Genomic DNA, 72089 nt, shown 5'->3' on the forward strand with positions numbered 1-72089 from the left:
CTCTTGACTTGTGTCTGGCCCGGCCACTTGAAACAGAGCGCCGCCACAGTGAGGTCACCGCACGCACACACACACACACACACACACACACCCACACACACACATACACACACACACACACACACACACACCGGTCCATCACTTCAAACAGCCTGGACACTGAAGTAATGGCGACAGGGCCTTTTTAAAGTGGCACACTTAAGCCCAGCACGTCCCCCCCCCTTACCCATAATGCCTTATTTATGGCCCCCCTGGCTCACTATTAAAGCAGCCTGTGTCAGCAGCTGGCTGCACGGCCTCCAGAGATTAACTCGCTTCATGCCAGAACGTAGCCTGTACCCTCGCCTCCCTCCCTCCCTCCCTCCTGGTTTCCCCTCCTCATCCTCCAGGGGTTCAGGCTCCTCCACCACCTCCCTGACACAAGCCTGCACCCCTGCCTTGCACCTCCCCATAGACCGTCCATTCATCTGCTCACCTCACCCGCCTCCTCCCATCCACACATCCACTCTGTCTTCCCTTTGAAATCTTCAGTGAAGGCCCTCGCCGGACCCCTCTCCTGCGTTCTGTGCATTCGTTTAGTCTTATCTCTCCTCTCCCTTACCGTCGGCCCGCTCTCTATAAATATTTCCCTCCTATCCTGCAATCCTCCTCTCAACCCTCCCTCGACTCGTCACTATCTCTCTTAACCTCTCTCCAGCTTGGCCTCTCTTCCGCTCTAAATGAGAATATTCAATATTTCAGAATCACAAAGACATTCTTTCTCTCCTGCTCTTTTTCTCTCTCTCTGTCCTTCTCACCGTTTTTCAATCCAAAAAATGAGGTTTACCAGATTTGAGCGATGTAACACCTACTCTTACAGAATGTTTAAATTCAATTAAATTGTTAAATTAAACAGTTAGCTAAGGCACATACCATGTACCTGCAACATCTTAGATTCAAATCCAGCTTATCTTTGTCACATCCCATCCTTTTTCTCCAATCTCTTTCTCCAATATTTCCTTTCTCTCCGTCGTCCAATTAAGCAGAAATGCCAAAAAAAAACAATAAAATTGATTATTAGTGAGGTTTTTCGTCAACTAATGATATTTTCTTTCAACAAAAGTAACACTTTAGCAGATACAAGCTGCTGTGTTTTTAGAATAAATCTAAATTCTGGCATGTTTGGCAATGAAACTCGTCTTCTGACATTATTTTCTCTCACTCTTCCCATACTTCTTTTATCACATCCTCCTTTCACTCCCTTTACTAACTTCCCTCCCTTCATCCTTCCTTCCTTCACACTTGGCCTGTCTTCCCCCTCCTCATCCTTCGTTCCTTTACTGTCTGTCTTCCTTCCTCCTTCCTTCATCCCCCCCCCTCATCCCTCTGTCATCCCAGCTTTCAAAAAGGGTTCCCATCCAGGGATCATGACAGGATCCTCTAGACAGCACCCCCCCCCCCCCCCCCCCACCCCCCCACCCCCACCCCTACACACACACACACACATACACACAGTGACTCCATCCCCCTAGAGGGATTTGAACTGAGGAGAACCGTGTGACGGGTGTCTGCCAAAAACCGCCTGACACCCTTAGAGTTTTTCTTGGGTGCTTTTGATGGGCTGCACTTGTGTGTCTCGTTCCGTGTGTGTGTGTGTGTATCTTTCTGTGGCATCAGGTAGAACAGAGTATCTGTGGGTCCTTAAAGAGTCTGAAATAAAGTCTTGAAATAAATTGTCTAAATCTAAGACTAAATCAGTCTTAAATTCAGTTATCAGTGGTCTTATGTCTTCCACCGTAAAGTGACAGGTTTCTTTGAGCTGCATGGATTAATGCAGAACAGGGTTAGTGGTACAGTGAGCAAAACATGCTTTTTATTGTCCATCAAATTACTTTACTAAACACAATTTGACTTCATATCCCTTAACAATTCACTTCTGTTTCAGTTCCAGAATGTTCTTTAAAATTGGATTTGGCAGCTTTTTATATTGGTTTTGAAGTTGTCTTAAATTAAATTCTACATGGCATTAAAAAGGTCGTAAAAAGCTGCAGATACTCTGTAGATGGTTTATCAATCCACACTCACATAAAATAGCACACACACTCACACAAACTATGCCTATTGTGCTGTCTTGACATGCAAAAACAGGGGTGCATCGGCCCAAGAATCCAACGGAGACTAGATGTAAAGCTAGCTCGCACTCACATGTGGAAGAAAAAACACTTAAACTGAGATGTTAAAATGCAAATTTACCATTTAGTGGGTTAGTTAAAATCAGTGCAAAATATCCATTAAAAAGGCTGAAACCTATATATAGAGCACAGAGACATCACAGACATCACACACATGTGCTCACACACACACACACCCACACAGGGCCTCAGTGCAGTCACCCCTCCAACAGACTGTCTGTCTCTTTGTCTGTTATCTGGTAGAGGGTTTATGAGTGCACACACACACACACACACACACACACACACACACACACGCCAACCCATGAACACACAGACCCTCAGTCACCCCTCCATCACGGGACAGCTGTAGCCGCTGCTACCTAGTTTGGAGATGCTTTGACAGGGGTCAGGAGGCAACGTCTGCCTCGCCAGCCAGCAGACCGTAGGCAGGGTGGGGGTGTGGGGGGGGTCGGGGGTGTGGGGGGGTGCAGTGCGGTGGCGGGGGGCATCCTCGACTCAACCACTCCAGGGATTTATCACCTGCCCTCAGGAGAATGCACAGTGGCCTTTTACTGCCCCGTTTTACTGGCTGCCTTCACCGGACAGTTGGAAAAGATGGCTTCTGACCTCATCTCCTTTGATGCCATATTATTTTCTCTGAAATGAGATCCTTCACTTTAAATGAGATTCCTGCTCCGTTCTTCAGTAGGGAGGAGAGAGAAATTCGGGGTTTGTGCCACTGTGTATGCCGTTTTCTCACCTCATCCCGAGGAAGCGAGCCAAGTGAAGGACTTCACTTCTAAATGTTTTGTATCCACTTTGGAAAAATGGATGAGTCTACCGTCAAAATTCTAGCACTAAAATTTGATTTTGTTTGAGTGGTTACTTTTAAATTTATTGCATTTTCAAAAAGTCAGCCTTTTTACAGGCAGTTAAGCACCAACTCCAGTCAACACAACTTGGTCTTGATTGGCTCCCCTTGTCAGCCAATTAGGGTCCAATATTGTGACTGTTCTGCCTGTGAGGACTTAGTCTTCAAATTCATTCAATAAAAACCCCTTTAACTAAACTGCATTTATTTGCAAAACATCATGAAGAACATTATTCTTATCGTGAACCGTAGTGTATTCGAAAGCAAAATCATGAAGTAATGTGAATAATATGGAACCTTTTAGCAATGACCTACAGGTTGTGTACCCAAAATGGATATATAGCATTCTGTAATGAAACTTTTAATATATTCCACCTCAGCACATCACCCTGTACAGTTTGAGATGCATTCGGTCTAGACCTCATTTCCTCCTGACTCACCGAAAACCCGCAGAGTCACATTCCACCTATGGGCAGTCCCACCGGTCAGCATAATTGGGAGATCGGACCGCACTGAGTTGAAAGCCAGGAAGAGGTGGAGGGGTGGGACAGAGTGGAGGGATGGAGGAAAGGGGGGGAAGACGGAGAGAGAGAGAGAGAGAGAGGAAGCGTCTGTGCCCTGCTGATGGTATGGGTATTTCATGGTGGGCCTCCTTTGAAGCGTTTGTCTGCAGGAGAAGCAGGAAGGTGTGTGTGTGTGTGTGTGTGTGTGTGTGTGTGTGTGTGTGTCGGTGGAGCCTGGTGGCTCTGGTGGCTGCAGCTGGTTCTGGACCGGAGGAGGGAACCCAGGATTTCCTTTAACATGACTGCAGCACTCTGGAGAGCCGTCCGCTTAACAGATGCAAGGGTTTAACTGCTCTTCAACATCTGTTTCACTGGGAGTCTTATATTTATGTGTGTGTGTGTGTGTGTGTGTGTGTGTGTGTGTGTGCGTGCATGGGGTAAGAGAGGAGGAAGCCTAGCACTCTTAACTGGAAAAATGCAATAGCCGTAGCTAGTTATTCTGCTGGCCTTCCAAGATCTTGGATACCATGGTCATGAATGAATGAAAAAGAAGAAATTGCCATTTAGTGCCTACTTTGCCATTCAGTTTTGCCTGTTAGCTACCTTGCTTGCACTCCAAAAAACTTAAAAGCACCCACTGACTTTTAACTCAACCAGTGGGATTACTTCTACCTCCAGAGCAGCTCTGCCTCCAAGAAATGTTGACTTTGAAGGATAGAAATATCCATATTTCTGCAACTATTGACTGATGAATTTCAAATAACTTTTTTTTTATTTTTCTAAAAATGTGTATAAAGCATTTTGGACTGAACCCCTTGGAATGAACTTCTGATCGTTATACCACCCAAAAAACAAACAAAGAAAACTCCTCCATTTAGGCCACTGGATGTTTTTCCATGTTTAGTGTATTACAGAAAGCCTGGTTAGGTCTCTGAGTGTTTTGTGAGTAATGAGAGTTTTTGCAGTGTGGCAACAGCGAAAATCTGCCGGTGGCCGGAGAGAAAGGTCTGGTTAGTCCTTTAAAATTGAATGAAAATAGAATGGATCAAAGGTATTTGTACTGTGTTTTCAGTATTTTTTTGGGGGGGGAGCTCCTGGCTCTTGCAAAACAGAAATCTTATTTCCGTGGGTTTTTACTTTATATCTTTGCACAAAATCACATTTGTCTGGAAACCATTTCGTCTGTGCTTCCAAAAACTATACTGAATATTTCATGAATCCGGTGCATTACAGATGTAGCCATCGTAGAAGTCCCACTTTTTAATGCATGCTTGCTGAACTAATGCTGCACTTTTACCTCCTCCATCCTCCATCCCCAAGAGGAATTGTTTGGAAAAATGAAGTTTTGTTCTCTTTTCAGCCATCAGAAGGTACAAGGAATGATCTGGAAACTAATAGATTTAAAGTAGACATGCAAGTACTGTGTTACAATATACTAGTTTGGTTCTGCTGTATAGCACTGAAGAATTAATTGTTTCCAGAATTTATGCAAGATACAGGATGAAGGCTTCTACAATGCACCTGCATACATTAATACAGGAAGGATATAGGGTAAATGCATGAAGGGGGACTTCTATAATGGGCAACACTATAGCATCGACTTGTTTTGCGTGCAGCGACTTAGTAAAATTGAGAAACTATACTCAGGATTTGTGTCTTCAAAGCGTTATTATGGTATACGGTTCCAATAAACACTTGGAGAGTAAACAGTGAGGAGGAACTAGGCGAGAGAAAATGTTCTTCCTTTCTTTCCATTATGTTTTTTTTTTTACCCTGCCAGAGCTCACTGCTGTGGCTGTGGGACGTGTCATGGGCCTAATTCAGCATCTGTGATGGGACGTGCCCGCTCAGTAAACCCTTTCCCCTAACATCCAAGCTGGGTTTCTACTGGACATACTTACTCCCTACAATAAATAGCACAGGAGATATTTACATCAGATCCTTTGAATAATAATAATATCATTTATGATCATTTTAGGGACACAGGAATATTTGCTGCACCTAATGTCGGAGTGCTTAGTTTTGGTTGTTTGTCATGTTGGCAAACTATGAATTTAGTTTTTTTCTTTGGTTGCACTCATTGTATGTCACTTTGGATAAGAGCATGAGCTAAATGTCTGAAATGAAAAAAAAAAAGATTCCAAGACTGATTTAAGAGAAGATGAATTCTGGCTTAGGTTTAACACCCCTTGCCTGTTTTAGATAAGCCAGCTAAGAAATTCAGCTATGCAGCTTAGACAGGGATCTGTCATCCATATTGTTGTATTTCTGCATGGATTTTGGCAAGTCTTGGTTGGCAAACATGTAGCTTAGATTTGTGGCTACGGTTGGGATCCATCGGCCATACGGTGACATTTCTGCAAGGGTTTCTTGCAAGTCTGTCTGGAATCATGTTATGGATAAAAACATGTTATTGTATAGAATTCAATGACAGATGCTCATTTTGCTTTACAAAATAGTGAAATGGACTGGTTTAGGTCCGCAGGAGAATGGGCTTGTGTTATGATCATGCGTTTGCCAAATTCCAGCCTCTGTCTGAGCGGTCTCCGTGGCATCTAGGACACGCATTACCATGGCAATCATGCATCAGATACTCTCTCTTTCTCTCTCAAAATTGCCTGCTGTCACAAGATGCCTCTAGTCTCATTTTCCTCCGATCCAGCTCCAAAACAGAGGGAACGGGCCCCCTGCCTCCTGATGATAATGGATCCTAATTTGACTTAGATTATGATTTATCAGATGCTGCTGATGCTTCCGACGGCCAGTATTATACAGCTCTCTGAAAATGGGAACCATTACAGCGGAGACTGCCATCCGTCACCCCCGGTCCCCCTGACAGAGAGAGAGAGAGTCGTACGAGCTGGACCATGATGCCTGCCCCAGAAATTGGACTGCTCCAATTCGATTTCCCTTTTCTCTCTCTCTCTCTCTCTCTCTCTCTCTCTGCCTCCCCCCCCCCCTCCTTCTCTTCCTCCTCTCCCTCCTCCCCAGACCAGGCTGAAATTATCAGCCGGCATTAGAGATACACATCAGTCAAACCCCTACGTTTCCCACCAAAACTCACACTGGAATTCTAATTTAGCCTCGCTCTAGTTATTTCCTTTGGTTACAATCGCCTCAGCCTGAGCCCAAATGACTTCTATCTCACTATTTCTTTCTCTGTCTGTCTCTCATTTCCTTTTTCTGCCTTTAAAGGATGATCCTTTGGTATCGTAGAAGTGATGAATATGAATCCTCTCTCATTTCTGTGCATAATGCAAGCCGTATTCAGGCTGTTCCTTCCTGTACAGATCATTGTGGCAGCTAGCTAATGGAGACTGTGTGGTCTAATATGGTCTTCAACATACAAGGATAAATCAGCTTCTTGGCTCTTAACCATTGTGCCCAGTTTCTTCAAAGGCACATTTTGACCCAAATCATAGTGAGATTTTGAATATAGTTGAGATTGTCTAGATTTTTCTCACTCGACACTTGGAACAGCCTCAAGAGACGTCACAAGCAGGTTAACATAGGCCTACAAGTGCATTAGACTGCAGTTTTGAAGGAAAACAAAGTATTGGTCAATTCTTTGAAGGTGCTTGATTGATCTGGTTATTTTGAACAATTAACAAAAGTAACAAGAAGGAAATATTTTCATTTTGTTAAAACTAATGTGTTTTGGCTGCAATAGTTGATTGATTGATTGATTTTATTTGACAGATTTTAAAGTACACATAGGTTTGAAGGCCCGTAGGCCACAACCATACACATATAAAATTGTCCAGGAATTCAACACACAATAAAGTCAAGAAGACTTATTTCCATTGTGGTCCTCGTTATAAAAAGCAACGGTCAGCACAGGCAGGTCTTGGCAATGCATGAATCACTTAAGACATAAAAAAACATTATATAAAATAACTTGCATTCAAAAAATGCATTAATTAATAATTGACTGTCAGCAGCCATCCCTTCACTGCTCTTTTAAAATGGTTAGCAGTGACAGTTTCTTTAATATGGGATGGCAATAGATTCCATTCTGTAGCTGCTGAGTACAAAAAGGTATTTTTCCTTGATGCACTCTTAAAGTTGATTGTCTATTTTACCATGTGCTCCTAACTAACAGAGGAGCTCTTCTCCAGCCTCAGGATCAGCGTGTGATTGGTCATGTCCGATCTGCTGGTGTTGCTCAAGCTGCTGGCTAACATCAAGCTGACTGCTTAAGTCTACTGCCTCCTCACTTAAAACACTGTCCAAACTGCAGTCTCTGAGACTTAATAATGTTATCTTGCCTGATAAAATACAGAAGGAACCACTGAGTAAAATATAATTTATGTGAAGCTCCGCTAGCATGAAAAGACAAAAGAGCAAATGGCCTTGATTCAAGCTGACCTATACTCAAGAGTATGAAAAAGGCTTGCCTTGCTATCAGTGTTTGGTTTAGCTGAGAGCTCATAAAAATGTAAAAAAAAAAAAAAAGAAAGTTGGGCTCTTTAATGCCTCCCTAATCCACCGCTGATAAGACCGAGAGCTCGCCCCGCTTGTTTGAAATTCCTCTCCTCTTCCCCTCACACTTTCATCTCGCACTCGGTGTCCTCAGACTCCACCAGCAATTTGCACAACCTGTAGGAAAACACAGCTCTTGTGGACGCAAGCAGGTTGAAACCAGTTCGTGCTTCGCCGCCAAGTTGCTAAAGCACCACTACGAGTTAATGGCCTGGAAGAGCCTACTTTACGCCGATGTTGACACAGAATGGAATAATTAGTAGGGCGCGATGACGACTACGGTGAAACTCCTAACTCAGGAGACCTTTTATCCAAGCCTTGTTGCCTGGTTACGGTTTCCCCAGGTGACTGAATCCGCTGAATCACGGTGATCGGCTGTGAATCACGAAGACTAGCGGCCCACAAGCATTAGTTATGATTGGTCGGATCATAATGGCATTGTGAAGCCGTAGATATATTACAATAAGTGGCTTATCTGACAGCGCACATCGGTCCATTGACTGATTGAATGGTGTAGCGTGATGGATGCCGTCTCCTGTTAACCCTTGACAGTTGCGCTCTCTGTGTATGTGTGTGTGTGTGTGTGTGCGGAGGTGAGAGACAGAAAGATAGTGAAGACACAGGGCTTTATAGAGACAGAGAGAATGTGTATATCTGTGTGTATTTCGGTGTGTCAGATGGATACAGAGAAAGAGAGACTGAGACAGAAACATGATGAGAAAGCAGAAGGAGGAATGGAGAGAGTGTGTTGTGTATGTGCGCACAATTCTGAGTTCTTTGAATCTGAGAAAGAGACAGAGAGACATTAGGATATGAGCATTTGCATGGCTTTGCATATGCATGTGTGTGGCCCTCCTCCATGTCTCCACCCTCTCTTAGCCGCTCGCCTCTGTCACGACTCCCTACACAGACGAGACCTCATCCATCAACAGTGACACTGCTATTCCATCACTGTTCTGTCAGCCCCCGTTATGTCAAGGCACTATAACCGTGATGGTATATTGGATTTGGGAGCCTGTTGGCGTAAACACGGATAAGATCTGGTATCCATTTCCTTGATTAGCATCTCGGTGCTAGTTTAGTTTATTTGTACAAATGATAAAACGCTAAAGAGAGGGAATGCAATCTCTGTGAATGAGATTACAAAACCTTGAGGCTGATAAAAACACATCACCCAGTCAATAACATCTAAATTCAGCAAAGACAAGACAAGGGTACAAAAACAACAAAATTGCACAAATAACAAGATTATGTTACTGTACCCAGAGGTGGAAAGTAACTAAGTACATTTACTCGAATACTGTACTTAAGTACAATTTTGAGGTACTTGTACTTTACTTGAGTATTACCATTTTATGCTACTTTATACTTCTACTCCACTACATTTCAGAGGGAAATATTGTACTTTTTACTCCACTACCTTTATTTGATAACTTAAGTTACTAGTTACTTTGCAGATTCAGATTATTAATACAAAATATAATCAACTAATAAATTGTAATGTATTATTATAGATTACTGTAAGATACCCAGCAGTATATAAAGTAGTGGAAATCAGCCCCACCTTTTCCAGCTGCAACATTAAAGTGATGCTTACACATTAATGCATCAATAATTGTAATTCAATAATATAATATATACTGTATTATTCTGAAATGGGCCATTCTGCATAATGAGTATTTTTACTTTTGTTGCTTTAAGTACATTTTGATGCTAATACTTTTGTACTTTTACTTAAGTAACATTTTGAATGCAGGACTTTTACTTGTAACAGAGTATTTTTATACTGTGGTATTTCTACTTTTTCTTAAGTAAAAGATCAGAGTACTTCTTCCACCACTGACTGTACCAATGTGTCATACACCAGAACATACAGTGGATTAGATGCTCCTGATAAAGGCAGCTTTGACAAAACATGTTTATCCATAGGAATATACTTTTTAACTTGTGTATATTAAAGAAAGCCATGGCAAATAGTTGCTGTCTGATCCTGTAGTATTTTCCACTGAAAGCATCCAACAGATTAGATTCTGTGAAATCTCTATTCATTTTAATCCTGTGACACAAGGTTCAATCTCGGAATATATTATGAAGAATGCATTGGAAGCGTCTGTGGCATGGGAAATTGGATTCGAGGTCCTGCATGCAAGGCATCGCTAAACCACATCAGAAGCCCTCCCGCAGATATCCCGGCGACATATTCAAATGCGGCACCACCGCGCAATCCGACGGGGGATTTGAGTAATGAAACTTAAATGGCCCACATAGGACAGCGTGCTCCCCACCTTCGTTAAAAGTGGGGCAGGATTACAGATATCAGAAATGCAGTCCAATTTATTTGCTTGAAACCGAGTAGGCCAGCATCGATACATTGATGTGTGAAAGCATGAAATTGGCCCGTGAATTAAAAGGAGGCATATTTCTGTGTGCCATGCCATTATTGCCTTCAGTGGCGCCATAGCTTGAAATCGAAGCCCACTTACCCATCTCGGCTTAAATGTGTGTGTGCGGGTGTGGTGTGTGTGAGCGCATGCATTTTCATATGTGTGTGTGGTGCGTGCAAGTGTGTGTGTGTGTGTGCATGCATTAATATCAGTCAAATATTATATTACCATCTCTGACATTTTTTGACCAGCAGTGCCCCTGGAAAAATAGAGATGCCCTATAAAACTGAAAACCAATTAAATCCAATCCGTTCCGTCGATGGATTCCGATGTTTACTGTCTGGTTTGTGCAAGTGTTGACACCCCATGAGATTGCTGAGGCTTAGAATGAATGCTACTGTAACTCGCAGGACGTGCTGTGTATGAGGGTGCAAGTGCACTGCATGAAAATTGATCAGGTTTAGAAAAGTGACTCAGTGTTGTGTTGAGAAAACAAATGAAGGTTTTTTGTTCCCAAAACACTACATATCCATTTCGGAAATAACTTTTTGCAAGCTGAAATTCATGAGGCAGTATTTCAAAAATACAGATGATTCTGTACTTGAAAACATTTTTTTTTTTTTTCAGCAAAGATCCTAAGGTGATTTATAACTTTAATGATAATCCATGGTGTGTGTACATTTCTTTCATACCAGCCGTGATTTCACAAGAGTAGGGGTCAATATTTTCTAATGGTAGATTTATTTTTGGAATGAAACTCTTTAAATGATGAGGCAAGAAAAAGCTGAATAATTAAGTTACGGTAAGCAATTACTTTTTTTAACATAACCTTCCTTTACAGTCATGAAACAAGGCAGTATATCAACATGTCCACTTTATATACATTGTTGAACCAGCAGAAACAAACTCAGTGATTCATCACACATTGCCTTGGTTCATGACTAATGTTGATTTATGTTGACTATTCGAATCCGCCTACCCTTAAGTCCTCAGCAGTGCTGTGGTTGTAACTAGCACTGCCCAGTGCCTGCTCCTCCTACAGCAGTATTTTACCAACTCATCTAAAGTGCCATATTTCTCTCCTGATGAACACACACACACACACACACACACACAAATACACACGCAGTCACTAAGCTTGGCACGGCCTGCCGGCTCTGTGCCAGGGCTGCGCCCTCTGAGAAGAGAGTGGTTTGATCCAAGCCGGGTCACGAACGTGCAGATGGTGTCTGATTGGGCCCGGGTTACAGAGCGTGTTAGCTAGATTCATTAGCCTCTGGCTCGCCTGTCAAAACAAGTTCTCATGCAGAATGGGAAATTCGTCTCTGCCATGTATCTTCCTTTGCATACAAACTGAATTATTTGTGCACTTTATCAACATGAAGTCCCACTGATAAGGTGACATGATAAGGCAAATGCCGGGGGTTTGATAATGAGTTGCTAAGTGTGGTAATATTCTATCGACTGGCATCTAATGGCCGTGTTTCTACAGATCAATTTGGCTCTATCAATGTCTTGGGGTTAAGCCCGTGTAATCCCAAGTAAAAGCAAGATGGGGCTAATGAGCACCTAAATGGCCTCAGTTAGACACAACAGACGCAGGATCCTGCAGCCCCCCCTCTAATCTCTCCACAGCATCAACCGACACCACTCAGTCTGTGAGTACTCAAGCATCCGAGCTAATCCTCTTTTTTAACCTTTATTTATCCAGGGAGGGTCAACTGAGCATGCATACTCTTTCAGCAACGCCCTGCTTCACATTCATATAGATACAGGTTCACATCTGGGAGCTGCACAACACAATAGTCTACCGGTGGCCACTCAACACCTCCACCGGAGTAATTGCTCAAGAGCTCCTCAGCAGAAGTTGCTAAAGGAGGGGAAGGTGTGTCTAAGTCAGGTTTCCCGTACAGACATTCCCAGCTGGTCCGAAATTTGAACTGCCGGTTTCACGATATACGGACACCACATGCACACCATCAGCCTCTAGCTTCTATCTGTTACTCATGATTAGCAACATCATGTATCCCTAGAAGAGTGTAAGTCTGTGATTGCTCAAGGAAGCAGGCCAATCTTTGCTGCGTTGCGGCAGCAGATAACAGGGACTCTGCCATACAACGGCTCACAGATGGAGCGCTAGCCGTTAGCACTAGTTAGCAAGGGCATCAGTCTTCCCCCTAGCTGTCTGTGTGCCTTCGATCAATAGACCCGGATTATCATCTTCAGCATCTCAGTTCATTTTTCACGGCGGAGAAAGGCTCTACCAGCTGCTCTCTCTTTGTCAGAGGATGTAGGGCCTAGTTCCCCCATCTGATAAGATTACAGGAACTAACCACCACAGCTGCTGCGTTCAGGGGGGACACGTATTCAGGACGCGCACAGGTTTTTACCATGCGTATCGGTACATCAGTAAATGTTTATTTAACAGGCTGGCGTTATAGTCAGTACAACAGTCACATAGGAGATAGGAATCCCATGACTACCCATGTTTAATTAAATGTTTAATTAAGATGGTGGCTTTTAATTAAAAAGTTGATTATTATAAATTGAGGATTATTGGCAAATGCAGCAGATAGCATATCACCGAATACAATCCTTGTATTATTAACATACAGAGCGAGGTTTGATTTCATATGAATCAGGAACTGTTAATTTGCATTAGGGCGAAGGATGCCCTTTAATTCGAGCAGATGAAATAGACTGATAACATTGATGAACCAACGGACAGTCTTGGCTGGCTTTGTTAACGGTCCCTTGCATAGCGCTGCACTTAGCTTGGGGAGATGCTTTCATGGTAGACTTTGAAGTGTGAACCAACAATGCCACTCTTGTATCCCCAAGGTCGCCCCACTTGTAACCACTCGCCACGAGGGCCCTCCTCACAAAACACAGACACAAGACCCTCCTCAGTCTCTCCGCCGTCTCGGCCCCAGGACACGCTCAAATGCCCTTTGTGGGCCAGCTGGTGGCTAGTGGGGCCGTCTCCAGCTGTCTTTTACTGCCTTGGCCCGTGTGGACACCCAGGGCTTCACATTCATAAAGCCTCTCTCAAGGGCACACTGAACCACAAAAAGTCGCCAAGTCCCCTAAATGACTGAACGGTTGTTTCATTTATGCCCACGTACAGTTGGTGGTAGGTCTGAAGGATGCTCCTCGGGCATGGGAAGAGCAGCCTCTGTGAATGGGGCCATTCATTTCTAATCCATAGGATTAGGACTCTGTCCATCAGCTGCTTCTGTCACTTACTGTACATTGCCCCGCAGAGGCCTTCTCTCTATCTGTAGGCATGCTTTGATTTGAATCCGTGGAAGCAGTGTCGCTGTAGTGGGGGATTTTGAAGTGACAGCTCCAATCTGATCAGCTTGGAGTTATTAGCCTGGAGTTAGGCTGAATTTGAACCTTTTACTCTCTTAGGCTAAAATGGAGCAAGGGCTTGCAATGGCTGTTTTTAATCACAATCTGCCTCTGCCATATTCTCAAAGCTTCTTTTTTGCAATCCCTATATTTTACCATGTGGCATTAGAACATAGCGTGGCAGTACAGTGCTGAAGTTGCAATCTACCCGCACTGCAACATTACATCTTCTCACAGCATCCTCCATCCCAGGCTTAAGGCTGAGACGGACAGCTTTTCAGAGGGCACACCCGATCATCAAAGGCAGGGTCCGTCCCGGGGTAAATAGCTTCGCTGGCAGCCCAGTCAGCAAGCCGCGGTCCTCTTATTGAGTCCCAGAGAGACTCCTCTCACAAAGCCACACGGTGACCTTTCAGCCTCATACACCAGTGCCAGATATTGAGTGAGCCTGTCCAGAGGATGAAGCTCATCTAAGGCTAAACCTCAGCCCCTGTTTTTCCCCGTCTCTGGGGTTTTTGCACCACTATTGTATAGCAGTGTTGCTCTTTCTTTGATTGATTTACAGTGTTTTGTCAGACAAGATAGGATTGGAGATCTTTGATCCCTTTATTTGAGTTTCTCTTCTCTACGGTCTCATGGGCAGTGTTCCAGAGTATAGGCTAGGTCTATAGGTTGCTTTAATAATGCTACAGCATACTTTTGATGAACAGAGTTGTGCGACTCAATCTCAGCAGAGAGTGAACATCTTTCATCTGACCAACTTTGAACTTTAAATTACACTGAATTGTTGTGCTTCTTAACGCTATGGGCTTACTTTGATCCATGCCAAACCAAGCTGCGATTTTTCATCTTTCTGAATCTTTTCCTTGTCTGGTAGAGACATCTGTTTGCAGGTGACCCTCTATCAGATATGAGGTCTTCCGGTGAGGCCGGCGTTTGGGCCGTGACCTGTAGCCAGAGGGTCACACATGTAGCGTCTGTAGGGTCAGCCATGTTCAAAAGAGGCCAGGCGGCTGTGTTACATATCATGGAGATTAGCAGGATCACACATGACAGGTTCCTGGTCCTTAACAAGGCTGACTGGCTCTGGCTTTTCCATTGTGTGGGTCTGGAGTTAATGGCTTGCAAAGTTGGTGGTGCTGCTGTGTTTTTCGTTATAGCATTATAGCCCCACTATCTGTTTGGTTGTTGTGTGCCGCATGAAATTGATCTAGGCATTTATTGCGGTAATTTTCTGACAAGATTAAATCAGATATTGACCTCATAGAAATAAACCAATAGTATAAGTTTGTTTAAAACAAGGTTATTGGGCAATTACTGTCATAACCTAGAAAAATGTTTCTGTTTTATATTTTCAGGATTTTTTTTTTTTTTTCGGGCATGCCGCTTCCATTCGTTTCTAATAGAATTCTCTGTGTTCTTACATTTGGCTTTTTCCTGATCATGTCCCTGATCAAATATAATTTAAATATAATTCATTTGTATTTTGACATTAAACTTTTCCTGTGTAAGTAGACAACATTGACAAAACCGAACTGAGGCAGTTTTAGGATTGGAAAGAGTTACAGGTTTGACCTTTTGAGTTTTCGAGATAAGACAATCTCCAGGAATTTCCTGGCGGAGTTAGGAAGTTGAAAAGTCAAGCTCGGAGTCGGCATTCCCCTGCTGGTCCTTCACTCACCTCCCTGACACTTCTATTCACACTCACTGAGTGAAAGGGGAGATGTGATGGCTGGGATAATTACTTTACTCTGTAGGGGGCCATATGGTCTCAATGCTACCCGGTCCTCTCACATACATGGGTGCACTAGATTTCTCCATTTATGAACTAGTAGCAGCAAGATCCCCAAGCTGCATTCACTGTTGATTTCCCCTAATGGGATAGTTAAAACTAAACTGAACTATTCTGTAGTCAGGATGCCTTTAGTCGTATCCAAGTCACTTCCATGACCAGGCCCAGTCGTGTTTGAGTCAAGACCAGGTCCAAAGGGGGTTGTGACCAAGTCAAGATCGAGACCAGAGCAAATCGAGTCCAATTCAACACCAAAACAGGCAATAAACAGTGCACACGTCCTTCAATTGCAAAAAACAACGATTAAGGAGTTTCTTAAGGTTGAACAGAGATGTAGATTTATCTGCAGAAGCTTTGTAGACTCTTCAGCATCCAACTAATCAATGCATTGGATTTTGACTAATCAATACACAGAGGTTTGTGGACTTTCACATAGGTTTCTACTGGGGAAATCCCTTCATCTGTGTGTTGTGCTGCAGAGAAAACAAACCAAACATCAATAAATTTGCCCAGTTTTTATGTTTTTAGAAAAAGTTGGGTCAACATTCAATAGTGGCCGAGATCAAAACAAGTCCAATTCAAAACAGTCCCAAGACATGAAAAACTGGTCTAGAAACAGGACTCAAGACTAAGGATGGTCTTGAGTCACTTGGGATGCAAGTGATTTCAGAATCAAATGCAGTTTAATTGCCAAATACAAGAAATGTACAGGGATTTGTCTCTTTGAAACTGGTGCAGAAACACATTGATAATTTACAGATTGTCACGGTACACACTGACACACATGGTGCAAGAACCAGAGGATCTTGCATACGAAGTACAAAGGAACAATTCCAAACATAATATGAAAGTAGACTAGCTGTAGAGTGAAGAGGACCGAGTGACCAGCGACAGTGCATTTGTCCAGTGTACCATGAGGAACGTATGCTGAAGGGACCATTGTTTTATGTAATCACCGCAGGGCTGCAATAGACAATAGCTGTGCAGTAGGTGAATGATACGAGGCCGCGGGGGTGTGGTGCTGTTCACCGTTCAGCACTAGTCTTTGTTCATTGTTATGAATAATACATCAGAGGCACATTAGTTTGATTCATATTGCTCTTGGCTCTGCTGCGTGCCTGCTTTTGGCTCTGCCCTCACTTATCACATTTTACGTTTTATCTGGGTTGTACATATCTAGGTTGCTCTATAGCGTCAACAACGCATTTGATCAATTCACGGACAGAGCACATTGGACGAACTTCATCCCTAAAGAACTTCATCCCTAGGCCATTTCCGCCTGCGCTGATGGAACCAGGTCACTCGTTCACAATGGACCTCTCACACTCATCCATCTTCCCTCTCTCTCTCTCCTCTCTCCCCAGTAACCGACTAGCCCCTAGCAACCACGACCGGATACAGAGGCTGAGGCACGAGTTCCAGCAGGCCCAGAACGTTCCGGAGGACCCAGACGACCGCAGGAGGACCTACAGCTTCGAGCAGCCCTGGGTGAGTGTCTGAAACCCAGGCTCCACGACGGAGCCTGTAGCTCAAATCCACTGCCAGCCGGAGAAGATGGCTAGACTGTAAGACTGTTATTTTCAAGAAACTACCACTACCAGACAAGAGTCCGTGCTGACAAAAAAATGTGTCGGCACGCTAGACGGCTCTCTGGATTGTGGAATTGACCGTCACTAACTTCCAATGCTAGCCTGAGGAGAATGCTAACGCTCAAGTGTTAGCACGCTACCTGCGGCTAGCTGGAGTATGGAGCTAACCATCACTAACCCCACTACCACCAGCCATGAACAAGACTGATGTTAATTTATCCGTGTCCCCACCCTAGGATTACCATTAACCTCCATGGGCCTCTCAGGCTAACTATACTACCGCTAACCCCTTCACCTTCAAACGTCCAACCGTCTGCATGCAGGAGTATGCTCATCTCCTGACACGACCATCACTAACCCCACCCACCCGTCACCACCCACTCTACTCATCCATCGTCCATGTCATCTTTCTGTCTGTCCGTCATCCACGTGGACCTGCCCACCGTCTCATGGACTTGGGGTTCTCTTCATCTGTGGGGACTGGTTTGATTCTGTGTATGGGCTCGTAATGTGAGGCCCTTAGAACGTCCACTGGTTTTAACTGTGCCTTTTTAGAGTTTGAAGTTAGGGTTATGTGCGTTTTAACAGCTGTTTCTATTTCATTTTGTGCTTGGTTAGCCAAGAAGAGGGTTAATTGGTGCATTCTGAAGCAACAAGGGGTAATAATAAGCGAACAAAATTTGAATGCCTTCAAAGTTTTGGGGTGATGAAATCGGTCGACATATTTTTAGTATTATTGTAGTGTGCTCCCTGCTTCCATGCACTGCACCTCAAGTGTACTTGGTTTTACATTATTTTGAATAATGGAATATGAATATGATTACATATATGAACAGAGAGATGTAGCAAATTTTGCTAAATCTTTGAAGATTTTACTACATTTTTTTCTGATTGTAGCATCTCTGTCCAACAGTATGTGTATTTATTCCATTGTTTTACACTTAAATTTTCACCACATCTTTATGTTTAGTTTGGGACAACGCACACATTTTTGATGCTTTTCAACACAACATATTTTAATAGCAACACATATTGATACAAGCATATTGTTATTAACATATTCTGTGTTGATAAGTAGCACAAATGTGTGCTGTCCCAAACTAGACACGCAGGTGTGTTGAAAATTACATCCTTTTTAACAGAGAATATGAATTGTCCTTGTTGCTTGTTTCTCTATACAAGATCATTTAACAAACACAGCTGTGTCATCTTTGTACAATACTGTATGAACTGTTTTACCACTGGTGTCTAGACTATACTTTCCAAATGTAGCTTTGCCCAATATTTGTTGTGCAACGGGAGAATTCGGTCCTATGATTTCTAATTTTAATGAAATGATAAAGTGAGAGCTCACGAACAGAATCCTCTGTCCTCTGGCTTTCTTTCATAGCTGATGAACCCAATAAAAATGTTTGCTTTTGTTTTGTATTCGGCAGTGTTAACCAGAGTCATGCGCTTTAATGGATTTGCCGGAAAGGCACACATTCCAGGCGGCATTGTACAACAAAACGTTACAGTGTGGGAAAGAGGAGCGCAGGTCACCCCTCCCTTTGTCTCTCAACAACTGAGCGTGCTCTTAATTAAAGCGCTCGACAACACCGCGGCATTTTGTTTGTTTACATCAACTACCTTGCACTCGCTATTGTCGGCAGTTTCATTTTCCCATGACAACACAGTGTTGGGTAACCTACGCTCTAAAAGCTAAGGGTTCATTGGGGGGTTCTTCTAGGATCTAAAGGGAGCCGCTGAGCATTTTAGGGTGCCTCACAAGCAAAGAATATCCATAAAAGGTTCCCCGAAGTACCCCTATATGTTAGAGGTTTGTGGAAGTACAATCAAGGTTCATGAAACCTTTAGGAACGGGGGGGGTTCTTCAAGGAAGCCTCTGGGGTTCCCCAATGGTTTCAATCTGAAGAGCCCCCTGAAGGCTGCTCCAAGCCCTTTTACTTGTTAGAGTGTAGCTCACAATAAGGCTTGGTACAGTAATTGCGTGTTATTAGACTCGTGCCCCGGCCGTACTGGTGGGCTGTATGGAAAGCAGGAGCATGTTTCTTTGAAATTCAATTACTTCCCCCGCGCATATATTACATTTTGTTGCTTCATCTGACTGATGGTGCCGCACACGTGAAGGAGCCGCCGTCCTTGTTCTTAATTCACCTACAACTGCCCCACTTACATGCAAGGACAGCACAGCAACATCAGATAGTGCTTTCATTCATTTCCTATTTTGTAAATGATCAAACCTACAACGGTCACATGATCCAAGCAAGTGTCTTAAATAGGCCTTATTTCATTTGTTGATACCAAGTACATTTACAGAGCAAATGATCCATTCAGGAATACAATTCTCTTGCCCATACACAGCACATTCCAGGTTGAATAGTTATGATAAGACATTGACTACATAACAAAACACATGCCATTTGGTGGATACGTTTATCCAAAGTGTCATACAGTACCATAACTGCGTACCATTTCTCCCTAGTGGGAATCATAAATCCTGGCAGTGTCGGTGCCATGCTCCACTCATTGGACAGATAGCCATGGACAGCCATATGGAAGCACTAACCGTGTTTTTGTGCACCTTCCAACCAAGCTTTGATGCACAACCTAAGGCTAACCTTTTCACATCACACCTCCAATCTAGTGTAGTTCAAGCTGTCAGATGTTCACGGTCCGGCCTGCAATTTGCAACCTCCGCGAGCCATTTGTGCAATTATCCATTTTCGGCATATGCTGTTTTCTTAGCTGTCCCTATTTAGTCACATGCCTCTAGTCAATACAATATCTCATCTCTGTGACTGGAACTCTCTTATTTTTCACCGTAGTTTGGGGAGCAGGGGAGGATTGTGGGTAGTACGGTCTAATTCCATCAGGATGACTGATGCCCACTCTCCCGGCAGCACCGCGCCAGCTTTATTGCACTCATTTATACCACTGTGGGAATAGAGGAGTTCATTCACTTGATGTTGGGGGTTTAGAAAGGGCGTAATATTGCCTCTTGTATTTTACTGTAACATTTTAATACCGCCATTATCTGAATTTCTTTAGGGTATTTTTTTCCCCCTCTACACTCACTGAGTTAAGGAAGATGAGCCAACATTCCCAGGAATATTCAATACTCGTAAACCGCTAAAGGGATTTTTCTCAAGTGAAATATATTGAGACTGTAATTCACCCGCGGGCAATTTTCAATTCGGATATGGAATAAGGGGTGCGCCCACACATGTCCCCCCCCCCCCACCACCACCACCACCACCTCCTCAGTTGTCTGCTAGACTGTCGTTATGACAACCACGCATCCAGGCAATGCCAATCAATCCCAGAGATGATTGCCGGGGCTTCGTCGGGTTTAATGGGAGTGTCTCCTTAGCCCCTCTTAATCGTTTTATGGGCCTCCCACCAGCCGATGTCCGCACCGCTCCCACCAGGCTCTGAATACGTCGCACCGCCATAAAAGTAATTAGATTGGCTTTGTGTTACGACTTATCCGCACACAATTATTACACCCACACCGCTAATGAACATCGGAGGAACAAAAGGCGGGGTGGTACAAGTGTTGGATGGATCTGGAGGGTGGAGTGGGGGGGCTGAGAGAAGCAGCAAGGATAAGTGAATGAGGATTAGTTTGTGTGTGTGTGTGTGTGAGAGAATGACAGAGCGTTCATGTGCGGGTTTGTGTGAGTGATTGGGAGTGTGTGTGCCTTCCAGATCTGCATGTGTGTATGCAAGAATATGCATCTGTACTTGTGTGTGTGTGTGTGAGTGAGTGAGTGTAGGAGCATTCCAGGTCTGTGCATATGTGCACATCATATGGATATTATCTTATTCAACCTTTATTTAACCAGGCAAGTCAATTAAGAACAAATTTGTCTTTACAAAGACGGCCTGGCAAGCAAAATGTTGATGGGGAAATTAGGGGGAAGGGAGAAAAAAATAATAAAATAAAGCATTATTATCATAGAAAAAATACAATAATAGGACAAAATAAAAAAAATAACATAATAATGTCTCTGTGTCTACATTTATGTGTGTGTTTATGTGAGAGAAATTGTGTTTACCACTATAAGAGCATGTGTGTGTGTGTATGTCTACACACACACACACCTACTCCAGCCTGATTACCTGTATGGGAGGTCTTTATCCAGGGCAGCGGGCGGGTGGAGGGGGGGGAGGGGGTGTCACAATGTCAACGGGACGAGTGTTGTCTCCTTCATTAACACCCACTAACATCCATCACCTCTCATCACCGTAACCCCGCTCCGAGTCTCCAGCATGGTCACCCCCCCACCCCCACCCCCCACCCCCCCTCTCCATCTCTCTGTCTGTGTCTCACCCTTCATTTTGACCTGTGAGGAGACGAGCACAGGGTCTGTCTGCCTGCCTAACTCCTGGTAAGTGTCTGTGGTTTGTGTGTGTGTGTGTGTGTGTGGGAAGAGGGTGGGTTGTGTTTTTTATGGGGTATCTTGTGTCATGGAGTGCTGCTAGAGTAACAAGGCTACTGTGTGGAAATCCTGCGACTCCAATTCTGGTGATTTCAGTGTTTGCGCTTGGATTCAGGAGTTTCGTATTAATTTGTGTATATGAAGTAATCTTTATTTACCTTTTTTTTAACCATTTTAGCTTATCCAGAGCGACTTACCTGACAGACCTGTGACCTTTCTGTAACAGGACACTCATTCTAACCTCAAGGCCACCCTGCTTTTATAACCCCAGGGCCCATGAAACCCACTCAAAACCCAGATTTTTTGATATAGGTAGCCATCAATCAGGAAATCAATCATTTTTTACTTCATGGAGGTATGAGATTTTTGACGATCCAAGCAGAGATGAGCTTTTATTCTCACATAATTCAGCTTTTTTCCCTCAGATGACTTGGAACTGAGCTTGATTTAAACCCGTCATTTAGAGTTGGAGAAGCATACATTTTTCACTTTACACAATGGGTTTCCAAAGGGTTTCATGAGGTCCAGGGGTCCTATACTGTAGATGACTGTGAAATCCTTCAGTTCAAGCAAAAACATGAAATTCACCAGAAATGTAGTCAGGTTTTCACCTTGCAACAGTAACATACTGGTCTCAGTGAGCCATTTGCAGGATAGTGGATGAACCATAAATGAGGAATTGGTTTTTATTCATTGTTTAATGTTTATTTTCAACTTTGAGTATGTTTTGGCACTCCATATAAAGGGTACTTCAGGTTTACTTGGTGTAATGTAGTTACACAGTACTCACAGTTTACCTGATCATAATTAAATAGAAAATTCTGTACAGTCCAGTATATTTCTACTAATGCATTTTTTTTTATTGTTTGACCTTATTTGGAGCTTAGTCATATTATTTTAACTGCACCACATATATAGTGAAGGAAAACATTAGGGCCTATTGTTCCTTCCATAAAATAGACTGAGCGGGGGATCAGAGCTATAATCCTCCATTGATTTCACACATAAGAGTGTTAGCCATTGTGAAACTCCCCCTTCCTGCATCTATCCTGCATTTGCACTGCAGGCACTTCTTTTATGAATGTTATGTCTCTGAATGTTACACAGCAAAATCATCAGTGTTAAAAATCAGCACTATATGCCAGTGTTTTATAAAAGTCCAAACCCATCAGAGGTAATTTAACACTTTAGATAGTTTTGGGCAGCCGCCCCAGAGCCATATCAGCTCTCTGAGTGGACAAACAACTCTCCAATCAACAGTTGTCACTGAAAAATCAATACTTAATAACACTGGAAAATTTGCTGTGTAGCGTCCCTGGGCCCAGCAGTCACCGGACCATTTCTTGCCGCTTCCGACTGCTTGGGTCCTCCGAACACTTCCTCTTGGGGATGGAGCAAAAACGCAGCAGTAGTTCAGCAAGATTCAGTAAAAAGTGGGACTTTTACAATGGCTACTGTCTGTAGAGCCTCTTCAGACACAAAGGAGAGATGTAGATGCAGGATAATGAATGCATTTTTAAGACATTGAGACATTTATAGTTGTATTATACACAAGAGGTTGCCAGTCAATATCAAGGAGGTAGTCCTACTCAGAGGAAATGTAAACTGAATGTACAAATATGCTGCAGTACTTATGTGATATATAGTATTACTATATTGATCCCACAGCAGGAGATTTCTTCATCACTTGTGATGATTTCGCAATAAAGGAATTTCCCACTGTGTGATCAATAAAGTAATATTGCATCCTACAAACACACTACATCATATTTGTACACTCAATGCACATTTCCACTGATTTTATCTGACAGCGCTTCAAGCGTATGGATCGCTGTCAAATAATTATATATAGTTAGTACACACTTTATATGTTTTGATGGGCAGACAGACTGATCGATTGATTCATTCATTCATTGGCTCATTAATTTGCTTATGGGAGTGGTGATGACGACAGGAGCAGCAGTTAACTGAGTTGCCAACCTGCTGTTTTCAGCCGAACGCCGGCAGCAGCAGTCCGGGCGGATACAACCAGCCAGGCCGCCACTCGGTGTCGGTGGAGGTTCAGATGCAAAGACAGAGGCAGGAGGAGAGGGACTCCTTCGCCCAGGCACAGCGGCAGTACAGCTCCCTGCCACGGTAAGACCGATGGAGAGAGAGAGTGTGTGTGTGTGTGTCTGTGTCTGTGGGTTTATAGGGTATTGGCAGATCCTTAAAGTCTGAAAAATGTCTAAATCTAGAGCCTTAACTTGAGAAACGCCACTGGATTTTGGGGCTCTAACAGAGGGCCAACAAGCTGTCGACTGAATCGAGTAAATCTAATTGTTACAACAGTTTCCCTTGCATAATTTTTAAAATCTAACAGCAGCTGGTTTGCACAGAAAATGAGTCTAGGTAAAGTCATCTGAGACAGAGACATTTTGAAAGCTGAAATATTTCAATTCTAAAATTCAAAACAGCCGTCAGTTTTACTCGGCTTGGCCTTTTCTCATGTTCAGAAGTACTAAGTGTCTTAAATACAGTTATTAGAGGTATTAGAGGTGCTGTTTTTCCACCATGCGATGACGGGCTTCTCTGCACTGCATGTCAACTCGAAAGATTTATCCATAACAGGGTTAGTAGTGCACTATGCATCCTATCTGCTCTACTGAACACAATTGGACTTCACATCCATTAACAGTTCATTTCCTGTTGTCCTTTTTCTTATACTGTCTATTTAAAGTTACAACTTTAATCTTTTTGTTCACTCAGAAATAGGCCAGCTTTGTTGCTTTAGTTAGCTTTAGCTTTAGCTTTTGTTTTTTAAATTTGTCTTAAATTCAGTCCCTGGTAGCATTAAAAAGGTCTTCACCTGCAGATACTGTACAGTGGCTCTAAAAAAACAATCAGCCTCTTGACCTTTTTCACATTTTCTTGTGCAACAAATTAGAATATTCATTATTTGGAAATTTTGGTGTTAAATCTATGCAAAGTACTCTTTTCAATTACAATGGTTGACAAGATTTTTTCTCCTTTTTTCAAAGTTTATGTATGAGCCTGGCTGTCTAACACTAAATGTGCGCAAAAAGGTTGTGGGTGTTTGGGTATTTGTGTTTCTTTCTGGGGGAGTGTGTGTGTGTGTGTGTGTGTGTGTGTGTGTGTGTGTGTGTGTGTAGGGGTGGGCGGGGAGTGATTGTGCTTGATGCATTCGCCAGTCCATGTGAGATGGTGTTTGTGTTTGTGTGTTAGTGAGAGGGTTGGGTATGGGGACTATGGGGCATACTTTTGATGTATGTGCCTGTCTGTCCAACACGAAATGTGTGCTAAGAGATTGTGTGTATGTGGGTGTTTGTGTTTATAGGTGTGTGTGTGTGTGTGTGTGTGTGTGTGTGTGTGTGTGTGTTGCATGTATGTGTACATGTGTTGGATCTGTTGGCTTGTTCCTGTTGTCTGCCTGATATGTGTGCAGGACGTTGTGAGTGTGTTTACATGAATGTGTGTTTTATATCTATATGTTAGTCTGTCTAATTGTGTGTGTGTTTCTGTGTGTGTGTGTGTGTGTGTGTACGTGTATGTCTAATTATGTCAGAGTCATTGTAAAAGCCTTGCCATACTAATGATGTCAGATAATATACATAATATCTAAGTCAGCAGAGGGGTCATGGCTGGTCAGACCACAAAACTACACATACACACACATACACACACACACACACACACACACACACACACACACACACACACACACACACACACACACACCAATGAAACCACAAAATGGACAGATCACGTTACCCTCTCACACAGATCTGACATGATCACTTTCCTCTCCCTTAATGCAATTCCCTTTGATCTGCATGATATGACTGTCTGTTGTTCCAGGAAGTGTAAGAGTGTGTGTGTGTGTGTGTGTGTGTGTGTGTGTGTGTGTGTGTGTGTGTGTCAGAAAAGGGATCATTTTAAGGCATAGGTTAGTTTCAGCCTAAGTGTTACAAATTTTGTCAGCTCAAGGTAAAGCAAGTAGTTGTTGGGCATACAAAATGAATGGAAGGAGGTGAATTAAGAGAGATAGACGCAGCTTTGGTCTATCTATCAGCTTCAAGCAGGACGATGTGCCAGGTGCCTGTTAAAGATGTTTTTTGAAAGCTGCAGGATTAATATGCAAGCATGATAGAATAAAAATATGTAATGCCAAAGTATAATTTCAAGAAATCTACATATATGAACTCACCTGTAGAAAAAAGAAGCCTAGAAAGATGTCACTACTAATGGCTTTCTGCCGTGTCAGGTGGTTTCATCAAACCCTCTTGCATGTCGTCACCCCGCTTTTGCTGCTTCAGTTCTCAAGCCAAGCGATCAAACTTATTTGACTAAAGCAAGGAGGAATTTCGTAAAGCTCAGTAATGAGGTGCTTACTGTCATGTCTTGTATGGTGTGTATGTGCGTGCATCTACAAAACCGTTTGATTTTTTGGCGAGTGTGTCCCCCACTTCAAAGAGAACACACACTCTTGTCAGTGAAACAGACTAGACTCTTTCCATCAAATAGACTGACCAGGTGAATCCGGGTGAAAGCTGTGATCCCTTACTGATTTCTCCGGTTAAAAACCTGTCAGTCATGAGAGAGACAGGTAATGAATTAAAGAAGACAGGTTAAAGAAGGATTTTTTTTTTTTTTTCTAGCCTTGACTCAATTGAGACATGACCTGTCCAGAAGGCGATGTAACTCAATATTAGAACGGTGGTCCATCTGTAAAGCCCAAGCATATCCGCAAAAAACACGCATATCCGTCCCAGTATGCATAGTCGCCATCCACTTACCATATGTCTGCAACATGAAATATGTTTCTTATCTTCTAATACTTCACCACTATACTCTAATCCACTGTTATCGACACAGATCCTTTCCCTGATAAATATTGCAGCCGGCTTTGCTGAAAGATTAATGAACTACCGTCTCGCTCCAGCGGTCAGAAGCAACATCCTGTGGCCGCGTCCCTCCAGTTTTGCACTAATTCCATTAAGAAACCGTTCTGTTTGGATAAACCCGGCTGTATTATCTTAAGAGCACTATTGTTTGGCTTGGAGCGTACCGTCGTGCGAAGTCGGAGGCTGAGACGGAGTAATATGGTGTATCGGCGAGTGCAATCTCAATGGGATTCATATGGGGGGGGCCCCGTGTTGTTTTGTGGCGGGCGAATTCTCCCTGACTCCATGGCTTTGGATTGTGAATAGAGATGTGATTAATGGCAGGAGGGTTCCCTAAAAAACAGCTTTCATTTCAGATAAAGGTCACTTTCCTTCTGGGTGAGGCCCTTTGCTAAACAAGGGGCTCTGAGTGAAAATAAACCGCTGCCATTTGAAACAATGACGGCGGATGAAGGGCCCTCATATTCATCACTGACGAGCGCCATTGATCTCCGAGCCAAAGTAATGCCATTATGGGAGACCAAAGGCTGGCTGCAACAGCTGCAGTAGCATTTGGTCTTGGTAGTGTGTGTTTGCATGCATGCATATGTGTGTGTGTGTGTGTGTGTGTGTGTCTCCCTCTCCCTCTCCTCCTCTATCTGCCCCCCACCACCACCACCTCTCACTGTGTCTCCCCTTTTCTCTCAATCTCTTTCTGTCACCTTTGCCTGTTTTGTTTTTTTGTTTTGTTTTTTTACATCTACCACGCTTCATCCATTCACGTGCACTGAATGCACAGCAGTAGGCATCTTTATGTATTTACCCCACATGTACTGTACATGCACAGCCTTGGCACAGCATCAGACGGAGTAGCGATCTGGTTTACATTTCTCGACAGGGAGGCAGGCCAGCTTCGGCCTCTTTGTCAACATATGAAATGAAATCAGATGCCGAGGACGCCCGTCTCTGAAAATTGGAATCACTCAACCGTGTATAAGAATAAACCTGGGCTATATTCTCCTATCTCACCGATCGAGGAGCGTATCCATTCCCAATTGCATTCAATCTCTGTTGAATAAAAACAAAGGTCTTTTCTATTCTCATTAAAGTTTTTTTTTTTTTTTTTTTCCTCCACCCCGCTCAAATCCAAACACAGGAATAATACGGCTTCTTCACAGCTGGCTGATAAACCTGCTAATTATGCATGGCTCGGAGTCAGAAGCCCGTTGTTTTTTGTGTGTCTTTCTTTTTTCTTCTTCTCTTTCTCCTCTCCCATTTTGTCTTGCCCCCGAGATAAACGGGTGGAGCCGTAGGGCTCGGGACACTCATGCATATCGTATGGGCTCAGAGAGACACACACACACACAAAGGCAGGGCTGCCACAAAGAGGCTAGCCAAGCAGAAATGAGAGGTGATGTCACACATCTGGAGTTGTCTTCCCGTCTTTCTGTTAAAGGGGAGGGCAGCCCCCAGAAGAATGACAGCCAACCGTGCCTTTTAGACACTCGTGTCAGGTGTCAAATATCTAGCCTGGGTGAATCCGCCGAGGACAAGATGGTCGCCTCATTTTTCCATCTGCAAAAGGCTCGCTATTACTGTCTGTCAGATCCAATGGGTGTTTCTGTCCGTCTCCAAATGGGGCTAATGGGCTGGAAGGGGACTTTGACATGGTTAGGTATCTCTGTATGTTGTTACCGTGGGCTGGTACTTGCCCAGAGGCAATGTGTGAGGCTGTAATGGTGCCTCATTTCCATTGAATGTGATGTCTTTCACTGCCATACGACTGACAGCACAATATTTTTTAGCCACACAGCCGAACACTGCTTCATCACCAGAAAAACGATGCATTTTGAACCAAAATTTGTGTTGTTTTTGACCAGGTTAGGATAAGAGTCTTAAGAGGGTTGAATCCATGTGAGAAATGAAGGATTTAACAAGTGTGTCTTTGTGTGTGAGACAGAGAGAAAGAGTGGGAGAGCATTTGTTTACACACATGTATATGAATGCTTGCAGGACTTGACTAGGGATGCATGGGTACATCTGCCATGTCCTGTTCCTCTCTTAGGTTCATGTCTCAGGAATCACATGAAACTAAAAATCAAACAAACATCTATCCACACCTCACATGTTCCTTTCCTGCTTCTTCTCTCTGCATCAGGCAACCCAGGAAGAACCCCAGCTCCATCTCCCAGGACTCGTGGGATAAGGCGTACCCGCCCGGCGAAGGCTTCCAGACGGCCAAGGACAACCCCAGGTACTCCAGCTACCAAGGCTCCAGGAACGGCTACCCGGGCGGCGGGGGCGTCAACGCCAGGGTCCTGCTGGAGGCCCAGGAGCTCCTGAGGCAGGAGCAGAGGCGCCGAGAGCAGGAAGCCAAAGGGAAGATGGTGCAGGAGAGCACCGGTAACAGCGGCTACGAGGGGTACACGACGCCGCACCTGAAGGACCCGGCGTCCCCCAAGGGTCCGTACCGCCAAGACGTGCCGCCTTCGCCCTCGCAGTTGGCGAGGCTCAATAGGTTGGGGTCGGAGAAAGGGAGGCTGTTCTATTCTTGAGGAGCGTGAACGGACAGACGGATGAAGAGTTGAAGGCTAGAGAACAGAGGAACTTCGGGGCTGAGTTTGGGTCCGGAGCCAAGACTCACTAAGTATCTTGGGGATCACCTTGAGGAAGGGGGCAAAAGCGAACACTACAAATGTGGACAAAGGACGAACCTAGAGGTCTTATAGCTTAGCGATGATCTTAGAGGTAAACAGTTGTGAAGTGTACTCAGTATGTGGGTGTTTGTGTTCAGTCCCTAGCTGTGCCGATGACCTATACCGGTAGTCAGTCAGTCACCCTCCTACAGACATGAGACGCTCAGTGCCTTCTCTGCATTCGCGGACACGATGCGTGTTCACAGGCGTCACAGGACTCTGATTCATCGAGATCTGGCACCCTCGTGTTCTGACAATCAAACGGGCAGACGGGCGAGTGAGTGGGTGTTCATTTGAGCCCATGGGGAGGCGCAAGTTCGTGTGTGTGGGGTGTGTGTGTGTGTGAGTGTGTGGGCATGTGACAAGGTACATGTGTATGAGTACATATCATCGCATACTGTCTCACTGCCACATTGACCTATCGAGTGAGTGTGTGTGTGTGTGTGTGTCGTGGCTTTACACCGTGTCCCGTAGGCGACTCTCCCCACACACCCACCCACCCATAAATCACCCTTTCTTCACTTCACTAAGGTTAGTATTCTAACCAACAAACCCCAACCGCCGCCGCCAGCCTTTCTCGGTATTCTGTTTGTCTACTTTCAATGTTTTTCCTCCGCGACCGAGCTCTCTCACTTGAGTGTTCCCCGGGGAGCAGAGAAAACAAGGCAAAGTGTATGAAAAAAAAGCAGGGCACAGTGTGTGTGTGTGTGTTATTAATAAAAAGCCCCCCTCATAAATGATTCATGCCGCGTGTCATCTCCACGGAGGAGACCCAGGCAGAGAGGGGAGACAGCTCTGATCCGCTGCCTGGCCCCCCTGCACCGCTCTGGGCTTGACTCGCTGGCCCGCCTGCCTGTCTGTCTGGAGCTCTGGCTTCCATCCTCCTCCTCCTCCTCCTCCTCCTCTCCTCGCCTCTCTTCTCCTCTCTGTTCATTACCATCCTTTCTTTCCCCTCTCAGCCGCCCTCCCCAACCCCACCACCTTTATCCTCCTCTCCCCTTCGCTCCTATCATCACCCCTCCCCTCCTTGCTCATCTTCCACCTTCTTCTCCTCTCATCTCACCCCCCCCCCCTCCCCTCTATATTCCCCTCCTCCTCCTCCTCCTCCCTCCCGCTCCTCTCTCCCCAGTCAGGCTCTGCACTGAATTTTTCATCACAAGCCACCTGCTGCCTGCCAGAGCCAAAGAACACAGCCACCAGAGGCACCAATAGAGGGCCCCGGCTTCTGACATAAAGAGAAAAAATTTAAAGAAAAAGAGAGAATAAAGATGGAGACAGAGACAATGAGCCCCCCCCAGTGTGAGATTAGCACCAGCTTTTCTCCCATTTGTAACAAAAGAAGAAATTGTCCTCAGGCGTTAATTGCTTTCAATTGCCGTAATTGCGTTTGCTGTACTTTACCATTTTAAGTATTTAGCTGACACTCTTATCCCGAGTGAGCAGGTAGAGGGGGGGGGGGGGGGGGATCAGTTTCGCAAGGCTGTTTATGGACGAATTGGCTGCTGTGGAAGATCAAACCTGTGAACATTTGGTTACGGGACAGCCTCTCTCTCGCCACACTAAGCCCAGTGGCTTTCATTCATGTGCGATCGTGACCCCAAGAGAGTGCAGGTTTTCGCTCCAACCAAACACTACAGCATCTGATTTCACTGATTAGCACACTTTCAACCAGAGAGGAGGAACTAATCAGTGAAACCAGCTGCTGTAGTGTTCGGTTGGAATGAAATCCTGCACACTCTTGGGCCATGATGGCACACGATTGAAACCCGCTGCCCTAGCCAACCAGCCACCCACCATAATTGCGCCAACCTATCCTCCTAGAGTGAACCTATCCTTTGACAACGCTAATGTTTGTGACCGTAGCTGCCTGCGAGCGAACAAATGAGAGCGAGCTGTGGCTGAAAACACAAAAGGGAAATGTAAAAAAAAAAAAAAAAAAAAAAAAAAACTGGTGGTGCGTAATTACCCCTCCGCTCCAACGTGTTCTCCATATTGCAGAGGAGAACCGCATGACATACATTGTCTCCCGTTGGTTAATGAAGGCCCTCGCTGGGAAAGATTCAGGCTTAGTAGGAGTAATGAATGATAAACACAGCAAGCAGATGAAGAGGGAGGAAAAAAAAGGACTTTGCAATGGCCTTATTCCACTGTACACATCTGTGTTTTAACCTGTGGAAAGGTATTGTAAGTACACTAAAATACCGTGCTCACTGCTAATGAACATTTCCCTAATGCGTAATGTATTTATAAAGGTATAACAACACAATGGAAATACAAACCTTACAATTTTTTTATGTTTTTACATCTACAGTGGAATAAGGCCATTGTAAACTGTTACCAAAAAAGACACAAATTATGCAGGTGAGAGTAAACACATCTCACCTCCAAATTGTTTTAAGAAAGAAAGTGTTTGGTTGTAGCGGCCAGCACCGCCTGCTGTGAATATTAGTGCGTTTCTATACGCAGACTAGCGTATTTAGAAGGATGTATTTGACCCCTTTGCTCTACACAGTACCCTACTGTTGATATTGGGACATTACAGTGCAACTGTCCACTATCACGGTCCGATATCAAAAAGTGCCTGAGATAACAATATCAACATATTTTACACAAGGAGGGACACGATATGATTTGTTTGTCAGTGACACGATGCCACGCAATCTGCCGTGTGTTTTTAACATTTTTAACGTTAACATTAAAACGTGTCATTCTTTTGGGGTACTTTTTCCTGAATATCTTTTATTTTTTTTGTTTTTTGTTTTGTTTTTTAAAATTTACCACAAGAGCCAACACTCAACAACGGTTATCAGTGTATTTGTATCCTGTTTGACATTGCCTTCGACAATGCTGTACCATGATGTGTTTTAAAGTATAAAAAAAGAAAGCTATTGTAAGCACATGTGCAATTGTTTTTTTTTTTTGTTTTTTTTTGTTTTTGTTTTTTTTGTTTTCCAGAAAACTTTTACATGATATATTAAGAAATGTATACAGCCACTTTTCCTGTACATATCAAATTTAGAATAAAACGGAAGGCTGTTCCATCCTGTTTACAACCTCGCCTGCCTCTGCCTTGGCCTACCTTTTCTTTCCTCAGCCGCGGCTTTGAACCGGGATCAAACGAAATCTCGCTTCTCGAATTAAGCGGCGGTGACTCACTCCGCTGTCAAAGCTGTCAAATCTGGTTGTTGACGTCTTCTTCACACACAGAGAGAGAGAGAGAGAGAGAGAGATGGATGGATAGATACATGAGAGAGAAGATAAGATGAAACGATTGATCCCTATAGGGAAATGTGGTCGTTGAAGCAGCAAAAATGCGCGTCCACGAATGTGTGTGTGTGTATTTGTTAAGTGAAACCAACATTTGGCTACTGTGCACACACCATTGTCTCCCTCTGTGTAGCGTGTGTGTAACCAATCTGTTGAATACACTGAGGTAATCCCCTTAAATACCATTGTGTTTCCTGTTATTAAGTCCAACCCCATTCCCATTGTGGCTCACTGGGGACCTGTTGAGCGGCTCCCCGCTACCGTTTGCGTTCTGCAGGTCAAAGGTGACGTCCTAACCAAATACCATTAAACCGTGCTTAAGCCAGCTATTGGTGGAGAGCGAGGATGGGGGTGGGGTGGAAGGTGGGGGGGGGGGGGGGGGGGTTCAACCACAGAAAGATTTAAAAAAACGGAGGAAAAAGAGGTGGAAGCAGAGAAATCCCTCTCCAGCTCATCCTGCGCTTTTATCTCTCACGGCAGTCTGTTCTTTTTATTGACTTGGCGGTGGCGGTGGCGGTGGCGGTGTGAGGCGGGAGGTGTTACACTCAGAGGATCGTGTCACCGTGCCGTGGTGAGATTCGGACCAGAGGAGGGAGTTTTTGTTTTTTTGTTTTGTTTTACTTTTTTTTTTACTCTTTGATTTCTGAGTCACAGACAGTCGATAGCCTTCGGAGCGCTTCCTTTGCCTTTAAGCTGCACTGAGGAAATACACACACACTCTCTCTCTCACACACACACACACTCACACAGGTTTGCATTACTATACTTGTGAGGACTTTCCATTGACTACATTCATTCCCTAACCATAATCCTCTCAACTACATGCCTAACCTTAAACTTTACGGTAACACTTTACAATAAGGGTACATTAACAGTTAACTAATGTGTCTGGTAATCATTTACTAGTGGTGTTCATGTTAACTAAGGTATTCATTTATACATTATTTAATAGTTTATAAAGATGACTATTAAATAATGTATAAATTAATACCTTAGATAACATGAAAACCATTAGTAAATGATTACTAGGCACATTAGTTAACTGTTAGGGTTAATTAATGCTTATTAAGCATTAACTAACCCTTAATTTAGTGACCCTTATTGTAAAGTGTTGCAAACATTACCCCAACCTAAACCTAATCCTAATTCTATCCTTAATCCTAAACCCAAGATTTAACCCTAAATAAACCTTTTGAAAAGTGAGGACCAAAATGTCCTCACTTTTGAAAAATAAAATTTTAATATAGAAATACAAGAACACAGACTGCTATTTCAGCTGTTTCAATCCTATCTGCGTTGGAATTCAAAAACAGATGAGTTATGGAATGTGTGCAGCATTCCTCGGCTTTACTGCAGTTCATGTGAGACCGGTCACAGCGTATGACTGCATGGAACAAACATGTGGATCCAGGCTTGATCTCTCCTGGGAGTAATATCTTTATCTCTGCGCCGCATGCTGTTGCGTCTGTCACGCTCTTTTCTGCATCAGGAGAAGACTTGACTTGGGACACACGTTACAGCTGTCGACGAAAAGCTGCGTGCCGGGCCGGTTTGAAGCGCTGGGGGTATTGATTGAAAGACAGATTCGTTTGAGGAGGATAAAGTGAGGCGGTGTTGATAGAGCATCAGCCATGTGGACAAGCAAACCTTCAAAAAAAAAAAAAGATTGTATTTCTTATCATGTTGTTTTGCATTAAGTTAAGGTGTTCCTCCACGTGTAGATTTAATTTACAAAAAGCTGCCCAGGACAACCACAGTCAATTTCCTTGCTCATGGGAACACTGTATATCAATTTAGGGGGGGGGGAAATCCTTAAATTCATTATTCAATATCTCTTAAATACAGAGGGTCTAATCTGTAACACTGATCCAATCTGTTACCAGTAAAAACCGTATAACAGGTGTGCCTCCTCGCATAGCTGGTTCGGGGCTCTGCCAAAAACTACACACTGGCTTCCAAAAAGACCCATGAAAAAACATGGGAATGGCAGCATTCCAAAACACTTATTGAAAAAAAAATAGGACAAGACTTAACCTAAATTATACCATATTACTATTAATGGCAAACATCACGCTAATGCATTTCGACATATAAGCCTTCATTACAGCATCAGACAGGTGACACTTAGCCAAGTTGTTATAATAGCTAATCATAGTAATAATATCTTGCTACACATGAGTGTGGGCGATGCTGTGCAATTAAAAACAATATGCATCCTGAACACAACCAAATACCAGCAGCAACACCAGTAAAACGTATGCATATGAGTGACTCTAACCCCAATCTGTTGCCATTTGGTCAAGCATGGACTTAAAGGGGAATGCCACCCATTTTTAAAATTCATATACGTTCTTCCTGCACCCCAGGACAGTTCAGTCAGTAGTTGTGAACAAGCACCAGCTAAAAAATTAGAGAACTAACACTTTAATTTGTAAATAATGTAAAATCTGGCTCTGCTCCCTAGTGAACGAGGCGCTGACTTTGTTGATTCAGAAGAGTTTTTAAATTCGGGTTCATACCTGTTAACAATAAATAGATAATAAATAACAGTGCTAGAATATGAACTTCATTTTAGTGTGACTCCACAAAGACAAAGCCCCATTCATTGTCTATGGAGCAGCCTTTGCTTTCTCGTTTAAGTGACCTACTATCTTTGAAAATGGCCGTAATTTGGTTTAATATTGTGCGATAAGTCATTTTTTTAAGAGTAGGTGTCGTTACTTCGGACTCGTATATCCATGGCTTTTTATTGTTTAGCCTCAAGTAGACATCACTAAATCAGAATTGCTTTATTTGCCAAGAACAATAAACGTACAGGAATTTGTCTTGGAGGCACTGGTACAGAGACATATTAACAACTTGCATAGTAACGCAGCACATAGTGACAGACAGTGCAGGGACATCAGGAGCCGGCGACAGTCTGCTCTGGAGGCCAGTAAACCTCGCCGTGTCCCCGCCCTTCTCCGTCGTTACTCATTCTCCGTTTTTTAATGCGCTCCACATCGCCCCCGGAGCAATGTCACGGATCATTTCAACCACGGCCCTTTTTTGTCAACAAGAGAGACACAACAAGAGGGTGCTAAACCGCTTATTTTACAGCCGCCGCCGCCGCCGCCGCCATCCGTCCGCGCACCGCAGCACCGCTAACGAAGCCTGTTATTTTGTTTAATGTCACGCTCACCTCGCTCACAGGGGGGGGGAGGCGGTTTAGCCCGTCGAGCGCATTGGGAGGTCGGATAAGCGCCTACTCAGAGGTGACACCTGTTTCTGCTCACTTAGTGTTTTTTTGGGGGGTTTTTTTCCCCTTCTGTACATGTTGGGATGGAGAGCTCACAGATGACACTATCCCTCTGGAATTTGGGAGAGGAAGCTGGAGAAGTTGCAAGAGGAGGGAAGAGTCCAGGGCCGTAAATCAAGATGGGAGACAAAAGGAAAGCAACTTGAGGAAGTTCCCCAGATCTGACCCGCTTTCCACTTGCCGGACATCTGGAAAGAGCTTTTTTTTTTTTTTTTTTTAAACTTTTACTATATTATCAGGATGTTGTTGCATCCTGACCACCAGCCACATCAATCAGACCTCTGGTTCATTTCTATCTTTCTTTAATGTTTACAGGTGCAAAGTCGAACATTTGTCTATAGAGTGAGTGTGTGTGTGTGTGTTTGAAGCTTTACGCCTGCTGCAACTACTGTAGGAAGAAAAGGAGATATTTCTTGTGATGTCTTTAAATTTTAGGTATGTATGTGTATTATATGCATTTCTTATGAGATCCAGCTGTCCTTGTACCATGTGTTGGTATGAAACTACTGTGCAACTATGTTAGTTGGTTTGTGAGTCAGTATGTCTCTGTCTCCAAGACAAATTCCTGAACATTTATTGTCCCTGGAAACCAATGTGATTCTGATTTAACTCACTTAGATTCTTCTTAGGTTCTTCTTCTTCTTCTTTTTAGTTTCCCACCATTATAATATTCCACGAAGGGTTTGTCAGACGATTATTTGCTGGTTTTTTTTCAGTGTTTTTCTCTTCCTCAGACATGAAGCTTTATGTCTGCCACATCTTCAATGAAGGAAAGCTGAGCATTTCCCTGATTTCAAAGCTGTATTCATTCCATTACAGTATCTTAGCTCCCCCTTATTTATGTGGACTTTTTATTTCCCACTGAATTCTCAGACTGGACCTTCGCTTTTTATCAAAGTCCAAACACGGACTTCGGTCCAGCGCCCGGCACAGAAGAGGAGAAAAACGACTGCCAGGAGCCCTAAATCCTACATGCATTGACTCCGACAGGATTCTCTCCAACTTCCCTCTGTCAAATGCTCCATGAAATGGCTCTAACACGCCTTGCTCCCCTCTGCTTAGCCCCACTTAGCCATGAAACCCCCTTCCTGGATTTCATGCCTCCATAGCCGGACACTGGAGCTCTCTGATGCTGGCAGCTTCCCAAGTCCGCAGTCGAGAGGGATGAGCAGCTTGTCTCTGCGGCGTCCAGGAGGAACCGTGTGAAGATCTGAGAGAGAGGAGCGGGACGAGGGTGAGTCAAATAGATAAAGTTGTGCCTGCAATTATGGAGGAAGGCCACTGCCCTCAGACTAATTATTCAAAGGAGCGGGATTGCACTTGACTAACACAGCCACCGGAGAATAATGCTGTGGCTGAAAATACAAACCGTCACAGTAGCACACACAAGGGCAAATCTCTTTGTCTGCTCAGAAAGGCAGGAGGCTTTTAAAGTGGAGACCCTGGAGTTCCTCTTTTTTATATCTTATTTTGTTGACAGTGTGGCCAGTGCTGATGTCTTTTTCCTTGGATTTTCTGTTGAAGTTTGAGTGTCTGTAGGTACCGCACTTTGTCACAGCTCATGCTGCCCAGTTCTTGTATTTATTCTACACAAACCGCTGTTGCTGCTGCTGGAAACGTTAAACGCATCACTCCCTGTGCACTGGAGGATTTTTCCCAGGAAAGACCTACCAGACCTACCAGTGTTTAGAACAGCAACTATAGAAGCTTTCATGAACTGGCTATACTATTCCGCTTTAATTCATATGAATGATTATTACTTTAATTAAATTTCATGTCGGGAAATTGAACTTAACATTTAGGTATGTTCTCTAAAAGTTATAGCTTCCCAGTGTGACATCTATACCTCAGTGATGCTTAAACCCATCTCACCGTTTTAGATCTTGTTGGCTTCAGCTTGTGGAACCTATGACAACTACATCTACTACAAGAACGTCTATTACAACTTTGCAATTACAGCACATAAATGATGATTGCATGGATTTAACTCAATTACTAAGTACAATAAATGTACTGAAATTTGTCTTGGTAGCATTGGAGACAAATGCCGCTTTTCCACTGCATGGCACCGGCTCAACTCACCTCGACTCTACTCGACTCTACTCGCTTTTGGTAGTACCACTTGGTTTTCCACTGCAGATAGTAATGTGCCCACAACTGGTCGTCATAGCGACGCCGTGACACCGCATGAAACTGCCGTGACGTCATCTTCAACGCGACACACACAGCTACAATGGAGGATATGGAAGGGATGGTGTTCTTGATTCTCGGTATGTGGCTGTAGGCACAGCAAGGAGACAGATTTTATTTCAGAAGAGGCTGAAGGCAGCAAGACAACAGACTGCTCTCTGGCTGCTCAAAGGTGATACAAGAGGGTAAGCTAACCTGGTAGCTAACGTTAGCATATATGTCCCGTGTCGCACAATGATGACGATTCTCTCTGACCAATCAGTAGTCTGCAGTGTTTTCACGTCACCTTTTGGTATCGCCTCAGCTCGCTTGGAACCTCGATGGAGATGCTACCAAAAAAAGTACCAGGTACCAGGTAATATGGCACCTGGTACCTGGTACTTGCCCAATGGAAAACCAAAAAAGGCGAGTCGAGTCGAGTCGAGCCGGTACCATGCGGTGGAAAAGCGGCTATACGACACCTTAAAGTTTCAGAGTACCTAGTGACAGAAGACACATACATACATATTGCTCTATAGATTCAACATTACTTTAATAATGATGCAATTTTTTACTCAGCCCTGTGGGAAAGTTCTCTTTTGGCTTTCCTCCCTCTCAGGAGGTCAGAGGTCAGGCTCAGCTACAGAGCAGCAGCTGGCAGGGATTCAGTGACTTGCTCAAGGACACTTCAGCAGGGCGGACGCTTGCCGAAATGGGGGGGGCTTGAACCCGGCTCCTACGGTTGAAGGATGGCCCCTCTCTCCGCTCAGCCGCACACTGAATCAAACGAGATGCATGAATCCGACCCCGGTGCTGCTCTGCTGCCTCCACTCCCCGCTGCTTCCTGTCCTAATTTTCACTGTCCAGTAAAGAGGCAGAGAAAGATGCTGCACTTTCTCTACTAAACAAAAAAAAAAAAAAAAGACTATGGGGTCTAGGCCGCAGGTTTTACTAGGCAGAGACAAGTATATGGTGTACGGTGGAACCAGATGTTGTGCGATCACTGGGGAGAGTGGTAAGGTGAACGAGGGGGAAGCACCACCACCTGTGGAGGGAGGCGCCACTATGGATGACCATCTGGTAGAGGTGCTGAAACTAATGATCATATGCATATAAGCTCTGTGTGTGTGCTTTTGAGAGAGAGAGAGAGTGTGTGAGCGAGTGTGCATTAAGGTACACAGCCATTTCAGTGTGTGTGTGTGTGTGTGTGTGTGTGTGTGTGTGTGTGTGCATGTCGAGTGCCTCTCCCTCTCTCCTACTCAGTTGCATAGATACTTTCCCATTATTTCCTCTCTTCCTCCCACCGTGTGATTTGAGGCGCTGATAAAAGAGGGCCGCTTGATGATTCATCTCTTTTTCTCCAACCCCGGGCTTCTGTTCGCCCCCTATCTTTATTTTCCAGGTGAGGAACGGCTAGACAGGGAATGTCTTTATCCCGTTTAAGTGTAATGTTAGAAGCCGCAGTGCGACACTCACTGTCGTCGTCTTACAGGTTCACATTCCCCTTTGAGAGCGAGTTCATTCACCACAATAGACTTGTAGATCATCCCTAACCGGAGTGTGATTAATCCTGAGCCACCGGACAAGGCATCATCCTCCCTTTTATTCCCCTCGCTCATCTGATGCTCCCGGGGTTTTTTTTTTTTTTAATCACTTCTCACTTCCCGCCGTGACCCCGGCTCCATCTTGGCTCAACTGAAGCGCGTGCCGCAACGCACCGTAACGTACCGTAACGTAATCAAAACCCGCGCAACCGGTGCAGCGGCCCCAACTTCCTTTTGTGTTATTGACAATGAGACGTGTGGATGCTGCAGAGGGAGTGAGTCCTGTGATGGTGTCAGTAGGGATGAAGATTAATGACACCGCCAGGCCTGTGTCTCCTGTTTAATAATGCTTATTCATCACTGTCGACGGCCATCGCACCGAGCAAACACATACTTACACATATAGACACACACACACGCTTAACACACACACACACACACACACACACACACACTCTCATACTTCATAACCAGAATGAGAGATTATGTTTCTAGGCAGGCTACTTCATTTTTTTGCCACCTACAGCTTATGCATGTGTGCGTCTGCCTGAGTGGCCTCGCGAGCAAAGCTCCCGATTGTGCCCTGCCTCTGTGGGAAAATATTTCTCTCTCTCGTTGCGGCGATCTGTGTTTTTGTGTAGATTTGCATACAATTTGACGAAACAAGCTTATCACAGGGACCTGAGCAGCATGTGTAAACATCTTTCATGTGATTTGAAAGCGCGGTGCAGCACCATATGCCTCGGAAAGGAAAGATGAAAGGACGCTAGGAATGAGGAGAAAGAACTGAATGAAGAAAAAATAGGGGACCTCTGGCCTCCCAACTGCCGCACGGAACAACACCATTTCGTCTTCGGCATTTCTGCTCTCCTCCTTCCTCTGTGAATGTGTGTATGTGTGTGTGTGTGTGTGTGTGTGTATTTCCCTCCCTTGCTCTCTCTGTCTCTCCCTCTCTCTCTCTCTCCCCCCTTTCGGTCATTTTTTGTTGCACGGGCATTTCTCTTCCTAATGGAAAGTAAAGACTGGAGAGTGTCCAAGATAGGAGCTCCAAATGAAAAACATGGAGTTAGTGACCTGGGATCAAGGCCTGTCCATCTACCCCCCCACCCCCCCTCCCAGGCCTGCAGAATCAGCCCATCTCATCTCCACTGGTTTGGAATAAAGATGTTATAACCAAGAGGAGGGGGCGAGGGGGTATTTCTAGGCTGTAGCAATATTTTATTATTCTATGTGTAAGACAAATGCAGAGCTACTTGGATATCTGACAGAACTTTGCAGATTTATCTTGTCTGTCCTCATCTCTCAGTTCCCCCGTTGGGATCAGCTCTGTCATTCTCTTCTCTCCCTGAAAAGCGGCTTGTACTTTTTTCAGTTTACCCAAAGTTTCGCCACTGATACGAACTGAATAAAATTACTGTGGAGCCACTGAGATTTCAATCCATGAAAGTGTGTGTCGTCGTAAAAGTATTGTGCTGCAGAGCTGACAGCATTATCACATTTCTACCCATGTATCCACATCAAATCTAAGAATTTATTTTGTATGTTTAGAGCAGTGGTTCTTGACGTGGGGTCCGGGGACCACCAGGGGTCCTTCAGGGGGTTCCAGGGGGCCCCCAGCAAATCACCATTATTTAATTTACAAGAAGTTAACACAATTAGAGAATGTAAAACTATTTTGATCATAGTTTCACTGTTATCTCTCTACCTACGATATAGATAGTTTTCTGGACAAAATCATAAACAACAAAAATATTCTCAGATTTGGGTCTGAGAGACAAAATCTCATCAAATGGGGGTCTGTGGCTCTAATGCGGACTAAATTAGGGGTCCTTGATATGAAAAAGGTTGAGAAACACTGGTTTAGAGGATACCAGAGGGTGTCCATCCAAGTTCCAAGTAACTTGCAAAAAAAGGTGCTCATTGGAGGAGTCGAGGGTAAAGGTATTACTAAGAAAATAAAGCAGAATAAGGAGCTCTTTTATGTGTGAATGCCTTTAAAGCTGTGGCTACACTGCATGTTATCTCTGGAGATTCCCCTGATTAAGGCAGCTTTACCAAAATATGTAGGAATTTAGACCCAGACGGATGGCAGTTACAGTTCTTCCACGTTGTGTTAGCTATCCTCCTTGCATCTTCGTCCATTCAGCATCCAGTGTCTTAGCGGACTTCCCTCCAAACAAGGCTAGCTCGCCTACCACACACTCATTGTCCAGATTTGGCCACTCGTCACAGCATGGCTGAGAGGGTTAGCCTGCGCTTAGCCCACACATCCAGCTTATCTCTGACTGCAGAGACCAAATGAAACAAAAGGCTAAATAGGGGATTTGGAGCTAGCGAGACTCCCGCTAACGATTCTCCAGCTAGCGTACGAGCTTTTCCAGATAGATTTTCAATTACATATGCCTCAGCTAGAGCGGAGTCGTCACTGCGTAGCTCGATGGGTGCCAGGGTTAGGGCTTCCATTTCCCACCGGGGTTAGAATGAGTGGTCATGCTATATGCTCTCATGTTACTCTGAGGCACTTTGGATGAAAGCGTCCACCAGTTGGCTTACTATAGGTTACAGCATGTTATGTAAACCATGCTAAAGCTAGCTAGCTGCCATCTCTGCTGCGGTCTATTCAGACAGGAGTAGGAACAGAGAGCCAATGCGGAGAGCAGAGCTAGCCAGCTGCTGTTCTTTGATCCACCCCCAGGTGTGGACACTGACGATGTGTGTGTGTGTGTGTGTGTGTGTGTGTGTGTAGGCTGTTTGTATGTGTTGTGTGTGTGGGTGTGTGGGGATTAAAGATACCAAACAGTGTCGGTAAAGGAAAGCCAAATCAATTAGCGCTGCAGAGTGAGCAGTTAGGGCCTGTAACCAATCAGTGTTTGATTCCAGCCTCCTGGACACACACAGACATATTTTGGGGAGGGGACAGTGCCATGCCTCTCGTTGTGTAATTACATGGGATTAAACTCTTGTGCATGGCATGCAAGGCTTAAGAGCCTTAAAGGAGATTTTTTTTTTTTTATCAACATTATACACTTACTGATCACGCCTCTTATCACACTCATCTCATAAAGAGTCTCATTACCATTTGGGGTTGAATTGCAATCATGCACCCTGCATTTGCATGTATGTAAATCACATGGATTTTGTGCAGGGGGCGGTTCACCATTGAGTAATGGATTTTTTTCTCCATTTAACCCCATGTTAACAGGGGAATGTTACAAATGGGTGTTCATTGTTTCCCCTTGACCTGCTGTCTGTGCCGTCAGCAGAAACAATTAGGCATCATGTGGTCAGACATGATAGTAAAATGGCTAATTATACTGTCTTCTGCCACTGCCAGCATTCAGCAAGGCCAATTGTTGACAATAAAATTAGTCATCCAGTTCACTAAAGCTGTCTTGAGAGAATTATTTTGTGGGAGTGTTACATATTTTGTGTGTGTGTGTGTGTGTCTATATATTGTATGAGTGTTTGTGTGTGTGCGTTTTGAATGAGCATGTAGCACTGCCAGTCAACTGTAAAGCCTTCCCACTGATTATCTTCTTAAAGGCGTCCAGCTTTTTTAATGCCAATATAGAAACTTTCTGTTGTAAAATACATATTTTTTTCCCTCCTCTGAATTCTATTTCCCATCCCAGTCTCTCTCATGCTGAATTTATGAGATACTCGCATTCGCCAAGAAGGGAATTCCACACAGTGGATTGTGGGAAACAGACTTCAAACGTGTTTTAAATACAGACTGTGCTGCAGTAGTCTCTTTAAGCTTTCTTTTTCTCTCATGTCTAGCCTAATAAACAAAGCTGCCAAGCACCCAGCGCCTTGCAAAGTCTTGTGTGTTTTCCTTTTATGCAACCAGAGTATTTTAAATATGTTCTTGCTCAGCTGCTCACAGTACAGCTCCGAATCAACTGGAGCAAAGTGTACAAATAACCATATGTTGCTGAAATACTGAAACAAAACACATGCAGTACCGCTGTTTAAACCATGATGGACAGCTTTTTGAATTGCATTTTGGATTCATTTGGATTCAGATGATGAATTCTCAGGCGGGGCGGGGCGGCCTGGTGGTAAGAAAGATTGCTTTGTTACTGGAAGGTCACAAGTTCGATTCCCCATAACAACCACATTCCTGAGTCAGTACCTGCTAATGTTGCTGTATATACACTCACTGAGCACTTTATTAGGAACACCGTACTAATACTGGGTAGGTATCAGCTTTCAGCTCAGTGTCAACCAGCTACCAAAGTGCCATCCGCCTCAAGGTTGGACGTGTTGCGTTCTGAGATGCTTTTCTGCTCACCACAGTTGTAAAGAGGTTATCTGAGTTACTGAAGCCTTTCTGTCAGCTCCAACCAGTCTGGCCGTTCTCCTCTGACCTCTCTCATCATCAACAAGATGTTTCCATCCGCAGAACCGCCGCTCACTGGATGTTTTTTGTTTTTCGCCCCATTCTGTGTAAACTCTAGAGACTGTTGTGCGTGAAAATCCCAGGAGATCAGCAGTTTCAGAAATATTCAAACCGGCCCGTCTGGCACCAACAGCCGTGCCACGGTCAAAGTCAATGAGATCACATTTTTTCTCCATTCTGTTGTTTGATGTGAACATGAACTGAAGCTGCTGACCTGTATCTGCATGATCTTATGCATTGCACTGCTGCCACATGACTGGCTGAATGGATAATTGCATGAATAAGCAGGTGTACAGGTGTTAAAATGCTTGGTGAGTGTATATTTAATCAATGTTTTTATCTATTTTAATTGTATATTTAACCTAGGTTAACAGTGTACTTTTGAACCCTTATGTAAATGTATTTCAGATGGTTTACTCCTTCTGCAATTTGTGCATAACAATAAACAACATTTGCTTGATCAAAGACACTTGCACTTTACCTTCTCACTCATTGCAGGTAAGAGCGTCCGCTGAATGCCATAAATGTACTGCAGCTGTAATAAGGGATGCTAGCAATGCTAAAGACAGCCAGTCAGATGCGATAAAATCCAATGGGCCGTTTTACAGCATGCAGCTACAGAGATTGTGACTCCACGTTTCCCCACTGACCTTTTTGAAAGCCTGCTAATGACATGGAGCCGGCACCCTGCTGCGTATGGATCTCCCTCGACCGGCGAATGTTTTGCACTGCTTTGACGTTTAACCTTTGCTTACATCTGCTCCAATCCATTGGCTGCCAAATCTGCCCATACCATTGATTTTTGTGTCACGTGTAAGCGCAGTGCGTTACCTCCTGATCACTCTTTCTGCAGCAGACTTCACTTCACGCTCAGATTTCTCTTGACGTGTAGAGTGGCTCCTTAACTTTGTGCCTTTTTGTTGTTTTCCGTTCTGGTAAAAGTTTGCTCGACTGTTATCTCTAAAGGTGAAAGTGAGGAGGATGCGGCAGTGTGTGCTGAGTCAGCTGATGTTACAAAGCTGCTCGAAAACAAACTAGGTATGCTCTGAATGCCAGAATTCATGGCATCCCTCCTTATTTTTCTGTTATTATATTGTACGCCACAGATAGACAGACAGATGCTTTCATAATCTGAATGGGGAGGATATTGTCTTCCTTATTGTTAAGGTTTGTAACTCATGTATAAATCTCTGCTGGCACACAGTATTCTCTCTGTAAACTTGACAAAAGAGAAATTACGAAAATACGAGGCTCCAGTAAGATCCCAACCCAAACAACTCCATTTTCCCATATTGGGAGTGAGAGTAATTCAGCCCACTGCATCATTCTGTTTGTGTGCTCTGATGAAGGTTGACTAGACTGAAAGCAAATAAATGAGACTTGCATTAGTCTTAAGTGTGCAGAAGTATCTTCCTCCATGTGTCAGTTGAGTGGAAACTTTTTTTTTTTTTTCCATTCTGCTCATTCTGCTCTCGCACTGAATTTCACGTTTGCTGTTTTGCTGTTTTGAAGGCAGGCTGTTTGACATGCATTAGACGGTTCTGTCCATTATCCTCGATCAAAATAAAAGCCTGTGCCCGTCTACCCCTGAACGCGGCTGTTATGGATATAATATAGATAGATCTGTCCGCCGCGGTCGGTGTGAATTGAAGCAATTTTCTGATCCCGTCTTGCCAAAAGCCTGTAGCATATAGAAAGTGTTTGTACAAAGCAAGGCCGCTTTCATTTCTTGCCACTGTGTATTCAAAGGAGCAGTCAGGGTTGCAATACACACACATAATACTGCTAGATGGGGAAAAAAGCACACTAGCAGGATACATGCTCTTTGAGTCCTATCAAAACCATGTGTATTTAGAAAGTCGGTGCACAGAATTCAAAGAGCATTGTAGGATTTTTGTCACATAAGCTGCTTTCTCTGCTGTCAATACTGCAAAAAGCTCCATCGTAACAAGTCATTTAGTCTATTATTGAGTCCTAAAGCTCCCAATTTTTTTAAAACAAGTGAAAAAATCTGCCAATGGGGTGAGAAAAATTCACTTGTTTTTAATGCAAATTCACTTGTGAAAACATCAAATGCAGTTTCACTTGTTTTTAATTCAAAAATTCTTGAAACAAGTGGATTTGCATTGAAAACAAGTGAAATGATCTCACCCCATTGGCAGATTTTTTCACTTGTTTGAAGAAAATTAGGACTTTAGGACTCAATGATAGACTAAATAACTTGTTAAGACAGAGTTGTTTTTTTTGCAGTGAACAGACCATATAATGGTAGGAATTAATAATTATAACGTTAACAGGCAAAAAGACATCACCATTGAGCTAGCTGCCACCCCCCCCCCCCCCACCCCCCCCACCCCCCCTTGAGACCACAGATGGCCCCTGTGGATCTATAACCTCCATGTTCTCCTCCATCTTCTTGCTCCTGTGTACTGCCTTCTCTCCTTTCTATTAAATGCTTCGATGGGAGTTACAAGCCACTCAATCATTTCCTTCCCCTTTGATCGAAGCTGATGAAAAAAAAAGGAGCCTCATTGTGTTGGGACCGGGAGGTGAAGGGGTCGGACCCCCGGGGGTCAACTGCGAGCTCACATAGATATTACATCATGTTTATCGAGCAGGGGGTGAAGACTCATCCCCGACCATATGTGCCGGTGTCCTGCAGGACGACTTTGATCTTGACTACCTACCACCCGGCCGCCTCCCCAGGGTCAGATAGAAGGGGAGGCCATAACTTCTCTCAGATTAAAGCCGCTGCCCCCCCCCGGCAGAGTCCAGAGATGCTATTGGCTGCCCTCTGACCTTTCCCCTGTCCCACAAGGGCTGAAAAAAAAATCCCTGTAAATCCTAGTTGTGGAAGGACAAGCAGCCGCCGCACGGCTTTGAAGCAAAGGCTGATATGAAAGTATCAAGTCGGCGGGCGACCCGCTTCTGTTTTTATCCCTCTCTTTCTGACCGTCTCTCGCAGTCAAGGTGATGTTGCCGGGCAACAGCCAAAGGGAGATGGGATTCGGCGTCGCAAGGTCAAGACTGAACGCCTCGCACATCCCTCTCTCTCAGATACACATGCACACACCTTCAGTGGATAACCTTGAGGCGGCCGCTCTAAATCCCTCGCAATCCTCCTTGACTTTTTATTTCCATCTGATTCCCTGCCTCCCACCTCTCTCCCGCCTCGCCTTTATCCGTCTCGGACATTGCGTTTCTCCGATCGGCTTGTGACTAAGTTGAGGGGAGGGCGAGGTGACCTTCCCGACGTCCCGAGCGGCCATCTTGTTTACCACCACAGAGGTGTGAAGAGATTACTGCCCCCGGGGGCCGACCTCGAATGGACACGGGTCACGGGGACGATCGCCCGGTCGTTCGGTCATTACCCGGTCGCTCTTTCATGGTTGCGATGCACCAGGGTGTCGTAAACAGCTCAGGTACAAGAATAGCTTGCTGGGGTCATGGAGGGCAAGTTCGGGGGGAATAGGAGTATGATATTTGCGGCAATGTTGTGAAAGCCGATCGCTCAAGTTAGTGTTTGTTTTTATGTTCTCTGGAGACGAGTGGGTCTTGGATCTGGTGGATGTTCTGTTGATGGTACAGTGGGTGTAAGTAGTGACTGGCTTATGTGTTGCAGGTGCATCGTTGTGGTAGTTTTGTGGTTTAATCTGATCCTTGTGCTCATAAAGAAGGCCAAGCCTGGAAGATGTCCATCCAATGCTGTGGCGACTCCCATGAATTAACAAATTCTTAGAAAATGTAAAGAAAACACACATTATCTCCCTATTTCTCTCGTTGAATACACACACACACACTCACATGCCTTACCATTCATGTGTTCGGGATATTTTCATTCATGTATTTTGCACCATTATTCTCTTTGTTGCATTTTGTTCTTTCTCTGGTAACACTTTACAATAAGGGTACATTAATTAAGGGTTAGTTAATGCTTAATAAGCGTTAACTAACCCTTAACTTCGTGACCCTTATTGTAAAGTGTTACCCTTTCTCTTTTGGGGCGAGATGTTTTTAAGCCTCACTTGCACACTTTCTTTTTCTCTCTTTCTTCTCATTTTAGCAAATAAGCTTAACATAAATGTGAAAATGCGTCTGTCCAACGTTCAGATTGTTGCTCTAATACCAAATGCAGAGGGGGAGTCATCGGCACCAGATGTTTTACTGCCATAACTCCTCTTCCATATCTCGGTTGTGCTGAATCATGAACATCTCTGCTCTCTGAACCCTGCCAACCTTAACTTGAAATTCACTCAGAGAAGTGACAGTCTGTACAGATGAAATGCTTTTTTCATCTAGTGAACTTTTCCAGTCCATTTCAGATATACATCTGAAATGGACTGTTCAGCAGCCAGAATCCTAGATTGTGTCAAGATGTCGATGTTGGAAGAAAATAACACACACCCAAGAAATTCTATTGCATTACCCAAAAAACACTAATTTATTTCACATTATATACTGTATCCTTGAGCAGCCTAGTAGCAGCTCTTTCAAAATGTATACTGTTGGATTCAGTACCTCCGCTTACAACTGCAGGGGAGAGGAGAAAGCCTTTTATTTTCACACACTCACCGTATTATTTCAGAGGCACAGACAGGTCTAGCTGTAGCATGGTGCAATGTGCGGGGATTGCAGCATGCTGATGCTCTCTTACTCTCACGAAATGAAAGGGCACCTCGACAAGGCAAGGCCAAGTTAGGCTTGTTATCTCTGACTGGTCCTGTCCTCACTGAAACTTTGTAAGCAAGGAATTCTGTTCTTTCTTCAAAGCTGCATCCCCTCACACACACACCCCTTCCCCCGCTCTCCTCCACTGTCTTGGTTTCTAATATCAAATTCGATGCGGCTGCAAAATGGCACCTGTTATCCTCTGATGTGAATACACCCGACGGCGATCTGGAGAAATGCAGGTTAAATCCGTTCCAGATGGGCGAGAGCAGCCTCAGCTCAGAGCGGCTAGCCTTCTTCTTATATGCAAAATGAACCCCCGACCATTTACATTTTTCAGGCATTTATTATCCAGAGTAACTCACAATGAGCGAGCAGGCAGGGGGGTTCAATCTTGGATCTCCCGAAAGAGGTGAGGCCCTTGATGTGGACCAAACCTGTGGCGTTTTTTCGGTTGCGGGACAATCTCTCTAACCGCTATATGCCACAAGGCAGTATGCGATGCTGTTGTAATTTTTCCAGCACAGCTATTTAATTTGTCTGGCAGGTATGCAGCAAGCAGGCAGGGGAGCAGGAGGGGCGCAGGGAGGCCTCCTGGGCATCAGGCAGGAGGGTAAACAAGCTTCAAAGCCCCAGCAGAAGCCTCAGACTTGACCCGGGGTGAAGCACGACTCATTAGTTACACGCCAGGCAGCATCTGGAGTAATCACACAAAACACCATGGACTATATCACTCTGAACTCTGCAGACACCCTGCCAAGACTGTGCGCTAACAGGGCGTACCGTTTAAGGATAGTGCGCATTTTAAATGGGCAGCAAACTCCAAGATCTGCATTTTGCTTACTTTCAGAGGTTGTAAGTCAGTGACACTGCAGCTCCAGTCAGCAGACTCTGGTTTGGTGCAATAATAATACTTTCAAATTCAACTTGTTTTTCTGAAATTTAAACATCGCAACTCCTCAGTCTGCTGGAATAATAATAAAAAAGGTGCAGAAAAATACATGAACACCTCTCTCTCTCTCCCTTTCTTGTTTCTCCCTCTTTGCTAAAATTTACACTTTGATTGGGCAAAATTGTTGGAACGTCCTTGCTGATACATGCAACTAAAGGCACTTAAACTGCAAAAGAGCATCTCAGAATTCATGTTCCATGTTTTGAATAAGCTTTTGTCCAGAGCTCCAAGACGTTTCGGCTTTGTTGAGGACGTTCTCTTACCCTCCCGGACAATCTCCTTACCCCAGATAGATCAGATAAACCTCGTTGTACAGTAGTGTACCCCGAGGCTCTCGCGCAGAGATCCATCAACGCGTTCTCTTATCATCGCAGTGGATCATTGATTTATTACTGTCGGAGGATACTGTCCTTGTCAAAGCGCCACGACCAGACCTGCTATCACTTTGATCGTGTAATGACAAAATACAGTGATGAAAACCTCAAAAGGCGTCGTCGTGTGTCCGCCCCCCTTGGCAGAGGCCCCGCCGCTGGGCCCATCACTCCCTCCGACGGCTTCTCTGGTCATCCGATGATGGATAACCGTGCGGCAGATGTTTCAGGAAGTAGCCCATTGATAACAGTCCCAGAGGAGCCCCCTGATTGGAGCTCATCACCCTCCCCCCTTCCCACCACCCCATCCATCATTGGCTGAAATTGGAAGCTGCCCTTGAGTGTCAGCGACCAAGTGTTGATGGAATAGGTGCTGATGAGATGCGTTGATTTGAGTGCTTGGTATCCTGAGAGGGCGAGGATGATTGCATCTGTGATTATGGACTCTTGGGTTAGGTTGGTTTTGTACACACATCTCACTTGATACACCTGTAAATCACGCACTATAACAAATGAAGTGATGGAGAAAGTACTCAAATCTTTTACTTAAGTAAAAGTAGCAATACCATAATGGAAAGCTACATCGTTAAAAGTGCTGCATTGAAAAGTTTATTAGTATAGAAGTATTAGCAGTAAAAGTACTCATTCTGAAGAACGGTCCCTTTCAGAGTGTTAAATTATTGATGTGATAACCTTTAAGAAGTATTTTAATGTTGTCGGTCTAACTGCTCCATATACTGTTGGGGAGTTTAAACTCTAACAATGCAACATATTTTATGAGCTTGTTTTGCATGTAAAATCTTATTCTGAAAAGTAACTAGTAACTCCAGCCATCAGATGAATGTAGTGGAGGAAAAAGTACAATATTTCCTCCTGAAATACTCAAGTAAAGTGCCAGTACCTCAAAACTGTACTGAAGTACAGTACTTAAGTAAATGTACTTGTTCCACCTCTGCAAAAGCACACCCTTTATATTTTATCCACGGCAGCATGATGAGTGCAGCAGTAGAATTAAGCTTGAATTCCTAAATCGGCTCTTTGAGATGCAACAGATCTGAAATGAATACAGATGGACTTTCTTACCCCATGTACATTAAAGCTGCACCAGGCAGCTTCGCACGTTGGCAGCTCCAATGGCAATGAGAGGTAACGTCTTGAAAAAATTGAATTTCAACACCCAGAAAGCATGTAACATATCAGTCAACTGCACATAGTACGCTCATTTTTACCAATCTGACGGGTCTGTGATCGATTTATACCAACGGATAAGTGAGCCAAAAGATCTAAGGTTGGTGACAGGTGACCGTATCTGACACCTGACATACCCAACGTGATTTTCGTCTGATAAATGGGTGTATTTTTACATAAAAATCTTGTCTAGTGCAGCTTTAAGTATATGGGTTCATCTGAAGACATGCGGCAACAAAACTGTCACAACCCCCTTGAAGCATGCATAATTAAATTGCACATGCAGACCTATGAATATGATTACTTTGAAAACATGAATCTTTGTGGAGATGTAATACTGGAAGTAGTAATCTGACATTTTCATATAAATAAAAGTTTCTTTTACCGACGGCTATAGCACAACAGTGATTCAACCTATATCCCATTCATGAATACCTTTTACATTTGCTGTTCTAGCAATTTGTTTGAAATAAACAGAAGAAGAACTGGGTAGTTAGCATGAGCAGTGATAGCCACCATGGCTGAACCTTTTAATTTAGTCTCCTTTTGAGTTTTCTGTCTGTAATTATGTGTTTTTTTATTTATGCTGCTGCCTGCCTTGGCCAGGTCTCCCTTGAAAAAGAGATTCTTAATCTCAGTGGGACTTTCCTGGTTAAATAAAGGTTAAATAAATAAACAGACAAAGAAAAGAGCGCCACCTACAGAAACTCAGAAAATCCAAGGAAAAGCACTGGACACATTGATTGACAGGTGATTTGTGTGAAGTGCAGTGCAGAAACACCACAGCAACAAGCGCTTAGCAACAAAGATGGAGACAAACTGTAAAAAAACAAAAACAAAAAAACAAGAAACTCCAGGATTACCACTTTAAAAGTGTCCTGCCAGGTAGAAAATGTTGCCTTTTCTAAGCAGACAAAGAGAGCTGGCCTTGTGTGTGTGCTGCTGTTGTGGTTCGTATTTCCAGCCGCAGCGTTACTCTCCGGAGCCTGTCGGCAGGGTGCAAAAAGCATTCAGCTCTGAAGGATTTGAGAAACAGTGCAATCGTCCTGAATTTAAATGGGTTCAGGGCCCTGCGTACAGATGGCTGGGTACACAGCCAGATATGGCGTTCAATAGTTCAGAGCCCTCTCTTTTCACTCTCTAATCGCACCCTCTCTTTTTCTCATTGCTGTCTTTTGCCGCTTCTCTTTATCACTTTGCTTCTTTACACACCTTGTGCATGCACAAACACACCCGGAAACACACACACACACACACACACTCTCCCACCCTCACCCGACGTCTTCTCTCTTTCTCCTCCGAACATGCCCTCTTTTCCCTCTTTCCCCCTTCCTGTTTCCCAATACCGGGGAACGAGATAAAGAAATCGTTTTTTCTTTCACCGCCAATCAGGTAGGTACAATTACACAAACCAGCAAACACACATTTCTCTCTTTCTCTCTTTGTGTCTCTCTAACATGCCCTCTCTTTTTCTCTCCTCCCTCCCCCCCACCCTTCCAGGTTTCCTAACACAGAGGAGCGAGATAAAGAAATCGCTTTTCCTTTCACCACCGATGAGGTAGGTGCAATTACACAAACCAGCAAACACACACCTCTCACTCTCCCTCTTTCACTCTCTCTCTCTCTCAAACACACCATTTTACTTGTCTCTCACCCTCCCCCCCCTTTGTTTTTTTCCCTTCTCTCTCAAGCATCACACACATGCCCACATGCATTCACACACACATTTATTTTCTTTGCTTCTGGGGCCCAAACTCACACTGTGCAGATAAAGCAGTCCAGAGGTTCACGTTGCACCTAACCGAGTCTGACACACTGAGAGAACGCCCTCGCCGCCACGCAGCACAGTGATAGATTAACACCAAAATACCAGATTAAAACAAACGGGGACCAGTGAAGGCTTCCAGACATCTCAGATCTCATCTGATGTAGCGGGCCACCCGGGGAACCGGATGCCGGGAACATGAAATGGGCTTGGAAAGGAGCAATTCCACTTCCCGCTAACGTGCAGTGTTACACATTTTTTCAAGAACAATGTCGCACATGCTAAGCTGTGTATTGCTTTCTGTCACTTTGAGCTCAGAGCTAGTGCTGGTGCTAACAGGCAGCCATTGTACAAGTCCCCCTTCATGCATTTATTCTGCATTCATCAGTACTGTATACAATCTTACTTTAACATTACAAAAAAAACAAAAAACACTAGATCAAAATTAGTCTATCATAAAAGAAACCTCTCAATCAGCCCATTAACTTACACTGGCTAAATAGATGGCTAAACTTGAATTTGGTAACTCTAGTTTAGTTAGACAAATTCAAAGCAATACAATGTATCTAAAGCAGTGGTTTCAACGTGGGGTCCGGGGACCACCAGGAGTCCTTGAGGGGGTTCCAGGGGGTCCACAGCAAATTGATGAATCGTTAAACTTCAGCATTATTTCATTTACAAGTTAACACAATTAGAGAATGTAGAAGAATGACTGTTTTGATCATAGTTTCTCTGTTATCTCTCTGCCTACAATACAGATAGTCATGGAATTCTGGACAAAATCATATCTGACAATAAAAATATTCTCAGATTTGACAAAATCTCATCAAATGGGGGTATGTGGCTCTAATGTGGACTAAATTAGGGGTCCTTGATATGAAAAAGGTTGAGAATCACTGATCTAAAGGATTGTCAAAGATATGTTCAACCGGCACTGCATCGTCAAGCGGGCCGTGCCTTGTTTTGGGGGAAAGAAGAAAAAAAAAACTGCAAAAGGATTGTCTGTATGTGAGTTAGTGAGCTTAGAGACCAAACCACATTGTTTCAACAGACTGAAAAACATGCTGAAAAGTTGCTGTGTTGTGGATTGCACCTCCAGTAAGTGTAATAATCCTTCTCAGAAACATTAGCAGTTTGCTGCTAGCTTGCCATCGAGTGGGTGGCTGCTTGGACAGTGGAGCCACTCATTCAAGCTAGCAGACTAGGTAAACAGGACTGCCATCAAAAGCATTTTGGCATTTACAGCTGATTGGATGAAGTAGGTGTGTATGTCTGGATATGTAATGTCTGGCCACTGAGTTGGGTCACTGTTCCTTGAAAACGCACATGTTCAGGCAGGGTGGCACATTAATCTAAAATCATGTCTTTCCTAATGTACTGAATTTAGTGAACAAATACTTAAGCGGCTTTTTGGCTTTTGTAATGATTTAGCCACTACAATAAAGGATTTTTAAAATATTTTCTTCCTGGTGGTTATATTTTTATAGTTTGAGTGCCTGGATTTTCCTTTTGTTTGTAGCATATATCTTTTTTTCCCCGTTTTCCAAGAGCACCCGATACATTTTTGATCCTAGTTTGACAATATAGAGCAACCAGTCATTTCCTTTTTTCAAATACTTAAGCGGACTGATCAAACTCGGGCTGATTCTCCTCTGATGAAAACATGTAAAAATACACTGACACCAACACAGTCTTCCACAGTAGAGTCATGACGTATTAACAAAATACCCATATGCACTGATATGCTCTGATGTATGACACATCACAGTCACAGACCTATTTTTCCAATGTGGTCTTTGAATGTGAACATGTGGTCCCTGAATGTAAATAAATACACTCAGCAAGCATGCTGTTAAATGTTAAATGTGGTATTTCTACAATGGCTATACCCATAGAATGGAAAACATATAGTGGAACAGGAGGTCTGTGTTTACCATCCTCTAAAACATATGGTATTACTGCATATGCCCATAATTTGTTTACAATGCTACAATATCCTTCAGCTCCCTTTTTTTTATGGAGCTTGATGTTCATTATTTCCAGCACAAAAAAAAAAAAATCCATCCAAACCAGTAATTTCATACTTTCCTTATTCTTTTGATTATGCAGCTGCATTCGTGGTGGTCCATGCATTTGTTTGTTTATTGCCTGGCATGAAGGGGTAGACATTTAATCCAAACAAGTTAATTAGCGGGGAGATAGCATCGGCGCAAATGAGGCTAATGAAATAAACACTGTCCTAAAAGAAGAGATTAGCAATTAAGCTATTGGACCGCAGAGTCGTTTATGTTCCGTTGTGCTGTCTTATAATGTGGCGCGGTAATGAATACTGCTCTTGCCTTTATATCTTTATGTGTGTGTGTGTACGTGCCTGTGAGTGTGTATGCATGCTTGTGTGTGATAATAAGCCACTCTCGCTCACTATTTATTTACCAGCCTTTTGTTTGCTAAAGGACAATATGTCTATCTTCTGTTTAACAGCGACAGTCCTGACACACTGTATACAAACTGTCTTACGTTTCCTGTGTGTGAGATTATGTTGTGTTTACATTAGATAGGAAGAGTTGTGGGTGATCTCTTATAGAGTTTATTATCCCACTCGCCACGCTGTTGTGAAATGTGGATAATTTAAATAAATGGTACTTTGAGAGACTGTGTGTGCATGTGTGAAGGAGTGTGTTTATGCGTGGGTGCGCGCGCGTGTGTACATGTGTACGCCTGCTGTACATGTGTGTCTATACGTGTGTGTGTGTGTGCGTAATTACTGTACTATGTCACACATTCCTTGTGTGTGTGACAGACAGAAAGCTCAAGTATCCTCCATGTGTCTTGCATCTGCCTGTGTGTACATTATGTTCGCACACGCACACACACACACACAAAAACACACACACTCTCGGCTACATGTGTGTGTTTATGCCGAGATCCATCTGGTCTGGTCCCGTTCTCTTATAGAGTCGCTGATGAATGGAGCACAGAGGGCTCTACAGCGACCAGGAGACACAGAAACTCCCCCTTCTACTTTATCAGCCCTAACACCATTCATTCTCTGGACCATCTATCTATCCAGCGGCGGCCAGGGAAGTCATTAACCCTCCGACCCTCTGGGTTTCTCAACACCACTGACCAGAGCGAGAGAGACAGAGAGTGTGTGTGTGTGTGAGTGTGTGTGTGTGTGTGTGTGAGTGTGCGCTTGTCTGCTGTTTCAGAGGTTTAGTTTACAGTATCTGTGCATCTTTGTGAGTGTAAACGCATTCATTCTGTGCACTGGTGTGTCTGAGTTATGTGCATGAGTGTGTGCATGCATGCTGTATGTGTGTGTGTGTGTGTGTATGTGTGTATGCATTTGCACTGGCTGTCTCTATGCTAATCTGATGTTTCAGAGGTTTATTCTAGTGTGGTTGTGCTTGTGTGTGAGTCTATGTGTGTACTTATGCTGTGTGTGTGTGTGTGTGTGTGTGTGTACTGTATATGCATTGTATCTGTCTCCGCCTGCTTATCTGTGGTTTCCGTGGTATATTTTACAGTATATGTGCTTGTGCATGTGTGCATATGAATTTGTGTGTGTGTATGTGTGTGCATGCACTTGTCTGTCTGTGCGCATACTGTAGATTTGATATTCTATATTTATTATTCTGCAGCTGTGAGGTTTATATTACAGTGTTTGCTTGGTGTGTACACCAGTGCATGTATGTGTCATTGTCAATATGTGCACTCATTTTGCATGCCTTTGTGTATGTGTACAAGTGCGCAGTTGTGTTAGTGTGTGTGTGTGTGTGTATACCCATTCAAGCTGCATGCTTGTGTGTGTGTGTGTGTGTGTCAGACAGTTGCCCCGGCAGAAGTCATCTCTCATATCCCCCCGTCCTAAACAATAGCCTATTGTGGCACGCAGGCTGACTGACAGATTCAATATAGCCGCCGCAATAGAAAGCAGATTAAGTCACTGCATCATTGCTTACGGCTCCATTTAGACACCATTAATTGCCTTCATCATTGGCAGCCATTCTTTAGCTTGAAGTAAAGAGGTTTAAGAAAAATGAGTGCTGCGGGCGAGAATGGAGATCGCCGCTTTCAGAGCCGCGTGTGGACCGAGCTCAGCGCTACCAGCGCCGCCAGACACGGCTGTTGAAAAGGATTTGTTTTGATGATAACTCGCAGAAGTAAAGTGATAAAACATGGGCGAACATACACACACACAGAGAGAGAGAGAGAGAGAGAGAGGAGGAGAAGAAGAACGCTGACATGTTTGTGCAGGTGAGCCAAAAAAAAAGAAAAGTTATGAGGGTGATAAAAACTTTTCACCTCAAAACAAACAAATCAGGATGACAGGCAGAGACGTTTTACTCCTTGTCTTCTACTCCTCGTCTTTTCGCTATGGGGCAACACTGCTGCAGTGAAGCCCATGTGATTTATATTGCCTAGAGCTTAAGCGTTTAAGACATGCTATCTGTACAGTATTACAAAGAACAATTTGGGAAAGAGATCGAATGCCCTCTGCCCGTAATTTCTGAGTCATTTCACTGGGTCCGACGACAGTTTTTGGCCTCCTCGCTCGCCGTGATGTCATCGCTCCGGGGTTTCAGTGTCGTTCCTGGCACGCTCCAGTCAACTGTGCTCCAGTACACAAGGTCGCCAGGGGGACTATCATCCCGCGTGCCGGCGGATAAACACGCCGAAGTTCAGCCGAGGGTTTGAACTCCGATGACGGTTTGTAAGGAGAGGTCGTGTTAATGAGCTCAGGCTGTGTAAGCAAGCTCTGATTGCACCAATCGCACGTACGCATGAGGCGTCTCTCTCTCGTGCTCTCTCTCTCTCTCTATCTGTCTCTGTCTCTATCTATCTCTGTGTCCCTCTCTCTCTCTTTGTCTCTCTCTATCTATGTCTCTATCTATCTCTCTGTGTCCCTCTCTCTTTCTCTGTCACTCCCTATCTATGTCTCTATCTTTCTCTCTATCTCTATCTATCTCTCTGTCTCTCCCTATCTATCTGTCTCTCTCTTTCTCTCTGTCTCTCTATCTATCTCTCTGTCTCTCCCTATCTATGTCTCTATCATTCTCTCTGTCTCTCTATCTCTGTCTCTATCTATCTCTCTCTCTCTGACTCTCTCTTTGTCTATCTATGTATCTATCTATCTCTCTGTCTCCCTCACTCTTTCTGTCTCTCCCTATCTATGTCTCTTTCTCTCTGTCTCTCTCTCTTTCTATCTCTCTCTACTATCTCTCTGTGTGTCTCTCTCTATCTGTCTCTACTATGTCTCTCTCTCTATCTATCTCTTTCTGTCCCCTTCTCACACACACATGCACACAAACATCTCACCATCTATCTCTCTACCTCTATATCAGTCTATGTATCAATCTACAGTACATACTGTATCTATCTACAGTACCTTACTTACACACACACACACACACATACATTCCTCAGGAGCATCAAGCTTAGGAACAGGATGATTGCATGAGATGAATATTTCTCAGCAAACTTTTTCCCCCCGTACAGTAAATTGGAAGGCTTCGGCATCAGGCTGAGCTGTACTTTTATGATTAATGACACTACTTTGTGAGGCGCTCCATGGAGCAAATAACCACAACAGCCAAGACGAGGCCTCTAAATGCTCTGAACCGCACTGCAGGAGTTCCAGGAACTGCAACTACGAAGGATGTGAAGAGGAAGGAGGGGGCTGCAGGGAGAGAACGGCCAAAAACATCATCATATCGTTATGTCGTTATATATTCCTGATCTGAGGGAGGGAGGGGAGGCGGGGAGTTCATCTGAAACCCCCTGGTTGTGATCCGACAGGCAACATGGATTCAAGAATTTGAACTCTCACTCTGAAGTGCCATAAAGTTAATCTTTCTCTCCACCGGCGTCCAGTAAGCTTGTTTTTATATTCCATTAGTTTCCTCTCGGTTTGTCTCGGTTTCATCGGGTTGTAGTAGGTTTGTTTTTGTTCCACGGCTTCTACCAGATTCCTTTTAGTTTCACAGGCTTCTATTCGGTTCTGGTCTGGTGGACTCTACTCAGTTCTGTCCTTAGGCAAAGGTAGGCGACTGCCTTGGCCCCGACAGCCAGAGGGCCCCCAAAAAAGACAAGAATAGAACTAATGTAAACTTATTTTTAATCAATATAAAATAAATGTACTTTTTGTTACAGTAAATTATTTCAATCTTCAGTCATGGTCACCCATCCTAATCAGTCAGGCTATAGTGGGTTATTCCACTTCTAGCGCGATTATACTACTTGTCTACTATTTTGTTACTATTTCGGTACTTAAGCAAATTTTTCTTGCCACTGCATCAGTAGCTGAGAGAGAAGTAACACCCAAAACAAAAAAAGCAAGCTACACAAAACAACAAAAAGTGCCCTTGCATGCATAGTTTTCTCAGCCCCAATTTGATGGTAATATGTAGAAAGGATGGATTAAAAAGGGAGAGGGATGGGATTAAGGGGGCCCCATGCTTGCCTTTGCCTATAGGGCCCCCAAATCCCTAAGTCCGCCCCTGGTTCTGTCGAAGTTCATTTTAGTTTAATGGATTCTGTTAAAGCATATCGCGAAGAATTTTATGTCAAAATGCACCTGTCTTACCAGCCCAAATCACAAAGTGAAGCTGCAGCAGAAGTCCTCATATTCATAAATCATCATAAATTTGCCCTATTTACCTAAATTATTATTATTATTTTGGGGTCATGTATGGACACTAGGAGGACATTTTCTCCAAGTGACAAAACAAAAGTTTAGAGTGAAATACAAGACTGTCACTTAAACAAGAATGGGCGCTCCATCCAGAGAAAGCCGGACAAATGATTTCTAGGTACTGAAATCCTCAAATACCTCTCGCTGCCATTTGGTCCCGCCACCGTGCAAAATCTACTAAGTTCATCTTCGTTCCCATGGCTACGCATTTTATCTTCATCCCATCCTTTCATTGTTACAGTAACTTTCTGGCTCAGTGTATCACAATTAACCTTAAACGCTCAGTGCTAAGATTCAAATTGATCTTTGGCTTGTCGTAGGCTCGTTTGTGTTGTATGGCTTCTACTAAGTAAATTTTTATTCACTGGTTACTACTAAGTTTTGCTTTAGTAGCTCAGTCTTATTTCACTAGCTTCTAATAAGTTCTGTTTCACTGGCTTCTTCTCAGTTCTGTTTCATCAGCCTCCATTAAGTTCTGTCTCAGTTTCATAGGCTTCTGTCAGAATCAGAATCAGCTTTATTGGCCAAGTATGTACACATACAAGGAATTTGACTCCGGTTTTTTGTTGCTCTCAATGTACTTACACAGAATAAATATACAGCTAAAAACAAGGACAACAAGATGAACAGAGGTAAACCTAAACATTTAACTACTATGTACAAATATGTGTATATATATGTATACATACTACTACTGAGTTCTACTGAGTTCCTGGCTCCTAGTAAATTCTGTTTCAGTGTCTTTTAATAAGTTCTGTTTCATTAGCTTCTACTAAGTTCTGTGTCACTGGCTTCTATTAAGCTCTGTTTCAGTGTCTTCTGCTATCTTTATCTTTTTTCCATTCCTTCCACTCAGTTATCTTTGCTCCTGGCCTTTCCATTGTTAGCTTGCTGGCTCCATGTGTCACAGCTGACCTGAGACGGCCAGTGCTGAGATTGATTTGATGGTAGTCGGTCTCAGATTCCTTAGAGCTAAAATTAATTTGGCAGTAACATTAACATTTATTTGGAAGTCGCGCTACCGAGATTCTTCTGGTTGCGGCTGAGCCAAGATTCCTGTGCGAAGCCCGGTCCAGGTTGTTTCCTGTGCGGGGGGAAAGCTCGTCTTCTCACCCACAGCAGCTCATGATGGAAGAGAGCGAGCCGTAATAAGGGACTTAAAAAGGAAACAATTTTCCTCGACCGCCAACACGGTCCGCTCCCTCCGGCCCACCTGAGCCCCGTCCTCCTCCTCGCTCTCACCGCAGACAGACGCCTGTTGAATTACAAAGAAGCCATTTTAGCTCCGGACAAACCCGAGCGCGGCGATCTTAAGTGAAACGCGAACCAGCGGGCAGCTCCCTTTTTCTTTCTCACCCATATAAAACCAAATTAGACCAGAGACACCACTGCAAGAAGTGGATAGATATTCTTCGCCACCTGCGGCGCGGAACATGTAGACCGTTGAAAATTACTATTTACAAAAACCCATTTGGATTCAGCCTCAGACACTGGCTATTTGATGAGACACTGACCCCCCCAGTGACATGAGAACATCATTTCATGTTGCATCTCTCATTTGAGCCTCTATACTGCAGAAAGCACAGCATGAGGTCTGATGGAATCCATAATGCACTGTGTGTGTGTGTGTGTGTGTGTCTGTGCTTGTGCATGTGTGTTCAAATCAGTGCATGTGTGTGCAGGCTCAGTAAAATAATGACTAATAGAGGACCATGCTAATAAAATCTGAAGTACCTTCATCTCCAGTGTAGCAGACTCTGCTATATAATGCAAGAGCCTGCTGATTTCATCCACCTTGATTAAATTTAGTTGCAGATCACATATGCGAGCAAACGTGTGTTACCTTGGCAACTGTTGATCACACTTCAATCCCTATTATTCACATAGAAAGGCAGGGATGTGTTAAAGGCATATTGACAGTGTTCAGGGTTGCTGTGGGAATTTCTTGAATATCGTGGAACATTGCAGACGGATAAATCCAGGGATTTTCATCGACTACATGGTGAATCGACGTGGAAAATCAGGGAATTATATAAATGTTATTTTACAGGAATCTACCAGAATGCATTTAAGAGCTTGTTTCATGCACTTTTCATTAAATTACATTACATCGTTATATTCAGTGGGCATTTTCCCACCGTGAGGCTGACGGCCGAAATACATGGGACACGGACGCGGCGCGACACATCTGCCGCAGAATGCCCGCAACAGAGCGCGTCCGTTATAATCAACTGAAGCTGCTACACGGACCACGGAAGCCGCGCGGCTCATCTCTATTTTTGCGCGTCTGGTCTTTTTTTCCCCCTCTACACGTGGGTACGCGGCCCTCAAACAGGTAAAAACTCCATAGAACTGTGTAAAAAACGAGTACAATCTGTTTAAAAATGATTAAAATAAATACCTCATTGTACCAGAGGCAATGTGACGCAGCAGAGCAACCTTGTGGGTGTTTTTACATTGCACATTAAAATAAATCAATCAAATCAATGTGTATCCATGATCCTGTAGTTAAAACGATCTAGTTAATTAATTCAGTACCAGTTAATATCGCCTACACTTCCAAACCCTGCATAACCAACTGCATTATCACTTGGCAGAACCCAAAAAACAGTGAATCCAATCATCTATGTGGCACGCAACCACACGCTACAAAGACGGAGTCTGTGTAGCGGGTAAAAAACCCCGCTCCGCCCCGCCTACGTGACACGTCGCGTCCGTGTCCCATGTATTTCGGCCGTAAGTGTGACCCAGTGGGGCCGGGGTTAACCCAAAATGTTTAAAATACAGAAAGCTTTGCTGATAATTCACATGTATAGGTAAGAAGATATAAAATGAATCATGCAGATTTTATTGTGGAGGAAACTGAACAACTTAAAAAAATGAGTAAGCCCTGGCTAGCCCCATTTGTAGTGGAAGTCAAAACCAGACTATTTAGAAATTTTACAATTTCCTATTGAACTTTTCTCAAGTCGAGTTGAGTCAAGTTTATTTATTGGGCGCTTTAAGCAGGTTCGTTACAAATCAATTTATAGAAAACGGATACAAATACTGAACAAGTACATCTCAAACTCCACCTGTTTAACCTTTATAGACCAGCTGATGAGTTTCTGCTCCTGCTGCTGCTAATTTTCAGTGCAGCTGCATTGAAAAAAAAAATTCCATTTCACAATTCAAATTTCTTGTGGATATTTCTTTGTGTTAGAAGATTAATTTCAAGTTGCCTGGTTTCCTGAAAAGGTAAGTCATGTCATTTTACAACACTGACTGCTGTAAATGGGCTCAATCATTTGTTGGGGATATGAAGTAAGCATAGTGGGCCTTGCTAAGTGTGTGTTAGCAGCACCGTTACTTTGTTGGAGATTTGATTTGATTAAATTATGCTACTTGCTCACAGATGGCGAGCATGTAACTAGCACTAAACTAGCTTTCATGTTTACTTCTATCTTATTCTCACACTGAGAAATGGACGGTGAAATTCAACTATTTGTCATTTTGCTGGGGCCCCGTGAAACCATTCTAAAGCCCCCTGGGGGGCCCTGAATCCCAGTTTGGGCACCAACGCTCCGGGCTCTCACCAGCCGCACCATGCAGAAATCTTCTGCTGGTGAGATGAGAGAGAAGCTCAGGATCAAAAGTCTTTTAATTGGCGCTCTTCTTCTTCCTGATCTCAGCATATGGCGGGCTGATGCGCTGGTTAATGTCGGTTCCCAGGCGAGAGATGCCTGGCATGGTATGCTGTACACACACACACACACACACACACACACACAGCCTAATGAACATGTCCATGATAGATTACAGAGAAGGGAGTCTCCAGGGACACATCAAGAGAGACTCTTAAATAGAACATAGAACATGCGTGTGCAGGCACACACACTTGTTTGATACACTTTGTGCACACGCACACATACACACGCACGTATGGACACACACATATACACACAAACACACACACTCCCACTAGATATCATCAAGCGATCTCATCTAGGACAAGTGTGCTCTGCTTTGTTCTGCCTGGGATTTCTTCCCATGGAGAGCGGAGGTAAATTCATGACAAAGCGCTGTGTGTTCGGGAATTAGCATATAAGAGGAAAAAACACAGGGGATGGAGCCGAGAGAAGACACATACACAGTCATGCCGGCTTTGAAATAAATGATGTGATGGTTCAGCAAGGGAAATACCATGGCGAAATCAAAGTGCATGCATGCAAGTGTGCATGTGTGTTCAGCAACAAGTGTGTGTGTGTGTGTGTGTGTGCGGGAGAGGAAGATGTTTATCATACAGCACAGCAGGGAATCTTGGTGTGTGTGTGAAGTTCAGTCTGTTCAGTCTTCTCTTCTTCATCAGAAACATTTGAAGCCGCTCAACCTTTCGTTGGTCTGAAGCACCGCTGGATTCCCTGACAGAACACATGGGACAGGCTCCTCTGCTTCTGTAAACAAGCGCTCCTATTGTTCAGCGAAAAGGTGCCGCCATCCAAAGTAGCAGAGCAACGCTGACTCAGAAAGACAAGCTGTTCTCTCTCTTTTTTTTTTTTTTTTTTTCCCTCCCCACACAAAACCAATGACTTATCTCACTAGATTCCATATGGCAAGACAGCGAGCCAAAACATTAGCTAGCTGACTAATACAATTCCCACATGAACTCCCCTGATGAGGGGCGGCTGTGTAGAGCTGGGCTGGCTTCTAAGCTGATTTAGACCAATAAAGGGGCACCAGGGGCGGGTAATAGACAATCAACAAGTGGTGATTGGTGGTTGTGGTCAGTCGGCCGTGGTGGTGCTTTTCCACTTGGGCCAAGTGGGCATTTGGTCGGCGAGAGCGGCTGGCCAAGGCAGCGTGTTCACACAGGCATTGCATAACTTCATTAAACTGAGAGACTGCAGAGCTTTAAAGTGAACAACAGAACCGGACAGACTGGGGAATGGAAGGTTTCAAGGAAGAATGTGGAACTGCAATTTTGCTGTTTTTCTGTTTCTCACCATAACGGAAAGTTGGCATTGTAAATGTGTGTGTGGGTGGGCTTCACGATGCCTGGGTGGTTGAAACCTGTTAAAACCCCATTAAATAATTTCGGCAATTAATGGAAATTCAATTCAATAAGCATTCTTTTAACTTATTTTTTTCAGATGTGTTTTTTTTTCTTCAGTGAATTGTACTTACACATGTTGAGAGTGAATATATTTTTAGGTAAAAAAAAAAATGACAGGAGGAAGAATGCTTCTCACCGCTCTCCACCAGCACTACAACAGCATCCAGCCGCCCCATTGACCGCTGCAGGGCAAACACAGTGAGAGGCAGAAGGTTTAGACAATCACAGGAAAATATTCAAAAGTCATACAAAGCTGCAGGTTTGCCGCATACCTAGACCACTTAGCAGGTTTTCCATGACTCATAGACAAAGAATGTGGCAGATAGTGCTTTTCTGTGTTTGGCAGCACCTCAAACAGCTATAGAGAGATAAATGTTGTATATTTTTCTGCAATTGCCCTGATGCAGTAAACACCACCTTGTACCCGTAAGACCAATTTTCATACAATTTTTCCTCACATAACACTAAGAATCACCAGATTACCTCACTAGATTTTACTCATACAGTGGATGAAACTTTAGATCATCACCGGAAAGCATTTAAAATTCAATTTAACACACTTTCATCTGATTGACACATTCTGTATGCTCTAGATCAGTGATTCTCAACCTTTTTCACTTTTAGGACCCCTAATTTAGTCCACATTAGAGCCATGGACCCCCATTTGATGACATTTTTTTTCTCTAGGATCCAAATCTGAGAATATTTTTTGTTGTTAGATATGATTTTGTCCAGAATCCCATGACTATCTGTATTGTAGGTAGAGAGATAACAGTGAAACTACGATCAAAACAGTCATCCCTCTGCATTCTCTAATTGTGTTAACTTCCTGGAAATTAAATAACGCTGAAGTTTAACAATTCATCAATTTGTTGGGGACCCCCTGGAACCCCCTCAAGGACCCCTGATAGTCCCTGGGCCCCACGTTGAGACCCACTGCTCTCGATGGTATTGTAGGCACTTTTGATAAAAGCATCCGCCAAAATCCATATATCCTGATGTGGTAAACCCCACCCACCTGGTACGCCATGTGTATTAAAAGAAACACTAAGAATTCTTTTGACACATACTTTTACATGCTGTTGCGTCGTCAATAGATAGCGACATATTCATATCCAGCAGGTTGGATGCATGTACATTAACCTCCTTTTCCCATGGTGCCTTGCTGTGAGCCGCATGGGGCGGGACAGTACTGTGTTTGTACGATCAATAGGAGCACAGACACATGACATTTGACAGTGTTGCAGTGTGTGTGTGTGCCGGTGCTATATAGATTAGCATTATTTCATCATTCTTTTCAAACAGGTTGCTTCATATTCAGAAAACACATTTACCACGCAGCAGTGTCGCATGTTTCTTCAGTTTATGCAAATGTGCTCTGCTGCCTGTAACTTGAAAGCATCGAGTAAAATGAACAGCTCTGGTTTCAAGGACAGGAGCGCCAAGGCTGACTTTACACAGGAAAATAAAATCAGATGTTTTCAGAGGCATAATATACAGTTGCAGTTCGCCGCCCACCTTTGTTTACATACTGTAGTGATTTATTAGATGTGAGTGTATTTTTTTTATTCTGAAATTTATTATCTGAGCTTTTGATATAAAAGGACTGGCAGTGTCTGACAGCTAAACATTAGATTTAGATGTAGTTTGAGGCTGGAAAAGGTTTGTTTTTATTTGAAATATTCCAACATAACACTGGGAATAACACTGACCTGTATTTGGAGTTATGAGCATTTCATTATAACATGACAAACAAAAAGGTGATCTTTGCACAACTGTATGCGCCAGGTGCGTCGGAGGAGCAGGACAAAGTTACCGCTACCAAAGATACCTGACGAAGGTCATTTGACCGAAACGTCGCGTCATTTATTAAATTCTGGTTAAGTGAAGACAGTGTGCGGGGTCTTCTGATTTATGCATTATAACATGACACAAATCTGATGTTTTCTCCCCTTCAAACCACCAATATAACAACACGGTCTCACGGCAGTTCGTGAAATTGTCACAAAAATTGAATCTATTGATTCGGGTACATGGACACGATTTAGCCATTTTTTCGTGAAATGAACACGACCTGAATTACGTTCCTCCATCACGAATTTGAAAACGTAAGTTTTGGCAAATAAAACTATTTGTGTTACGGTTACGGTTAGGCAACTAAAACAACTTGGTTAAGGTTAGAGAAATGGTTTGGTCATGGTTAAATAAGAAAAATGTTTGTTAAAAATTTAAATATGGCTTACGGTTGAAATGTACTTTGAACACACTGGGAATCGAACCGCGGTCGTCGGCATCGAAGGCAAACCTATACGTCCATCCACCACTGTTTTATTTCAATGTCACACTACTTACTGAGTCCCGACTGACAGAAAAAAAAAAAACATGTTGCAGGCACGAAAGATACTTCCAATTGAAATACATTAGTTTGAAAGTTGTGCTGAGTGTCATGAAAAAAATTGAAAAATCGTGTCCATGTATACGAATCAATAGATTAAATTTTGTGACTATTTCACGAACTGCCAAGAGACCGGGTTGAATATAATGAGCAGAACTGGGTCAACTGGAGTTAAAAAAAGGAAAAAAATCTGATTTTCTCTTTCTGTTTAAATACAACCTGCTGAGTATTTCCTGTTCAGCCGCTTTGCTCATGACTCTACGATGATGTTCGGATGGCTTCTGCCGGCTCGGAGCCTCTTCCTGATCGTGACTAATCCTAATGACTAATCCGGTTGTAAACGATAGGCCCATCACTCTTTTCTTTTCACTGTGTCTCGCACTATTTCCGTACAGTAATATTTGCACGGCTGCTCATAAGAGATATCGGATATTTGTGTTTTTGAATCTGTTTAGGAACAAGGACAGGTACTAAGAAAAACATTACAGAGATACTGATTGTTCAATGAATCATGTATAGAGATATGTACAGCCTACTGACTATACTAGTTTGTGTCTTGCATCGTCCCTTTGCACTGTATGAGGTTGTGTTGTTCGTGTACAATGTGTATTAGTATGTACAATGTTATTGTGTGTGTTGTCAATGTTTCTCTCCAATAATGCTACCAAGGCAGAATTCTATACATTTATTCTACTTGACAAAGTACAATAGATTAAACGTCAGTGATGTGGTGTGAGGAAAAGACGGGCTTATATATGTACAAATATTGAGGTGTAAAACAGCTTTACCAAGTTAACTGGTTATATAATATTACATAGAGCTGCAACGATTAATCGATTAGTTGTCAACTATTAAATTAATCGCCAACTATTTTGATAATCGATTAATCGGTTTGAGTCATTTTTTAAGAAAAATAAGTCAAAATTCTCTGATTCCAGCTTCTTAAATGTGAATATTTTCTGGTTTCTTTTCTCCTCTATGACAGTAAACTGAATATCTTTGGGTTGTGGACAAAACAAGACATTTGAGGACGTCATCTTGGGCTTTGGGAAACACTGATCCACATTTTTCACCCTTTTCTGACACTTTATAGACCAAACAACTAATCAATTAATCGAGAAAATAATCGATAGATTAATTGACAATGAAAATAATCGTTAGTTGCAGCCCTAATATTACATATGACAACATATTTCATTTGGTGGATGTTTTTATCAAAATCAGACTACAGCACAGTGAGTGCTTGCATTTTTCTTACATGTCGGGTTAAAGCTGAACTAGGCAAGATTTTTATTTCAAAATGCACCCATTTTATTAAGCTACATCAAAAATTGGGGCTGCAACATCCCATTCCCACTAACTGAGACCCCTTAGATTTGCCATATTTGCCCAAATGAAAATTCTGGTGTTAGTATGGTCGCTGGCAGGAAATCTTCTCCTTGCCTACAAAGTGACGAATTAAAACTTTAAGCGAAATACAAAAATGTCAGAAGTGAGCGAGCGCTTTGTCCAGAGAAAGCTGGACTTATCATCGATGGCAGAACCTCTTCACCTCCTCTATACCCCCACCAGACGAAGAAGAAATTTAGGTCCGAGCAGTATGCTACGTCATGTTATGTGATTTCTGGGTATTGAACAAATGGAAAAATGAACAAAATGGACCCAGAAAAGCAAAGTAAATTGCCAATTTTTTATAACCGAGTTCAAGTGTTTTAGGATGGATTTTCCCTTTAACTCGTTAGTTAGATAACCTCACCAAGTTCACTGGTTATATTGACTCACTAGGAGCTTAAGATGCATCAGCAGGCCCACTTCATTTCCGTATCGTCCCTTGTAGACTCAAATGGGAGATATTCAGGTGAAAGAAACCGGTGTGAAATTGGAAAGCAAAAATGCTCGATGTTAAATGATGCTTCTCCATCTCCTCGAGGAGCAATGAACAAAAATAAACCCCATGTCAGGTGGACTCCATGTGCATCCTGGATCCCCGCGCGGCGCTAAGTAGCACTCTATAACGATCCACCGGAAATAATTCTAATTTACGGCCAAAGAACAGCGAGCTCATCGAGGCGCTGTCCGTGCCCTCATGTCATATCGTGTTACCCATTCTACCGCTAAAATTGGATAACGGCCTGTATTTTGTTGAGGCCTTTATGACAGATGTGTTTGTTCCCCGACCCATTCAATAGAGTAATGAATTTAATAACTCGGCCCCCCTCCCGGCCCACTGCTGGCATAAAGCCCCCGGAAACCCCGCGGTAATGAAGGTTTATGTGACGCGCTAAATGCTATAAGCGAGGTCTGGTCTCATTATGGGGGCTTTCACAGCCAGTTAGCGGCCCTTCAGTCAAGCTTAGATATCAGACGAATATGAGGGAAACTGCTCGTCAGGCGCTATGGCGTCCTGTCGAATGGGAAGAGAGGGATTTTGCAACGTATATCACTGTTTGTGTCTGTAAAAGGGAAGGAAGGAAGAGATGAATGTGTATTTTCTCATTGACGCCTGTGTATTTTTTAAATAAAATGGAGTTTAGAACAGCTTTCAAAGACCTGAAGGTCATGGAAATCACTCAACACATAAATGGCTGTCTAAAAGGAAAAGGAAAAATTGCACTTGCATGGTTTTTCCAAGAAATCATCAATGTGTGTGTGTGTGTGTGCATGTACTGCATATGTGTTTAATATGCTACAAAATGGGGAAAAAAAAGGGAACAGCGCTGTGTCAGATAATAATAGTGTCTTCTGTATGCGTCCATGTATCCATGGATATTTTAGATCTATTTTAGATCATATTCATATTGCATCAGATTATATTTTTCTTTCATATCACTGCTGGTTTTATAGTGAAAAGCAATTTCATGGCAGGTTGGTAAGGCTCCATTGTGTCCGAAGATGAATGTTGTGTTTGTACGTGGCTTTGGTGAGTAGGCAGATGCTCTCACTAGAAATGCACTACTGCTCGTTCTGAGCGTATGAGAGGAAGAGAGACGATTAGCGCTGTAGAGGCTTGACGTCCACTCATGGCCCATTTCAGTCCTTCTCAGTAGATTGCTTTTCTGCAATTTCAGCTTGTTCCTCTCCACTGGAGTGGCGTGCAACAACAAACTGTTCATCTTTTTGAGGAAAAATAGCAGAATTTTGCACAAAAGAGGCCTTTTAAGGGAATTTTAGAATATGAAAGCAAAACTCAGATTTGGGATGAGATGGTTTTTCACCATGTTAGTCTATGGGTTTCTGCACAGTGAGCATATTATACACAAAACGGTCTACTTAAGCCCATTGCATGTGCATGAAACTGAAAGAATTGCAAGAGGGCCATTTATATTTTAGGTATTTAGCTGATGTTCTCAACTCAAAAGACCATGAGTGAGGAGATAGGAGATGAGGGACTTACTGAAGGACACTTTGACAGGACACATGACTGAACCTGGGACGTCTTTGGTAACGGGACGGGTCTTTTTTACTATTAAACCGCCCTGGTGCCTAACCCCAATTACACTCTACCTTCCAAGATGTATGTAGAAGAACCAGCTTTTTCTTATTTAATTTTTTTCTTATTTTATTCTTCTGCATTTTCTAGTGGAACCAAGCTGTGGGCACAGCAGCGGAGGGAGTGGATGAAGAATGTAAAAATAAAAGAAAAACCCATACAATATTATGACCTGTAGGATGCAGTATATGTAGCAAGAGATACATGATTGCACATAACTGAAAAAACAAAAGAAGTAAAAAAAAAAAAGTGTACTTCACCATTATTTTCAGCAGGAATGACCCAGCCACACGTTACGCTAATACTGTAAACGACTACAAGGACTTCACCAAAAATGTCCCGTTCTGCCTCTGCAGGTCCCGGGGTGGCGGGCTTCACCCAAACCCCCAACCTTGCACTAAATGCAAGGAGGCACTGGCACACTCTATTACCTCTGGAATGGCAGTAGAATTGAATTAGCCCAGGGTGGCTTAAGCATGTGGGCTTGTGTGAACCTGTTAGCGGGGTGCGAGTGCATCATCTTTCACAATCAGCCGGCTGTGTGATGTACCCGGGAAATGAGGCTGCTGCTGCGGCTCTGCAGATGGAGAGGCGCCTCGCCGGTGAAAATATATTCGCCGGGGTTTTTTTTTTTTTTTTTTTTTTTTTTTTGGAGAGACCCTGTTAACATGTAGACCTGCGGGTACGGAAGGACAAAGAGGGAGGAAAAGAACGAGGAGCGAGAGGGAAGAAGGCTGGCATGAAATTATCTGTGTATCGGTGTTAGAGCTGGAGTTCCAGTCTATCATACATGACCGTTCGTGGAAAACAAGAATATTTTATTACATTGATTGTCTGGGCATTGGGACTTTCACGCTTGTACTCCCTTGCTATCGATTGCTTCTTTGTTTACAGTCTACGAATTTAAGTATAATCTACTGTAGCGCTGATTGTAAGTCTCTCTGAATAAGAGTTTTAGTTAAATGTGTAAAATGTGCTGAGTTTATGCATCTTGTTCTTGTTTGCATGTGTCACCTGCAGTCTAACGTGCTAGCTAGCTGTGTTTTCATCTGCTTCCCGTCTGTGTGATTGCATTAGCTCACATGGCTCTTTGAATGCATTTGAAGGAAGGAAGCCAGTAGCATTCATTGGCCCAAGGAGACTTTGTGGACATTTTCTAGGCTTTTAACACCCACTTTTATATAGACTATTGTGTCAGACGCAGACGAGTCGACACGCAACCTTGAAAAGCCGCCATTCATCCAACATACATCTCGGTGATAATTTTAGCGAGGAAAACACTCTAAGAGTTTCAAGGCGGAGGAAGCTTTCATGCTGCTCGGTGACAATGTTATCACATGGCTCTCCAGGAAGCCTGACCCTCCAGTTTCACCAGTAAACAGCTCTGCGACTGCTGTATCTCTCTGTTCCCATACTACTGGGTTCACACCACACCAGACTTGGAGTCATGTATAGTAGTTCCAAAAAATTCTTAGCGTTTGTTTTAATCTGCAAGGAGCGTCAGATGGGTGGGGTTTACCGCATCAGGGCAATTCAGATCATGTGAGGTAAGCAGTCAATCAGGCGAAGCTGTCCTAAATTGACTTTCAAATAGTTTCCTGTGATTGTCTAAACTCTGTGGCGCTCATTTTATTGTCCTATA

At 43.5% G+C, this 72089-nt stretch overlaps 1 protein-coding gene across 1 annotated transcript; it reads left to right on the forward strand.

Annotated features, from left to right (window-relative positions):
- Positions 1 to 16903: 16903 nt before the first annotated feature.
- On the forward strand, positions 16904 to 29784 carry LOC139653095 (partitioning defective 3 homolog; the record flags this gene model as incomplete). The annotated part of the gene is made up of 3 exons (XM_071530050.1): positions 16904 to 17027; positions 23567 to 23709; positions 28615 to 29784. Coding segments are annotated over 3 exons (664 nt in total), but the record flags the coding sequence as incomplete, so codon positions are not given.
- Between the last annotated feature and the right edge of the window lie 42305 nt (positions 29785 to 72089).

Source organism: Centroberyx affinis, unplaced genomic scaffold (genome assembly GCF_046629955.1).
Source record: "Centroberyx affinis isolate AG114_WGS23_722 - 3 ecotype Tasmania unplaced genomic scaffold, CSIRO-AGI_Caff_v1 ptg001871l_1, whole genome shotgun sequence".
Classification (NCBI taxonomy): Eukaryota; Metazoa; Chordata; class Actinopteri; order Beryciformes; family Berycidae; genus Centroberyx; species Centroberyx affinis.